The 72,089-nt window shown below is 45.0% G+C and overlaps 1 protein-coding gene across 1 annotated transcript; it reads left to right on the top strand.

The window, feature by feature from the left end:
• Positions 1-21,183: 21,183 nt before the first annotated feature.
• On the top strand, positions 21,184-51,573 carry PTCHD1 (patched domain containing 1). Its single transcript, XM_032185768.1, has 3 exons — positions 21,184-21,549; positions 32,582-33,242; positions 49,878-51,573. Exons 1-3 carry the CDS (start codon positions 21,199-21,201, stop codon positions 51,530-51,532), a joined length of 2,667 nt encoding a protein of 888 aa, XP_032041659.1. The 5' UTR covers positions 21,184-21,198; the 3' UTR covers positions 51,533-51,573.
• Positions 51,574-72,089: the final 20,516 nt, after the last annotated feature.

The following is a 72,089-nucleotide window of genomic DNA, read 5'->3' as shown; positions in this document are numbered from 1 at the left end:
GGGCTGCTCCGGTCTCCTTCCCAAGGAATCCCAGCACATCAGCTCCACCTCTCTTCAAGGCTCTTGAAGAAAGTTTTTTTCTGTGAAACGTTGGTCCCGATAACTGCAAATGAAAGACAAATTCACCAGATAAATGAGCTGGATATTATTTTATTGTAATTTAAACAATCATTTTTGAAGTGTGTAAGATTATATAGAACCTGTAATCAGAGCCAAGAGATGTCACTGAATAATACATGACACGCTATAAATTAAGGAAAGAATGATTATACGTAATAAAAAGAATAAGAAATTTCTTCTTGCAGGAAGGATAGGAACTACATTATTACTGAGCAGAGAGCGATAAAAATCACCACCTTATGAATAAAGCAATGGAAAAAGGAAACACCAGACAGAGTGGATACAAGCAGGGGAGGCTTGGCCAGGGCTTGGTAAGTAAAGCCTGGGGTTTATAACACTTCTTCAGGGAGCAGTGCAGTGGTGCTCCCAAATAATTTACTCACCAGCAATGTATAAACTATTGATGAACAAATTTTGTTTTTCAAAGGGTTTTGCTCCCTACACCTTCTTGGCTGATGAAAACGGGCATAATGCTGAGCTGAGTACTGCAAAGCTACCTCTATCAGCAGACTCAGAATGAGACAAAAGGGCATTTATGGAAATTCAGGCCTTCACTGTCTCCTAGGTCAGGTGATCATACAATAAAATAAACTATGTTCAACCACTCAAGATACAGCAATCGATCGCTGAGCTATGACAATGCCAGATGCTGTAAGAAGGTGAGCACAACAGCTCGGTAGCAGGAAGCCTCAGAAGTTGCTAACTTTTAAGGAGAGTCACAACTCTTTATCAGCGCCTGTCTACAGAGCTTGCACCCCCCGAAGAAAGTAGGAGGGACTCTAACTCATACCCCCTAAGCCAGGTGTGCTGATGGTTGCCATGCTGAGTGAGGATGGAGCAGCAGCCCAGCTGTGACTCCTGTGTCTGAGCGTCCTTTCCCCTGCAGAATGAAAAACAAGGTGGTGCCAAACTCCAGCCAGAAATGCTGCTGCTAATGTGAATAGCAGGGTCTGATCTGGCAGCTGTCATGTCACTTCATCTGCTGGGCTTGAGAGCATTCACTTGAAACCAGGCAGAATTTAACTCACACCAAAGACAATCCATGGAGCTTCCAATAGATGTAAAAATAAAGGTGTGCTTTCAGCTTCAGAACAAGCAAACTGCAGAAATCACTCTCACATCGATTTAATTATCCTCTTATATCTCTGCACTCTTATGGCCCTCCCATCCCATAATATGTCAACTGTTCCCAAGTATTTCAGCATAGATACGACACTCTTTCAATTGCTTTCTTTCTTCACAGCCAGCAGGAGAAAAAGCCTGATTAGTTTGCAGCTTGGGATGGGAGTAGGAGGCAAAAGGGCTGCAGTGCTCACTGAAGAAAAGCTAAGTCAGCAGCCTGAGCCTGGCACCGAGCTGGGCTCCTGGCTATTCTCCCTGGGCAGAGAAATGAGTTCTCCAAATCCTAGAAAACACATTCAGCAATAAGCAGAATAAGGGAGGTTTTTATTTTTTTTTTTTTTTCCAGTGCTGTGTCTTCAGAAGAGGGAAAAATGCCCTGTTAATCAGGAAAGAAATGATGTTACCACAGCTATTTAGCATGCAGGATTGATTTCTAAATGAAATGATACACAGGCTTAACATCGTATCTCAAGTCATTTTGTACAATGCATACATCTCCAAACCTTTCTTCATTATAAAATAGCAGTTCCTTCAAGCTCTACTGCAACCTTCCCTGGTGACTGCATGTTCATTTTTCCTTCCTTTTTATCTGTTCACAACGTAACATGTCCAACAGGCTATCCACAAAGTGCTCTGCTGTTCTCCTCCCCAGTGAAGCTGAAGTACTCTAGCTGTCAGCAGAATTGCCTTTTACACCAGCACCTTGCTTCATGCATTCATTGTGGCTCCAGTTTCTGCTGAGCTTCCCCTTGGCACCCAGATGGTTGACTTCAGTTTTTGGGATGCTCTTAGGGCCTCTGGTGTGAGTCTTGAAGCAGCCACTGCAAAACACTCCTGGCTTGCACAGGGGTTAGGGCAAGTAAAGGGTTGTCTCCAGTGCTTCACACAGAGTCTATGGGGTAGTCTACACAGGAATATTTTCTCACCAAAAATAACCATGTCCTTAGGAAATTTGAGTCAATGAAGACAATTTCCCATAACCAAGAAGGAATTTCTGTTTTTTTGTTGTTGTTGGTTTTTTGCCTACTTCACGGGTGGAATTACAACTTTAAACCTTGCAGTCACAGAAATGCAGGAGCTTGGAAAAGTACCTTGTAAATTGTGTTTCTCTCTGAGGTGAAAGAAACTTTCATTTAAAAGATAAGAACAAAACCTGGAAATTGTCTTTTCTGACCAGCCTTATTTACAGTTTTTTGTTTTTTTTAATCTTCCTGCTTTTTCAGGGTTGGCTTGCAAGCTAAAAATGTTGAGGATGCTTTGCTGAGTAACGCATACTAATGCAACTATTGATTTATTTAACCTTGTTTGAAAGACTCAGTGCCATTCATTGTGCCTAAGAGACCCACCCATTAGCCACTCCTTGAAATTTTTCTTCTTTTTAAATATCCATGATCTTGATAACCTTCTCCTAGTTTTCTCCAGTCTCTACTTGCTAAATGTTTTGGATCAAATTCTGTTGATAAAACCAAGAAAATTGAACTAGCTACAAACCAACTTTAACAGGTGAATTATCCTTCTAAATACCGTTCTGCACCTAGATGGTCTCTTTCAGCAGGCAGTTCAAAATACTTTATAAGAGTGTATTGAGTGATTGATAAATTAAGCCTAATAACACCCCTGGGAGGTAGTACAGTTAGATAAACAGAAACACAGAAAGGTTAATTGTCCAAGGTCACTTAGCAAGCGATTTGCAGAACCAGGGCAAGCACCTAAGGAGTCCTAACTACACTTCCTGCAATTTGCTCTCTGAAATATGTCAAGCCTGATTTGCAATTGTCTTCATCTTTGTGTAATTATTTACTGCAGTGCAAGACAAGTGTAAAATGGGAGTGAAATCAGTGCCAAATCAAAACAGCACAGGTATGAAAGGATGAACAAGGGAGAAGGCAATGCAGAATCCCTTTATTTCTTGTCCATCATGACCAGCTTGTCTCTGGTTCATTAACTCTCTTGTTTACCTAGCAACTTAAATGATAAATTTAATAGTGCTCTGTTGACAAAAAGGTTGGTTAGTTATCATTTTGCTGATGGATGACTGCAACAAATAAAATCATTAGACTTGTACCCTATGTGTACACTTTTTTCTTCTGCTTTCTCAGCAATGGCATGTAGGTAGAGTTAGAAATCCATTTTTTTAGTCACATCTGGTGGCTAAATTCTAGCTTTTAAATTTCATAGAATCACATGGGTTGGGAGGGATCTTAAAGCCCATCCAGTTCCAACCCCCCTGCCATGGGCAGGGACACCTCCCACCAGACCAGGCTGCCCAAAGCCCCATCCAGCCTGGCCTTGAGCAGCTCCAGGGATGGGGCATCCAAAGCTGCTCCGGGCAACATGTGCCAGGGACTCACCACCCTCATAAATTTAACAGAATTCTCTTAAAAATAGAAATATATCACATATGTATGTGAATATGAGCTCTCATGTGTTGTCGTACATGCCTAACTGGGTAGTTGTATCATGCAGATTTGTGTTAAACCCAACTTAACTTGAACAAACTATAGAAAGAGTAAGGTAACATACATGTACTAAAATACTTCTCACTTACCAAAATGCTGTTCACAGCATTATCCTTCCCTTTTATCAGAGAGCTAACACTTTAGAACATGCTTCATTTCTGTAGCAAATAAAAAATACTCTAGGGTACAGGAGGAGTTAAGAGGCAATGATGACACCCACTATATTTTGGGTTAATACTTTGTGGAATTGGACCAGAAACTATACACTGGAAAGATCTTCCAGCAGATAATATCTACCATTTTATCATTTCCCTATCATAATTTATTTAAAAAAAAAATAAATGATAATTTAATGTTTTTTCTTGGCTGGACAAAAATTAAAGTTGGGGGGGGAAATAAAGAATTTTCATCAAACTCTAATTTTATGTGTCCCAAGCCTGAAATCAAAAAAAAAAAAAAAAAAAAAAAAAAGAAAAGGACAAACTATTCTTGGTAAGGCACCAAGCTAGGGTTTTTTTTACAAAGATATTTTGACTAAAGTGTTTTTCATAGCACTGTCCCTCCAAAGAGCTCGCAGCAATTTAGCAGCGCTGATGCACCAACTCCCATGACACTGATGCACACGCTGCTGTTTGTGAGCAGGTATGGAAGCTGAGTCACAGAAAATGAAGTCTCTCACAGAAGGCCTTACAGGAGGCCAAAGCTGTCTAGGTGTTGGCTGTGCAACTGGCCGAGCAGGCATCTCCTCCGTGTTTAGGATGCCCAATTCAAACTCCTCAACTGTGCCTTCAGTAACGTGGGTCCCATACATCTCCTTGTCATTTCTGTGACAAGGACTTTTTCTGCAGCCCCCACCAACAACTTAACAACCCTAATTTCTCTCAATAGGGGAAGCCTGGCTACACTTTTGAAAAGGTTCTTGACTGAGGATTAATGGTGCTTACTCAAAAGTCACCTTCAGCCACTGACCCACCTCAGGACATCTGCTTGTTTGTGTCCCTGCATCTGGTGCCTCTTCCCAAGCTCTCGTGTTCTGCTCCCAGAGCATCTCCCTTGCCTCACTCCAGTTCCCACACAAGCTGTCTGGAGAGGGGATGGCAGGGTAAAGACAGGGAGGAGGACAGCTGCAATTAAATGGACCCTGTGATACGTACATGCTACGGGGGGAAATGGTGTCATCCCAGCTTTCCCCACCTCCCTTTCTCTGCTCCCTCACATCTATTTGCCTGCTTATGATCTTTATTTCCCTCACAGAGATTAAACAACACTTTACCAGGGCCAGAAGAGGGACCCTACCTGGCAGGCGTGCATGGCACAGTGCCCTGCAGCCCTCAGAAGCTCCCTGCCGCTGTGCCCTTTGGCAGCCTCTTCCCAGCCCCAGGCAGTGTCTGCTCATTCCCTGATCTCCTGTGCAGGGGCTGCCCCTTTGCTCCTGTACATCAGGTGCCCTCTTTGCTTAGGAGCATGTGGGAAAATGCAAAATAAAGAGGAGGCGAGACCTTCAGCTTGGCCAAGACAGTATTGCTATGACAGAAGCTTACAAGCCTCAAATGTTATTTTAAATGTTTAACCTTTTAAACTGGCATCAGCACTGCACCACAATTAGGTTTTAATCTATCTCTGCATAAATCTGTGCATCTTTCTCCCAGGTGTTATATTTGCTATAGAAAATGTCTTATGATCCCCTGCTACTACAGCATTACACAGCCGAAACACACTCCAGGACGCAACTGCCTAACACCATAAAACAGCAGCTTGTCAAGCCATGTTCATCTTGCCATCAGCTGTGTGTGTACACAAGCTGAGGAGTGTGCACGCCTCTTCTGAGGTGACACCGGTTTGCATAAGTCACCATTAGGCAACGATCACAGTGAATAATGAGCAGAGTTCGCAGCACAGCACATTAGTCTCAGGGGAGGTGAGAGTGACCAGGCAGAAGGGTCAAGAAACCTTGGCTGGTGCTGGCAGCAAAAAGCCACATGAGGAATATGATTAACTCAAAAAATTTGAGCAATAACACCATAGTTGGTTGTTGCAAGCAATGTACATACAGTGAGCCTCTGCTGGAAATGTGTTTGGAGCATGCAGGGGAAGGGGGAGATGGAGGGCCATGGCAGCGTGAAAGCTCCCAAGGCTTTCCAAAGGCAGCTAGAAGTGTTGAGAACGAGAACAGCAGAAATAAACATGGAGCAAAACAATGGTTCTTCCTTCCTTACTGAAAATATAATAAAATAAAATACATTTAAAGCAAAGAACAAGGCAGGAATCATCCTCAAGGCTTCCTAGCAGGGTGGCGGGAGCTCCTCTTCTCCTGCTCAGTTCAGCGAAGCCGTGCGGGAAAGGGAGGTGATAATCCCCTGGCGACATTTCACTTAACACTTCTCTGGTAGGCAATAATTTCTGTGTGCCACAGGAACCAGCATAATGGAAGCAGGCTCCATCTCCAAGAAGTGTGTTAATGTATTTGCAGCACATGACGGCCATTATTATGAGCTTAACCCAAGTTTTGATGAAAGCACCGTAAAGCTCTTACACAGTCTTTGCTACATTAGACGCTTTTACTTTGGAGCTGGTGTTGTTTGGCAAGCTAAACGCTGCAAGACTCCAAATAAGAGGAAGCCCAAGCCTGACCCAGGCACTAAATGTGCAGAAGGGCTTACACATGCTGCAGGTGACCACATCCTCCCTCACCTTCATGCCAGGTGGGAACGTCAGCTGTGTCTTTAGTAAATACACAAATGTAAGCACACAAACACAAACCCTGAAGTAATAAATGCTCACATTGGGGCCTCCCTAAATGAGGGAAGTTTAAAGGATTTCAGTTGTTAATTCACAACAGTGGGCTTGCAGCAGAAAAGTTGGGGAATAATGCCCCATCACCTCCTTCTTTGAGCGTGTTCTTCCCTCTCCGGTCATGAGCACATTTTATGTGCTCATTCACCTTATAGGCATAGGTTTGGTTGTGCTTCTCTATAGAGTTTACACTAAGTTTTCTTGCAAGCCGGTTTCTCTTCACAGTCAATAAAAGTAGTGTTTACTGCAGCCCAACATGCTAACATATTCTTACATGCATTTTTGAGGACTGCTGTGGACTAAGATGTGTGTCATACAAAGAGAGAAAAAAAAGAATGAGTGGGAAAATGGAGTTAACTGAAGTTAAAAAGAGAGTTAAAAACTGCAGCTAAAAGAGCTGCAATATCTATAAGAAACTGTATCTGTAAATGCTGGCCTTTGCTATTTTTAGCTATCATTACAGAAACAACAGCAATGATGGATACCACCTTTGTACCTCAACTCCTTCCTGGCAGCTGCATCCCTTGTCCTCGTGGCTTTACCACAACAGATTGACCCAGGCAGACTACCCAGTAAGGTGGCTGCAGAGCTGCGGCTCATTTGGCCACGTGTTGCTGTACCGAAGCTAATTGGCCCCACTGAGACTCAGGCTTCATCTTGACACCAGCTTGGCCAGCACAGGGCCGCAGGTCCTGGCACCAGGCACCTGCACATAGGGGTGCTGCGTGCCCTGGGTCTGCTCCTGATGCAGTGTGCCACCCCAGTTCCCCCAGTACAGTGGCCAGGTGGGGAAAGTGGGGGCATGATTTACTCTGCTACCCACTTCTTCCCTGCTGCTCCCTACCTGCAAGCACAGAAGGCAGCGACCAGCTCAGCGATGTTCTACCCTATAGCTGCTACTCACCATGTGACGAACCATATAAACCCCAACTACAGTAGCTGTGCTAGCTCAAGTTTGGGTCTAAGCAGAGGCTTACACACTGTCTGTCACTGCGTATGAGGATTTAAGATACTTCGTGATGGGCTATGCTTTGAGGCACCTTGCATGGAGCCTGTTTCTCCGCACACAGCTGCTCACCACGGCTGCTCAAGCTTGCTTCAAGGCTCATAGGCCTTTTCTGAAGCAAACATGAAAGTGACTGCACGGTGCGTATGCACATGGAGATCAGCCAGGACGGTGGCCATAGGATCCTACTTGGCCTACAAAGGGGAAAAAGAAAGTAATACCAATAAGATGAGGAGAAGAAACTGAGGGAGACAATTTGGTCAGGACCACAAAGAAGCCATGGGTCAGATGGAGGAATTAAGGCTGTCCTGAGTCCTTGCTTAGCTCGTCCCTAAAAAGCCCTAGCTTCCTGCTATATACAGCACTTTGGTTATTACTAAAAATATGAAATCATGCTGTGCGTCATCTTTAATACAAATAGTTCTTTATGCTCTTAATAGTCTCTTAATAGGACATGGTTCAGATATAGTTCCCAGAGCATTGGAATGGGTTTCCTAAGCTTTTCAGTTGCACTTCACGAGGTCGCTTTGCCTGCTGAGGATTCCTGAAGCCTGTTGCCCTTCTGTACTGAAACAACTATGCAGTTCAGGACTTTGCCACAAAATCCTCTCCCCAGCACCTGAAGCCTATGGGTCTGCTCGTGGTCTGCCTTCTCCAGCCATCCCTGGTTTCGAGTGAGCACATCTCTGCGGTTGTCTCTAATAGGCACACACTGTCTCTATGGCAATGAGAGATGGGAAGCGCCTGAGAAAGATGCTGCAGAAAACACTGTGTCTGGCACCAGGAGGAGACAGCAGAATGTGCAGAAGCCTGGAGGGAAATGTTCCCTGCAGGCTTAAGAAAGTGGTGTGGCCATAGGATGACATAAGTGACCCAGAGGAGAGTAAGCAATATGTTTCTGTTTTCTTCAAGTCAAGCTTTTCTTCCAACTAATGTTTTCATTACCTTTTATTCATAATGGATTAATTTTTAACTATGCAGTACTATAAAAAGTGTTTATTACATTATCACTCAGTTTTATCTTCATCAGTCTCCAGTAAAGTAGGAAATGCATCCTTTCAAGCTCTCTAGTGCAGAATTGCACAGTGTGTTATGTACTTTGTTGTAGTGCAGGAAGGGGTGTTATGAAATAACAAGTACTGCATAAGAGTACTTTCAGGTGCTCTCTGTATTTGTGTCAGGCTTTTCCCACTCTAGAAGAACTGCAATTAGAAGTCATAGCATTAGCATAAAAACATATTTACCTAAAAACATACCTAGTTTTCTGTTTTATGACAGATGATTCAGAACAGGAAAACAAAGAATATAAAACCTTCCAATTCACTCTTCATTGTTTGTTTCCATTTTGATACCTCATTCAGACAAGAACAATGAAATGGCCTTGTCAGGCGCAGCCTCTGTTTATGACTACCTGTCAGTTCTCAGGTACTAGTACAATCCTGCCTCATACACGGGAACAAGTATGTTTAAAAATGTACATTTTAATTTGGGGAGATTTATTGTCTCTCTAGAGAAAGTGCAATAAAAGTCTCCAAGCTTCTGCTTCTGCTATAGACTAAACTACTCATTGTGATCAAGACAATATGACAGGGATTATTAGACATATTCTTACAATTCATATTCACAAATTAATTTTAATCCTGGATGTACCTATCTGCTTTCAAAAAACTACCAAGAACACAAAGGCCACATTTATATTTAAATCCCTAAAAGGAAGCTATCTACAAAAGCCATTGTGGTTCACCTCTACAATTTCAGGGGGGCAAAGCAACAGTTCACATTTTTACCTGCACCACATAAAACGGGAAGTAATGCAGCATGTATTTGCAAGCTTATTCGCCTGTGCTGTATTCCCACTGTATGCTGTTTCACAGCCACCTATTCCCTACAAATGGGGAAGAGTAAGGGGGAAAGTGGAATGGATGAAATATTGTGAAGAGAAAGAAGTATATAATCGTGAAGTCAGTGGAGAAATCAATTTATAGGTAATATATTCAAGTTCCATATGTGTGTATAAACAAAAGATCAGGACTTAGATATAAATCTGCATATGGTACACGGAACTTTTTCTGGAACGACTCCCTGAGAACATATACTGCTGCCCTACTGCTGAGGTTTTCAAAACCCACATCTTTTTCCAAAAGGGAAAATGTCTGCACCTAACACATTTTAACTTTGTGTGGGTGTTTAACTGACTTGGTTACCAAAGAAACTAGTTCATTTTCTACACCAGTTAAAACTAATATTGCTATTAGAATAAATAATTTGAAGGAGAGGAGCTAAAAAAAAAAAAAAATTAAAAAAAAACACCATGCCTGCACTGCAGATTTGTAACAACCAATTAATGGTCAGAGCGAGAAATGCCATAGCCTCTGTCACAAAATTTTCAGTCTCCCTACACCGACCAAACAAGCCTTTGCTCTTGATGCAAAAATCTCGAAACCAAGCCTCCACTGCTGCGTTCACGCACCACCGCACTGCCTACATGACGTGTTTTCTGCAGAAGTGGAGGAAAGTTGCAGACATCTTGTACTGTTGCCAAGACACTCTGACACTTGCTCAGAGACACTCGTCTGCTGCTGCTGCTGCTGTTCAGAAATGCTTCCACTTCCTACACTTCGGTGCTGCACCAGAGCCATCCCCATGCTGCTTCAGCCTTCTGCCCTGCTTTTCCGTGGCTCGGGATTTGCCTTCCTGCTCTGCAACTGCACCCGCCTCTACACCTGCGATGTGTGTGTGGGGGAAGTACATAAATAAATAAACCCAGCCTGGCCATTTCTCTCGGGCAAAAACACTTCGATACGCTGGCTGGGTAACTCCTACGCGCTTGAGGCAGCCGAACTCAGCACCACCAGCCGCTTTTCCAACTCGGGAGCTGAAGCGGCCGACCCACACGGCTTTCCACCCCTGCTCCCACACGGACACCCGAGGCACCGTGCTGTCTGCCCCCCTCGGCGGCCACACGGGGGGACCCCGGGCTGGGACGGGCCCGGCCGGGGTCGCCACCCAGCCCCTCGGCCGCGAAATGGCGGCGCTGCCCCTCCGCGGGGCCCGGCCCCGGCCCCTCATGGCCCCGGCCCCGGAGCGCTGCACAACACCGCCGCCCCGTGGCCGCCTCTGCCCGGCCGCCCCCGAGGGCCCGGGAGTGCCCCCGGGCTCCTTTCCTTCCTTCCTTCCCCGAGACCTTTGTATTTTGTTTTATTCGGGGCTTGTCGCCTGTATCTCCCCGCCCTGCGTGGCTCTGGGTGGTGGTGTGAGCCACAGGGAGGGCTGCAGGGAGAGGGAGCAGAGGCAAACTGAGGCCGGAATAAAGGAGAAGGAGGAAGGGGAGGAAATGTGGGATTTGATAAGAGCTTTACGACAAAATCGGGATGCAGTAACGTTTTGTGTGTCGGTGTCGGACTTCGACGGCTGGCAAGAGCCATGTGTAAGTGGGGATGCCACTCAGGAGTGGTTGCAGTCATGGTTCCTGCGCCAGTGATTTTCTCTGCGGGTTTTTTTCCAGGAACTTCAGGTGAGGGAAATCCACAACATTGCTGGCAGTGTAAATGGCAGGCCCTGTTTTCTTTACAAGAATTAATCGACTTTTTTTTCCAGGTAATCCTCTGTGTTTACAGCCTTCGGCTGCTGATGCATTGACGGGCTGGTGGCATCCCCAATGACTGCTAAAAGCAGCAGAGCTTCAGCAGTGGTAAATGAGAAGAAATGATGAAGCTTTACCATGAGACAGTGAAGCTTAGCAATCTCTCTTGACCCCAGATTCCACCTTGCTGAAGGTTTCCCTTTCTAATTACCTTTTTCCTCACATCTGTAAGCTTGATTGTGCCAAACCCTGGCTACTCTTCACATCCTGCCCCCATTCTTCCCCCCTCACGCTTCAGCTGGTTTCACCTTTGTCCAGGCCATTCTGAGCCTCCTGGACCTCTGACTACAGATCAGCGACCCAGGGATTAGCATTACTTATCTTCATTTTCTCTTTCACTTAGAGGCTCTCCCTGTCCTGACAAGATGACAGCTAACAAATTTCAAGAGCCAAGGCTGAGTTCACCCACTCTACTTCAGCTCTTCCCCAGTCAAGCACTTTCCTCCTGTATTTTCACCCAGACAAAACTGTGCTTCGCAGCTCTCAAGTGTCAGAGTCCCCAGGCAGTCAGACATCGCAGGAAAAGGCAAGGACAAAATCTAATTTGCGAGAGGATAGACAGCTACGTAACTCACGAATCCCTCCTCTTCTTTTCCTGATAGCTTCTGCTTTGCTCAGTCACAGCTTCCTTCCATCATCTACAGCAAATGACACAGGGTCTAGCCTCCAGGGAACAGACTCATTCCACATGCAGCTCTTTCTGTGACTTCCATTGATCCTGGACACCTGTTATGGAAGGGGTCAATCCTAAAAAGAAGCAAATGTGTAACCATGCAAGTACAATGTGTGTGCACACTGAGGCCAAATTAAGGTCGTATCGACATCTCCAATTAGGTGTTTCTGAACGCTTCAGTGCTTGACTCTGCAACCTGAATGTTTTTAAACATACATCTGTATATAAATACTGGAAGGGAGTGGTGTTAAAGCAGATGACTTCCCATCCCCCATGTGAATTCCCATGTACAGTATTGTCTCAGAGGGACCATTGGCAGATCTGAACTCCTAATATATGGACTTTGCTAGCTAAGAGGGAAACTCCAAGGGAGGATGAAATACTCCCTTTGCTGTGATTGTTGCTACTCTTCTCTGGCAGCAGAGGAGACCCAGGAATACAAGACAGGGGGAGGGGTGGGTGGGGGGGGAGGCTTGTTGGTGGTTACAGACACATCTCTCTGTTCATTTTCCTGTTAGCAATGTGCTCCCCAAGCCTGGGATTCACTCTCTTACTGAAATATCCCACCTGCTGGTCCCAGTTCCCCTCTGCACCATTATTCCCCATCAGCTCCCTAAGATTTCTATATTTCCATGCACCCCTGTTCCTCTCCATTCCAGCCAAATTCACCTTCCATGATATCATCAGAGGATGCATAAAAATATATGTGGGAAAACAATCTCCCTGAACTTAGCAGAATTGCCAGGGACCAGAGCAGCCCCTGGCTTCCAAAAAAAGCAACTGCAAAGCCCCAAACTGAGCATGCTAAATGCAGCATGGTTTTAGCAGCCATCTCCTAGGAACCATCTGCTAAGCATGTGCAAATAGTGACTTTTGAGATTATTATGATTTAGTGAATTTGGAAGAACTTTACAGGAACAGCCAGAGGAGGCTCTAAGTACTACGATGACACAAATATTACAGAATAATGAAATACTGGTTTTAGTATTAGGAATAACATTCATCTCCCATGAACCAAAATGCATGCTTGCAGCAGCCTTGAAAGAAATAATAATAATAATAATAATCTTAATAATTTCCTCAAAACTTACAGTAAATTTCATTGAAATATAAAGCAGTCTTTCCTCATATGATATTCCCATGCAGTCAAAATAAAGTGTGTGCTTTCAGGTGCAAAGCCAAACTCAATTAGTATTATACACAAACCAGAACATACCCTGAATTCTGATCAGAGGCAAGCTGATGATTCATACTGCCATGGTCTGCACGTTCGTATTTGCTAGGAAAGCCAGTGTACGGATTGATAAGGGTTTTTTGATCTAAAAATAGGCACATGGGCCATTTTAAACATATGCCTTAGAAAAAGACGTTTTGACACTGTGTTTTAATCATGTCATCTAATGCTGATGGGCACTTAACCGGGTAGACCACCAACTCCTTGATTAAAATGTGAAATAGCACGTTACATTCACAGTAATAATATAATTTCGTATTCATGGATGGAAAGTGCTGTTTGGAATGCAGCTTTCATAGAAAGCACAACCAAAACCCCAGTAAACATCAAATGTATGTCTTACAGTCGGAGAACTCCCTGCTTCTGTTTTTATCTCAGGAACATCAGGAACAATCAGAAAATCAAGCCACTCCTCTGAGATCATGTAAGAGAAATAGGAAGCTGTTTCCTTTACTTTGCATACCTGCCTGCTTAAATGTCTAGGGCTTCTGCACTGAAAATGTGCTCCATAACAGTAAGTGCTCTCTGTCAAATGCTCCATGCATTTCACCTGTTCATGAGATGTACACCTGTGACTTACTGCAATGGGTTTCTTTCAGTACTGTGCATTCCTTTTTTTGTCAAGGGAGCTCTTTATTGCTTAAAAAGAAAGCCAGACAGACTGTTGTCTTACCCTAATGCAGTGCCCAGAAATCTTCAGCTACTGCCCTGCATGCTGTCCACACGGCAACACGGAGTAAGCAAGTAATGACATTTTTAAGCACTGTTTAAGGGCTGTGATACATTTTTAGTGATCACATTTAATATAAGAGCTGCGTAAATGGCACTCCTCTGCTTTAAAACAATGAGGCTATTTTGTTTTGCTTGTTTGCTTTGCTCCTTAAAAACCCTAATTGCTTTTCCTCTATGTCCTCCTGGCTGTAGGCAGTCCCTGACTTCATTCACAAGCACTTAGAGCAGTGCAAGGGAACGACATCTTTGTGACAGACAGAAAGGACAGTAGCAGCTCAAGGCACATCAGAGAAACAGCATGGAGGCACATCCAAACTCTTATAACCATGTACCTGTTACAATTGCCTGGCGTATGTTGAGAAAGAAGAGCTGGGGCAGGGCTGTGACAGCGGTCATAAGGGACCCATATTTTCATGGGAAGCTGGAAATGGACTGAGGACAGAGTAATTAAAACTCACTTCTTTATTTTCATTGTATTACTTGGCTCATTTTAGCACTTAATAACAATTGTTAAAGCATAACAAAGGGAACATTAAGAATGATTTTATGAATAAGGCTTCTCTGGTCTGAATGAATACAACTCAACATTGCTGTATCACGTTGTATTTCCTAGATGCTCTTAAATCACTGATTATGCTCACTCCACTTCCTGTGAGAGGCAGCTTTTCTCATCCCGATTTGAAAGAAACCAAGGCATGGGGAGATTGACAGTGAAAAGTGGTAGAACCTGATTCCTGGAGCTTTTAGTCCTTGGTCCATACTTCCACCAACAGTTGCTGCTGCTCCTGTAAATGATGCAAAAACTCTGTGATAGTCTAAAACCTAGTCAACCTGATACCAGTTCATACACACACTCTGAAAGGCTGGGGAAAAATATAAGAGATTTTTTTAAATGTCCTTTACCGAAGGTCTCTTACTTTAGAGCCAGCTACACTGTCAATATGACTCAATATGCAATCTAAATGCAGGTGGAAGAATGTGACAGAGCAGTATGAAGAAAATTCTGAGTCAGAGCGTGCTGTCCCAAAGCTGTACATCTGTAATTTATATTTAGATAATTCTCTTTACTAACAGCTTTAGAGACACAAAGCCTAGCCAAAGGCTATAAAGGGGATAGAAGTCAGAATGTGAAGCAGTAAGGAGGAGAAGAAATAGAGTGACCAGCCCTGCCTTTAAAGCTTGGCTGCTGTGCCAGGGACTACCAACAAGCCCATGTTTTCTGTTGCTGTAGGTGAGCTACAGAGCTGTCCTCCATCTTGGTAATAAGTGTTTCTGCATCCACAAATCACAGACTATTTTTCTTACATTATACTTCATCAAAGGTGTGTGAGACATCCAACCCACTCTTCAGCTATATCCCGGAGTCACAGAAAATAGTGCTGGCTGACAGACACATCACAAGCACACCTATTCCATTCTTCTACCCCAAGGTGGGATTAGCAATGCTTATGTTCCACCTTACAACTTTATCCAGCTTGCCTTTAAAATCCTGCAATGGAAAAGTCTACACCCTTCTTAGGTGACCCTAGTACTCTGCATTGCTATTAGAAAGACACTGCTGTTAAAAAGCTTGGCTAGCGTATGACTTAAATGTCCCTTGCTTTCACTTCAGCCAGTGTGTAAATATATATACATATGTATTTAAATATACATATATACAAGTAAACAAGCACCTACATATATGCCATATATATATGGTGTATATGCATGTTTGCATACATGTATATGTGTGTATACATGTGTGTATATGTATACATTTATTCCTGAATTTGAAATCAAATACTATCCTATTTCAATAGCTCCATGTGTTTTCTTTTGCTTTCACTTGCAACCTACTTGTTTTGCCCAGTTTTATGTGAAGACACATAAACAGAAAAGAAACATTCACACTACTCTAGGAGATACACTCTGCCAAAACTGCAGTGTCTCCAGACATATTTACTAAACTCCTAGCTAATGTTTTGTTTTACACTAAAACTTGTCTCTTAAAGCAGTGCTTTTACTGTTAAAGCAAAGAAGCCATAATTTTACACACTTAACTGTGATGATTAATTTTTAAATTCCTACTTTCCTGGAAATTGTATCCATAAATGATACTTCTTTTTTTTTTTTTCTTTTTTTTTTTTTTTTTTTTGTCAGTCCCTTGAATCCTGCATAATATAATTGGTTTTCTGATATCATCAGGGTTATTCTAATATGAACTTTGTATTTCATATGCAGGATAGTACATAAACATCTATGCTCTTTCATTGGTTCACAGACTTTTATCCTAACTAATATCTTGTTTAAGTCTGTCCTGTACTTCCTTGGACAAATTTATGCTCTTGACAAAATAGGTGCATTCCCTATTTTTAGGAAACTGCGTCATCCAGTTATCTGATACAACTGCGTTCAATTAACATCAACCAGGCTAGGACACTAGGCAGATTTATTGTGCTGTCTTGTCTGCTTCTTTTGTTTCTTAAAATGTAGTATGAAAGCTGTAAATTGACTCGTCTGCTTATATTAGCTGTTACATTGCAGTACATCAGGACCATTTAGACTGCATTTCAAAATAAGAACTTAATCCACCTTACTGCAACGAAGGACTTTTTTTCCAGGTCATTATTGTTTACAGAGAAGCAAAGACCCTTCCTTAAGGCCAAAGGCAATGCTGAAAGAGGCGTCAGCAGTCACTGTTTTAAAATAAACAGATGAGAGGCCACGATTAACAATCTGGTCATTCACAAAAATCAGAGAGCCTGGCTGAAAATATAGCCAGAGAATGACAATCCAAAGGCTTCAGCTTAAGAAGTGAGTCTAGATCTAACAGAATATGGGAGAATCCTAACAAAAGCAGAGCTGTGTTTTTGTGCAGCCTGCGCCAACATGCGAGGGAACAGAATCATCCTTCCCCTCTACTGAGTTTTCATACAAGCAAAGAAAAAGCACAGGCTCCCTGTGACATTCCCGTTTGTGCTTTTCAGTCCGTTCATGCTAATGGTACAACCGGGAATCTCCAATTTTTGCGTCATCGCTGCCAGCAGCAGGCTAATGGAGCATCTCAGAGACAGACCACAGAACTGCAGTTCCAGCCACACAGGGCACTTCCCTCTTTTATTGCTGTCTATAAAAGATAAGTCACACGCGCTTTCTCTTAGCAGTCTTCATGAATCAGCAAAGAGCTGCCGAAGAGTGACCATCAGGGCACTCGGGAAAGAATCAGGTGCCAGCTGTCAAAGTATTTCTTGGTGATTTACATTCTTTTTATATGTCTCCGTGTCTAGTAGGAGGAACAGGCCAGCAAAGAGCATTTACCTATTTGCATTCTACAGGACAGGCTGCAAAAAGGAGATGTTGTCATGCAGCACCAGGAGGGTGGATCTCTTTCCTTTTAGCTGATGCAAAAAGATCCCCCAGTTCCTGTGACTTCTCCCCCAGGATCTGCATTAGCAAGCCCAGTTAGCACAGGTACGCCCTGTCATGGGTGGCAGAACATCAGGGCACTGGGGAGTGCAATGCAAAGGGCATGTACAGCCATAGCTGTACTTCATCTTCACCTTTTTCCCTTCCGTTTGGCGAACACTAGGGGCTCACGAACGCGAAAGGAAGAATTTCAGCAGGGCTGATTTTGGCAGTAGCCTGTTTCAGAAGGCAAGAGATCAGCCATCTTGAATCCTGGCAATGAAATCCACGGGTTCAGGGGGCACAATGCGTGGCCACCCCTTGGTTTTGTTGTTTGTACATTGGGTTAACAAGGCAGCCATTGTCTGGATAGCCCCCTTGAACTTGTTCTGAGGGGGAACACGCATGCCAAAAATTCTGATGTGATCATTTTGTCTTTCTCTGGTTGCAGGGTTTAAAAATCACCTTGGTGTTGAGGTTCTCAGACTGTGAAGTTCAGTAGCAGTTCAGGAATAGAGCACAGGTCTCTTGTCTCCCAGTCCAGGGCTCTCCCTTGCTGCCTGCTTGCAGCTGTAGGCAAGTCATGGTACAGGTTGATGTGATTAAATGTAAACTATTAATTGCACTAACACCAATTTATGATTTCCCATGGCTGCTTCTGTAATGCCCTGTTTGGTATAAGCAAATCACTATCTTTGCGGTAGAAGTGCAGCATTTATCAGTGCAAAGATCGATTCCTTTGGATAATCCTTCTAATTGCAATGGGACCCAGCTTGGAAACGAGGAGAGCTTCTGCTCCGCTCTTCTGTTCACTGCAAACTCAAGCTACCAGTTCTGAGGTTCTCTCACCAATCAGCACCGGGAGATTAACTTTATCATTAACCTTGTCTGTGCCCTCACCAACTCAATTGGCATTGGCCCAGGTCCCAGGCCTAAGGCCAGGCAATACAGAGCCAAGCACGGTTGGGTGATGCAATGACAACTACTGCTTTCCCCAGCCACATGTTATGTTGATCCCTCGGCACAAAGCAGACCGGCTTTACACATCACGAGCCAGGCTTTCAGCAGGTACAAATGAACTTAACACAAAGAACTTCAGTAAAAATGTTTTCATTCCTTAAGAATCTGGCCATAATTATTAAATTCTCCTTGGAAGTCTTTTTATAGTTCCTTTCCAAAAACAAAAAAAGTCTTTGCTACCCATCTCCTCACTGTGGGTAACCTCATTCTCTCCAAACTCCAGCTGGAACCTGCATCACACGTTGCTCAGTGCTCTCTTGCAAAAATCATTCCCCGTTCACAGCACTAAATCCCATGCAGACGTTCCTAAAATATCTTCTCCGGTTCCTCATGCCTAACTAAACAACGCAAAATCCTGATTTTCTGCATACCTCCCACAGCCATCCCAGATGCTCCTGCCACCTTTCCTTTCCCCTAGGCCCTCTTCACTCGTCTGAAGTCACTCACCAGAAACCCTCCCCCTCCCTCGCTTCTCAGCTTTTGCTTTTACAGGACCCCTTTTGGGGAGGTAGGAGGAAGGGGTTATTTTAAAGAAAGCCTTGCCAACTTCTTCCTCTTGTGTTCATTTTAAAAATTTGCTATTGTGACAAGATTGGAGCAGATGCTCGTTCCTGGCTGTTCAAAGCATCCTCCTGGTGCTTGCAAAGACCTAAAGCCCTGTGGCCTAGGCTGTAGGGAGCCTACCCAAGCCTTTCAGCCCCAGCAGTGAGATCTTGGCCTCATGCTAAGCCAACGGGACCCGTCTGGCCTTCTCCTTTCCTGACAGCTCCCAGGCATGGGTCGAGGCTGTCTCTACACAGGTCTGAGCGATAACAGTGCTTCACAGGGGACAGGTCTGCTCTTGAGAGCAGACGAACCCTGCACAGATGCCGTCTCTCTGAGTCATGTCTTCCCCATCTCCCTTTTACACTCTGTCCCCCAAAGTAGCTGCCCTGAGGCGTTCACTTTGAAAGGACATAATCATATTGTCCTCCCCCTCATTATCCCTCTTCCCAGTATCTGCACCTCATCGTACGGCCATCTCTTCCCATCATTCTCGCCTTAATTCACTTTGGAAACACTCTGGAGCAATGAGACATCATTATCTATTTTGCCAAGCACCATTCAAGGCTGTAGCAGAGTAGCACACAAACATGATAGAAATCCTGCCCTCCCTTCCATTTCCTCCACGAGACACGCAGAGCTGGGTGTCGCTCAGCAGGCGAACGCGTGCTGCCCTGCAGGCTGCTGCTGGGAGCTCCAGTTGCTGGGGATTTCCCCTACAAGTGAGGGTGGCACTTTGCTCGGCCATGCTTTGCTCGTCATGGAGTAGCACCTGAGGCCCAGCTGCTCCTCTCCTTGCAGCTCCCCCACCATAACGTGCTGAGAACTGGGCCTAACGTCAGGTCCTCATACCCGTTTCACTGAGGTACTCTGCAAGACTCGTGAATCAGCCACTGGCTGGTTGCTGAAATAATTAATAGCCCCCTTCATTTTTAATAATGATAAAATAAAAATCGCTTAATGGAAAAAAAAAATACCAGCACAAATGACACTGCCAGTAGCAATGACAAAAGCTCTTTGCTCGTGGCTGATGACAAAAGGCACCAGGCACATCCCGACGCTTCACCCTAACAGCAACACAAGCCAGCCTCTGCTCGATCTGCCTACAGCTCTGCAGGGAGACGAGAGACCTGGGCTCCGTGTCCTGATCTGCTGCTGAACTTTGCGGAGACTTGAGACAAATCGTCTCCGCTGTCAGTGTTTCGGCTGCCGTTTCCATCTCTGATGCTTCCTTCTGATTTTATTCAAATTAAATGTGTTCCTTAGGTTGATCTGGGCATGACAAACACCCGCATCCCCGGACTCGGCGGGGAAGAGGAAGCCAGGCTGGCACTGCGGGCAGCCTCCCGAGTGCGTGCCGGCCTTGGGCACGGCGAGCCAGCAGCATCGGGGGAAGCGGGGACACGGCTGGCCATAACTCGGCACTGCTCCACCGAGCGATCCGCGTTAGCGGCAGTGAAACACGGGCAGAGTTTAGCATTCAGCCCGCGTGACCCAGCTGCGAGCGAGGAGCCGGGAACGATGTCAAGGAGGCGAAGCAGCGCCCGTGCCCAAACATCAGCTGGGGCCAGACGCCCCCGAAGCGCAAGGGGCTGCCGGTCTGCGCAGCCCAGGCGGGGAGCCGCTGCCGCTCCGGGCAGCAACAGGTGAACGGGCTGCCGGGCTGAAAAACTTCCCGGCGCTTGTGAAACCCCCGCCTGGGCTCCGCACAAACCCGAGCACCGGCGGCAGCAGCCGTGCCCGACGCCGCCGGGGGTCCGCGGGATGGTGCAGCGGCACCCCCCGGCCTCTCTTATGGGCGTGTGCGGCGCCCCCCGCGGAGCCCTCCCGCACACCCCGAGCCCGGTTCCCCCCCGGGGCGATGTGCCGCTGCCGCTGCCGCTGCCGGTGGCGGTGCCGGTGCCGGTGCGGGCGGGGCGGGGCGGGGCGTCCGGAGCGCGGCCCCTCGGGCGGAGGGCTGCGGGCGCCCGGCCCGCCTGCAGCGGCGGCGGCGGCGGCGGTGGCGGCGGCGGGGGGATTAGTCAGCAGTCTGCGGGCGGCCCCGCGCAACCTCCGCGGCGGGGGTGGGGAGCGGCGGAGCGGCGCCGGCCCCTTCGTCGCCGTCGCCTTCCCCCCGGAGGGCGGCGGCGGCGGCGGGGCGGGTGCCCCCGGCGGTCCGCGGGGCCGCGGGGCTCCGGCAGCGCCGTGCGGGGCGGGGCGGGGCGGGGCAGGGCGGGGCGGGGCGGGGCGGGGGCCCGCGCGCGCGCGCGCGCAGGAGGCAGGCGGGCGCGCCCCCGCGCCCCGCGCACGCCCCCGCGCCCCGCTCGCACGCACCCGCGGCGGCGGCGGCGGCGGCCCCCGGCCCCCCGCAGCCGCGGCCGGCGGGGAGGCGGCGCCCGGCGGGGCTGCCCCATGGTCTTGCGGGGGCCGTGGGGGAGCCGCGGGGGCCCCGGCGCGGCGCTCGCCCTCCTGCGCGCCCTCCGCACTAGGATGTTGCGGCAGGTCTTGCACAGGGGGCTGGGGACGTCCTTCTCCCGGCTCGGCCACTTCGTCGCCAGCCACCCGGTGTTCTTCGCCTCGGCGCCCGTGCTCATCTCCATCCTGCTGGGCGCCAGCTTCAGCCGCTACCAGGTGGAGGAGAGCGTGGAGCACCTCCTGGCCCCCACGCACAGCCTGGCCAAGATCGAGAGGAACCTGGTGGACAGCCTCTTCCCGGTGAACCGCTCCAAGCACCGGCTCTACTCCGACCTGCAGACGCCGGGGAGGTACGGCAGGGTGATCATCACCTCCTTCCGCAAGGCCAACATGCTGGACCAGCACCACACCGATCTCATCCTCAAGGTAACCGCGCCCCGGCCCCCGCCGTGCCCGCACCTCCCCGCCGCCCCCCGCAACAGTTGGGACGCCCGGCCCGGCTCCGAGCCCAGCGGAGCCCGGCGGAGCGGGGGCCGCCGCCTCTTGCCTGCTCCTGCCTCGCCTCGCCTCGCCCCGGCTGATGCTGCCCACCAGCACCGCTGCCCCGCTCCAACTTGCCGAGCACTTGGGCGCAGGGGATGCTCTGGGGGTGCTGCATGCGGGCAGCCCCTTCCCTTCCCTTCCTATCCCTCCCCGTTCCCTTCTCATCCCTTCCCAGCCCTTCCCAGCCCTCCTCATCCCCTTCCCATCCCTCCCCATCACACCGTGCCCCGGAGCAAAGCGCCCACAGCAGACACCCCACTACCTCGCTCCCGACCCCCCGTGGCTCTGCGGGTGGCTCGGGGAGGTGAGGAGCACCGCAGCCCCCCCAGGTCCCCCAGCAGTGTCCCCCCGTGTCACTTGGAGGGCTCTGGGCGTGCGAGTACCTGGCAGGACGGCTCTGCGCACCGTGTGCCATAACATGTCGGCAACCTGCGTGTGCCCGAGCTGGCACGCCAGCTTGCGCCGGAGTAGTTTTGGAAGGGGTTGGGAAGGAGAAGCGAGGAGGACAGATGCTAAAACCGGGTGGTAAGAGGGTCGGGTGCACGGAGGGAAAGGGCACCGAACACGCACAGGGAGCCAGAGGTGTGGCTGGCTCAGCCCGGCACGTTTTCCCTGTTGCTTTACGGAAACCCCAGAGGCTCGGCATGGCTTTTTTTTTTTTTTTTTGCCCCCCCCCTTTTTCCTTGAATGTCAGGCTGTCAGACCCTGCAAAAGCCAACGCTAATTCTTCTTAATAGCTTCAGGGAGTGCAGGGAGTGTCTCCTCTCAAATGACAAAAAAAAAAAAAAAAAAAAAAAGGTGTATATACTGGTTGTGAGAGACTTTGGGGAGATGTCGCTCTTTACTAAACAAGGAAATAACTGTTAGAGTGGATTTATTTCTCTTCTATTTCCACCGTAGCCACATGCAGGACTGTAGCACAGAGCCACTCGCTGTTTTCCGCTTCTCTTTCCTTGCCGTTAACGTGTTACCCAGCAGTAATCAGCAGACAGATCTAACGAGCACAGGCTGGCTGAGCACAGGCACAGAAACGGTACCGGCGAACGAGAAAACTCCAGAGAGATAGACGGTTTTCATTCCTTCATTTTCCTGTACCGTGGACTGCATTCGCATCCAGTGTATGCACGTTTACTCAGTCACAGGACAATAATGATAATGGATTTTTTTCTCTGTACTGCTTTCTCCAGAGATCTGTAGTTTTATCGATAGCGCAGCCACACACAAATAAACATTGCCCTGAATCCCTCCACAAGCAAACTTCTGCATAAGATTTATCATATCGGCGGAAGAGCTATAACTTAGAAAGTTCTGTCAGTGTTTAACGCTGCCTCATTTTTAACAGACAGAATTTGCCAACAAGATGATTATTTTTCATTTAGTGAGATAATGAACAGCATTGCCATTTGACTGTTTACTCATACCGTTAATCTGACATTGTCAGGCGTATTTGATGCATTATTTCCAACTCTTTACTTATCTAATTAATTCCAGCTTGCCTTGTGCAGAACAGATTATGGCCTTTGTCCTGAATGTTTTTCTGTGTGCGGGCAGAGCCAGGCTGAGGCAGCTGCCCGTCCAACCTCGTGGATGGCCCAGCGGGGTCGAAACCCGGCGAAACAGGAGGGAGAGCCCCCAGCTCCCAGTATTGTTATGCTGGTGGTGATGCAGGGCTACATCATTCTTTGTCAGCAGGACTCACCGAGAGAAGGAGGAAGGGAAAAGGTGTCCATCAAGGTTTTCCTATGCGTATCCGGCTGCACGGAGGGCAGAGAGGAGCAAAGGCATCTGCAGCGTGCCCCCTACCCCCAGCCCAAAGCCAGCCAGTGCTGCTCCTCGGATGGACCAGGGGTAATCCCACCTGCACGCCTCTGAATGCTGCCGTGGGGGTGCAGTCAGGGCAGAGAACCCCCCTGGCAGCATTTACCTACCTTTCCCCTTCAGGGGAAGGATGACCTCCCCAGCAGAAGAGCTTTTGCTGTAGAAGAGGCCTCAGCTCCTCCCGTAGGACTCTTGCTGCATCTCCACCTGCTCGCAGGTGGATGGGAGACCTAAGGTAGCCCCACGCGGGCACCGGCTGCTCTTGCAGCACCGTCTCTAGGTTCCCTTGCTGGCCATATCCTACATCACCAGCCACGGAGAGGGGAGAACGAGCCTTCACTGTTACTGCTACCCTGGTCGCATGGTAAGGAAAGAGAAGGAGATTTTCTCTGGCTACGGCAGAGGAAGAAGTGAGCTTCCATTATTGTCCCCCTGGAAAAGAGTTACGCAGTTTTGGGGTCTGAGCAGTTGGAGCTTAGTGGCACTGTCAGAAGTTAATCACTCTAGTATCCTAATTAATGAATTGGTTATTACAATAACTTCTGTGGTGGCTTCTCCAAAATACTCTGGTTGGCTCAGTGCAGTTCCTAATGGGCAGGCCATCAGCCTGAGAAGCTGTCAGCTGCCACAGCTGTGCAGCACCCTGCTGGCTGGCCAGGTAGAGATTTAGGGAAGGGCCCAGATCCCGGGCAGGACTCCCCAAGCAAGAGCAGCCATGGGGCACAGCATGCCTGTGCCAGCATGGCGTTGGCTGCCCACACAGTAGCAGCGCTTCTTGCTGGACACGCAAGCTGCTCCACGGAAGGTCTCTCCTGCTAATTAGCAGGGAGGCATGTGGCTGCCTGCTAGCACAGTTCTGGCTTGGAGGCGATGCCGCGTACCCGTTTTTGTTTGTATAAAAGTAAATCTCCATCCATAGTTCTCATAAGTCCCTGTAAATAGAAACTATAAGCATAGAAACACTATGCTTATAGTGTTTCTGTGCCTGCCATCCATTGCGTTTCCAACTGTCCTAGCCATCTGCAGAAGAGAGGAAGGGGAGAAACCTAAACATGTCCTGGAATGGATGGTCCAACAGAAGCCTCTAGAGAGTCTCGGATATGCAAGAGATGCATCCTGGGGCTGGGATGTGCTGGAGGGCAGTGGTGACTTTGTGCTTGCTGAGCCCAGGGCTGTCCAAGTGCAGGACCTCTTTCTTGCCCAAGATTTCACTCTGCCAAGAGAAAGAGAGAGAGGAAGTATGAACACTCAGCTGAAGAAAGTGTGCTCTTAGCCTTGTATTTCCAAGAAGTGCTTGGAGAAACAAAAATAATTTTGGATATTTGTTGTGGACCATTGCGCAAAAGTTCAAATGCTAGTGTAAATTCTGTACAGCTCATCTAAGCCTCGAATCCAGCCTAAAAATAGCGTAAGAGCAGCCCCCTGCCAGTTCATTGCGATATTTCCACTTGCAGCTAGAAACTTGGGAGGCTGAAGGCACACAGACTTGCTGGAAACATGGACCTAGCCAGATGTTTTGAAGCCCTGAAAACATATCCTGAGTTAGCCAGGATTTGAGACATTTTGAGCCTGTTAGTTCCTCTGTAATTAGAGTGATTTAACTGAATTGTACTACAATAGACTTTTTTTTTTTCTTAATGAAAGCTTTTTTTTTTTTTTTGCAGGGTAGACTCTCTTATATTATTGTGTTTATAACATTAACACAGTGCTAATATTTTTTAGCAATAACTCTACTTATGATGCAGAGATGAAAAGGGAATGAAATGTGACATGCCTTACTAAAAGGGGTTTTATTCACAGTTTGCCTAGACAAAAATCTGTAGATGAAGGCTTATTTCTTTAAAAGAAACTGTCCTAACTACATGTTTTCAGACAGTGCTTATACATTGCCTCTCTCATATGAACTGGCTATCAATGTATCTAGTTCACTGATTAAATGCCTATTTGCACATGCAAGCAAATACTAAAATATTCATGTATAAACGTGCATTTGTTTAAGCAGTGCATAACTTCTGATTATTGCAAAGCAAGACAGTCAAACTTCAAATTTTTGCAGACCTCATACTTGTTTGGGTTTCTTTTCCTCTCTCTGCTCCCTAATTACTATGTCTGCCCATGTGTGTGCCTGCATGCTCTGTCCGCAGCCCTTCCAGATTTCCTCATTTATTTTCTACGTGTGAGGAAACTCGTGGAGGAACCAGCTATGTTTATGTTCCTGTGTTTGTGGTCTTTCTAATTGCTTTGCTGTGGCAACATGGCACGCCGAAGCCATTGTTTTCGAAGCTGGTAGAAGTCAGTGCTGGCTGTAGCAGAGCTGAAGGCTGGGGCTGGTGCAGCTCTGACTGGCGTAAGGCACCCAGCCATGCATTTTAAAACTTCGGGTAGTTCAGAAGGCCTGGAGGCAGCCAGCCAGCTGTGGATCTAGCAATGTATGTAGTAGTCTTCACTTTCTCTGCATAGCTTCAGCACTAGCAGTGCTTCTAGAGAAATTGTCAGCAAAACAAATAGTGCATTTTGCTAAAAAAAAAAAAAAAAAAAAAAAAGATGAAGTCATGTCTTCAGAGCAAGGCTGTAAGACGAGGGGAAGAGTCCTAATACAAGGAAAACAAGGGTGTGAAAGCAGCAGAAGTGCAAGCCTGTTGTCATAGCAGCACAATGCTGCAGGGCTAAAACGTATCTTATGCGAAAACAGATGAGAATTAAGATACGCAGGTGAGAGCCGGGCACAGCCAGGGAAGAGGGATGGCCAGCGGCGTGCCGCGGGGAGGCGCGTGCGGCAGCCCCCAGACGCCTGGCTGTCGCTTCAGGCCCTGCCTCCCACAGCACAGCATGGGAGGGACAGGTTCCCTTGAGGGGTTGTCACCCCTCCAGAGGAGGGACCAGAGCTCAGGGGACACCATGCATCATGGCCACCAGGGTCCAGGCAGTGCTGCAGGGGTGCGGTCGGCTAGCACAACCACGCTGAGGCTTCCCAAAAGCTGTGAGTTGAAAAAAAGCCCTGAAGTTGGGGTGTATCGGAGAACCCCCTCATTCCTGCTGGGAGAGAAGACAAGGAGCTAAGTCACTGATGAACTTGATAGGCTGTGAACTTGTAGCTCTTGAGGTTTTCTGCAGTGAGGTAGGCGCCACCCATCGCACAGCTGCTGGAGGTGCCCTTCATATGAGCTCACACCACGTCCCCGGTCCCCCCTGAGAGGCGCTGTGAGGACCGAAGGGTCTTCATGGAGAAGAGTAGCTCTGTGGAGAAGGACACCGGTGGATCTAATGTGACATCAGCAGCAAGAGTGAAGTCTTCATCTCCATACCTATCATCAGAAATGGATCTCAGAGTCCTTGGCCGTGCTTCACGTACTGGACTTGTGCAGCCCACGCATCAAGTCTCCTCTAGGAGCAGTCAGCCTGAAAAGTCACACTCTGAACCAGTGTTCTCTCGGTGAAACAAATCCAGATAGATTTGCCAGGGTGCTGGTCAAAATTAAAACCACATTGGTTAGGAAAGGTTCTCCACATCAGATTAGAGAAGAAAAATCTTAGCTAGCAATTATCTGTAGCTACCAGTAAGGTAGATGGAAAAGTAAATGCACACATAGCTGCCAGCATATATGTTTGAGCAGTAGTTGTTGTCCCTCAGTTGATGACTTGTGTTTTAAACAATTTTTAGATTTTAATTACATGAAAATTGTTTAGAGAAAGTACTATTCATCATGTTTTGGACAGCTGAAAAAATAGTTGTAAAAATACAGAGCTTCCATAACTAGTATTTTAGCATCTTTTCGGGAAGTCTGGTTGTAGGACTGCTAGTAAAAGAGTCCAGCTATAATATTTTCCGAGCTGTTAGGATCTGCTGGCTTCCTGACTTGTTAGTGCACGCAGTTGCCATCCCTCAGCCAGAACTGCTTGGGCAGGAGGCAGCTTCCCACCAGCACTGTCCTGAACCCAGGTACCTAGGCTGGCCTCAGGGCCTGGTCCTGCTCAGAGGCTCCCTTCTTGTCCTTCTCCACACCTTTTGGTTAAAATAAATTTCTACTGGTTTAATTCTGCCCATGTCTGTTGAGCCCACAGTGTTTTCTTTTGTGAATTAGGCTGGGAGCTCTGTAAGTCTTTTTCTCTCCTATAACCCTTTTACTTTTTTCACTGAAGCAGCCTCTCAAAGTGAATAAAAAAGCACTCCGCAAAGATAGAACATGACAAACATTACTGAGATCACAGAAAAAGTGGAGAAATTTACAGCAATCCAATAAAGGATTTTTCTTCTCTTCATTTTCTTTGGCACAAATTACCTGTAAAAATTACCCAAAGAATAAACCAGCTTCACGTGAAAGTGAAGCCCGCATTCAAAATCATTGTCTTATAACTGAAAAACTAGAAAGCAATACAGAGCCTAAAGCAGTGTTGAGACTTGAAGCAGTGATACATAATGAGTTCACTCCTTGCTTTATTTTTGAGCCTTTTCGGGTTCTCCTCCATAACCGTGAGATCAGACTTTTCTTCATGTAATGAAAGCTGAGATTCTCAAAAAAAAATCACACTGCTTCAGGGCTCAGAGAAACACCAGACTTTGTGAAAATTACAATAAAAAAAAATAATAAGAGTGGCAACACTGACTAAAGGGAATCTCATCTTTAATTTGAACCATCAGACATCAACTGAATTGAGTCAAATATTAGCAAAGGCAATGTAGTATGGCGTGGTAAAGATCTTATTGCCATGAGTGAAACACGTCTCTATGTGCCAGCTCATTTGCGATAGGGGAAGACATACGTATGCCTAGCTAGTTTTATCTAGTTGGCCATTCATCGACTATATGTCAAGCAACAAAGTGTAGTTGGGTCCTTATGATGAGTAATGTCACCTATAAAACACCGCACATCACTGCTCCGCAGCAAAACCGAACACGTTTCCGCAGCCTGTATGATAAGCACAAGCTAGCTGTGCACACCCTAAACATCAAAACCCATGGCTGACCCAGCTCCTGGGAGGTCAAGCTGTCTGTCTTTTCACAAATGACGACGTGTCCACCTTCCCTGGCCAGGGGCTGTGTGGGACACCGCTGGCCACTGCCATTCCCTCAGTTGTTGTCCTGCCAGGAGAGGAGTGGGACCCTGGCAGGCTCTGATCAGGGCAGCAGGTTGCATAACGTGGCCTTAGAGGATTTCTGGGATTTGAGTGTTTTGCAAATGAATCAGCAGTTTCTGCCCTCTCCCTGCTGGGATGGGATCTGTTTGCCTCGCAGGAAGGCTACAGGCTTCCTCGTCACCTGATGGAGCTGACCAAACTCTGACAGCGGGTGCTCACATTGGTGTTAAAGGACGGACTTCTGAGCAAGGCGACGGAGCTAGAGGCATTCCTCTCCCCCTCCTGTGGCTCCCTGTATCCTCCTACACGGACTTAGGAGTAAAAGCAAGCTGTCTTTGTCAGACTGAGTGTCCATCTCCCTGTACAGCTCCTCGCCTCCAGGCTCAGCTCTGCTGTCCCTGCTGCGGGACGTGCCAGGCCCCATGCTGGGCCAAGCCATCCCAGGAGAGCAAAGCCGAGCCCAGCGGGCAGCTCTGTGCCTCGGCGCCTGCCTTCCTGCCCGTACAGCAGAGCCAGCAGGACCAGCAGCCAAAAACAGCTTGAGGAAACCTTTGTGGCCACAGGACGCTGAGGCCGCGAAGCAAATGGTTTCTCCCAGTGCAAATGGAAGGCCTTCACGCCGGGCTTCCCACACCCACAGGCAGCAGGAGGGGATTCGTCCCCCTGTTGAAGCCACCGTCACTGTCTGAAGTAAACAGATAAGCAAGCATGGGACTTAACGAGCAGGGCTAAGGTGTTAAAGAGTGCAAACAGCTGAAGAGAAAACACTGTTCCAGAAATCTCTGCCGTGCTGTGCGGCACACTGAAACACCATTTTTGGAAGGGAAATGGGAATCACAAGGGATGGGTGCTGTTGAAACAAAAGTGGAGAGGCAGAGGTATACGTTGTTGTTTCGTGACTGAGCCCTTTCAGCCAAAAACAGTGCCTGCCACTGTGAGCTTAGGCATGCCGTGCAGCTCTCATGCTGCAGTGCTCTGGCACTTGAGCCGTGAGCTGCCTCGTGGTTACTTGCACTGCTGGCTAACCCAAAAGGCTGCAAGCAAGGAGCAGGCAGTACATGTCTCCCTTCGAGAAAAACTATTCAGGCAGCTTTTGGTGTTCTTTTAGTTCCCCTTCTCTACTAATAGCATCAGTAAGGAGAAGAAAACCGTTGGGTGAATGAGAATCTGCTGGATTCATTTAGAATAGAGTCACCTGCTACTCAAAACCTACCATGCTGACATTTTCACCCTCAGACAGCAGGCTGTGCCACATCCTGCTAGCAAACCCAGGTTCCTGGGGCTTCCCAGGTTCCAGGCCAGGACATAGGAGAGCCAGGGGCCGTGGGGATGCAGTTTTGGCAGGGGGAAGGCAGCAGTGAGGCAATGGGGTGCAGGGACTGAGTGGGGAGAGAGAGGCACAGGCGTGCAGCAGGCTGTAGGGCCACCACGGCACCTCGGGACTCTGAGCTCGAAATTATCATTTCCAAGAAGTGATTAGTACTTTAGGGATGGCATTTAGCTTCTAGCCTTCTGCTGAAGATGAAGCAGCAGCTGTGACAGACAAGGTTATTTTGTAACCTAAATATTAACAGAAAGTGCTTCAGATGTAGAACGAAGCGAATGCAGTGGCGAGGCAGAGCAGGTAAATAGCAACACGCACTGTTTGATGAAACTCATGCAACAGTTTCCCTTCTTCTGCTTTGTGTCACCGGGTGGATCCTTTCAGACGTTGTTGTATTGTTAATACAACACAGGCAGTAAATTCCTTCTTTTGCTCCTAGTTGTCCTCAGCTGTACTTTATATGACATCTGGTTTTACAACCATTGTCACTGAAATACATACAGCAGCTGCCATTGTAAAATAAAATAAAATAAAAAAGCTTAAAATCAGATATCTGTCTTTGATTCAGTAAGCCAGGGCATTTTCCCCAACCTGTAGCAACATACCTTTGTATTCATACCACAAAACAGCTCTTGCAGAGCTTGGCAGGAACAAACTGGAAAGATGGGAAGAATTCCCCATACAGGCTCAGTTCTCTGGCATGTTCTTGCAAACCTTTTAATGTTCTGTTTAAGAAGAAAGTTGTGCAAGAGCCTCTAATCTGTTGCACAGGAAGTTATTTGTTCTCCCAGCAAGATGGAGAATTTCCTTCTCACCATGGCAAGGTATTGTGTTCTCCCAGTGCTGGGAAAAGGTTTATTAGTTCATTTAATTTCTCAAACCTTTCTACTGTTAATACTGAACTGTTCTTCTGTAGAAAATGAAAACTGCTCAAATGTGGAAAAACACACCTCCAAGCTGCTAGAAAAACATGTTGAGAATATAGGAGCAAGTTTGCATTTTTTTGCATATATGACATCATATCATCCTGAGGAGTGGAGGCGGCTTAATTAAATTTATACCCATCACAGATTAGGCAATGTAATCACAAAATAACCAGATTCATAGTATCATCTAAATGGTGGTTCTTTTTTTTTCTGCAGATAGGTCTGAAATAGCACACAAGCGTCACCACGACTGTTTAACTTCAACAGATGCAGGATCTGAGCCATGAGTATTAGACATGTCATCCGTTGTCACCAGACGAGTATATGAGCTGTGCTGCTGTGGTGTGCACCATCTCCTGCTTTATAACCAGTGTTTCTCTTCAGAAGGAGCTAATTCCAGTAAATGTCACCTAATCCCAGCCTCTCTACTTGGTACAACAACCTCCTGTCCTCCCTGGGAAACAGCACATGCAAATACAAAAAAGGGAATCATGTCCCTGTAGCCCATCTGCTTTGTCTTGCTCGAAATATGAAGGCAGAAAACTACTATTCCCCCTCTAAGGAAGAGCAGTCAGAGCTGTTCCTCCTGTGGTTCCTGCCGTCCAGGTGTGAGGATGGACTGGTCCTGTACCTCTGCTCCCAGTCCCCTCAGCCAGCCCAGGGGACACGTGGTGCTGAGTGTGGGCTGCCAGCCTCGCGCACCAGGCAGCAGAAGCAGTGGCATGCAGGGGCACACACGCTGGGGTTTTTGGGTGTTCCCATGCCTGCTAGAGGGGCATAGAGGAGGACATACAGCTGCTGAGGGTCAGACTTGTGGTGGGTGATGTGGTCTTGGCCTGCAGAGCACCTGTACAGGAGGTCGTGGTGCTCTTTGCACAGCGAGCGTGGCACAGCAGGAGTTAAACAGTGGCAGTGGTGGATGAGGACTGTATGTTTCACAAGGAGATACCCCAAAATTAGTTGGTACTTTGCTAAGACATTAGCAAATTCAGTACTCTACTTCTGAAAAATACTGTAACCCTGCCTGTTAGGGTTATTGCTTTACTGTCTTTTAGATGTCTTGTTTCTTCTGCATTAACTAAAATGGATTGAGAAGGGGTTGCAAGATTTTTCTGTACTTTTTTTGAAAAGAGAGTGTAATTTTTCTGCCCTTCTGATGCTCAGAAATAACTGAGTGTGCTGTGGGTCAGAGCTCATAGAAAATTTCATCAGGATACAAAGCAACTTAAAAAGGAGTCTGCACTAAAAGCTGCTACAGCAAACAATAAGCGGGGATACCCTGCAGGCCCTGAAAGGAGGGCCTCTGATCAACAGAGAGAGGAGAAAATTGGTGTCTCCTCCGTGACTCCTCGCTCTCCAGTGGGTGGGGGTTTGATGGGGGAAGGAGGGAGGCAAAAAGCAAGCAAATTAAGCAACACTGGCACCTATGCTCCAGCTGTGCCAACGGTCCTGGTCATCAGAGCAAGAGAGGCAGCCTGGGGGGCACCAGCGCGACGGCGTCCCCTAACCTGGCCGGGCTGCCGCCACCCCTGTCATCTCACCTACCTGCAAGGGACGTGGAAGAATGGCTGGGCTGCTATCTTAATGCATGCTTTCTTTTTTTTTTTTATTCGCGCTGAGCGTGCCATTAATACCGCAGGCACCAGAACTTTCACTGCCATTGCCTAGATGGAATAGGAGAGGGACGGAGGCCGCGAGCCGCTGTTGTTCTGGCTGCTGCTGGGCGGGATGGACTGATGAATAACGTCTGTGATTTCTCTTTCCCTTGTAGTTGCACTCTGCTGTGACCAGGATCCAAGTTCAAAGACCTGGTTTCAATTACACGTTTGCCCATATATGTATCCTGAACAATGACAAGACATGCATAGTGGACGACATAGTGCATGTGCTGGAGGAATTAAAGGCTGCTCGTTCTTCTAATCGAACTAATTTTGCAATCACTTATCCGATTACTCACTTAAAGGATGGCAGGGAAGTGTATAATGGGCATCAGCTTGGTGGGGTTACTGTGCACAGCAAAGACCGGGTGAAGTCTGCAGAAGCCATTCAGCTCACCTACTACTTGCAGGCAATCAACTCCTTGAATGACATGGTGGCAGAAAAGTGGGAATCCATTTTTTGTGACACTGTTGAACTTTTCCAGAAATCCAACAGGAAAGTCAAAATGTACCCTTTCACTTCTTCTTCGCTGAAGGAGGATTTCCAGAAGACGAGCAGGGTGTCAGAACGCTACCTGATCACAAGCTTGGTCCTTGTGGTCACCTTGGCCATTCTCTGCTGCTCCATGCAGGATTGTGTCCGCAGCAAACCCTGGCTTGGCCTGCTGGGATTGCTGACTGTGACCCTTGCCACCCTGACTGCAGCTGGGATCATCAATCTCACTGGTGGGAAATACAATTCCACCTTCCTGGGGATCCCCTTCGTCATGTTAGGTAACTATCTCCTACTCTCTCTTTTGTGTGTTTGTGCCTCCCTGACGCCTTTCCCAGCCGGCGGAGAAGCATCACTGCATGACTCCCAGTGTCTGCTCCCTGTAACACTGCACTGTGCCAGCTCATTTCCTAAGCAGCTTGTACCGTGCCTGGACGTTACGATTATTTCTGGGTTCCTGGTGGTGCGCGGTGCCCTGCTGTGTGATACAATGCCCACGTGGTGCTGAGCACCAAGTACCCGCGGGTGCCACACGTAGTGCAAGGGAGGAGCCCTGCTGCTGCTGTTCCTTGATCCTTGGTTTGGTGGCCAGCATTAGAAGGAGATCTCTGCACAGGTCTCTTGCTGGACGGGTTGTATCAGCTGCCCTGGCAAGCAAAAGGGCCTTTGGAGAGCTGGCTCCTCTGCAGAGCAGGACGGTGCTTTGCTCCCTGCTTGGCCGGCGCCTGCCCACAGGATGCATGCGGCACTGGGTTCTGGGTTGTGTTGCTCATGAAAGTAGCTGAGTTGGGGCAGGGAGCACTTCCAGCCCCAGTGTGAGAGTCTCATGCTGTGGCCCAACTGTGCTGTGGGATGTTTGTCTTGAGGGCGGTGAGGAGGAGGAGAGGAGGGCAGGCACCGGTGGAGGTGGTTTGGGGCCTCTGCGGGGAACCCTGGTGTCATAGCCAGATAGGCATGAGGGCGTCGCGGGGGGCAGAGGGAGCTCTGGGGAGCTCCCAGCCTCTCTGTTTGTGTTTGGTTCATAAACAGCTTGAAAAGCTCTGCGCACTGTAGGTGTTTAATGCGCCCTCGTTCTCAGCGTTATTCATTTGCGGAGAATAATGCATGCATTGATTCGATCACAGCTTTCCCAGCTGAAAATCAGTGCTCAGTAATACTTCAGATTTCAAGTGTAAGAGTGTCTCCACTGACTTAGTCACATTGTGTAGTGATACGACACGTTTTGGCACAGCTATTTTTATATCGAGTGCCAGGTTCCCATTCCGTGCCCGTACTATGTCTGTGGTATTGTTGCACTTTAATTAAAGACTATGCTTCAGTGCATCACACTACCAGCTAACGTGCAGAATATATTCAGTGACAAAGAGAGTTCAGCTACACTGCATCGGCTGCACCGTGTCACTCTTGTTTTCCGGTGACATCCATGAAAATTAAGCTGCCTCGTAATCCAGAGAAGAAACAGCACAAGAAGTCCGAGTCAGAGGAAGGCTAGCATTCTGACCCAACTCTTTGTTTTCTTTTGTGGGTTTTTATGCTTATGTCTGTGTTAAAAAAAATCTCTTCCTCAAACTAAGTAGTTTATATAAGCACGCGGGGGAGATTTCCAGATGTGTTACAGAAGAGTAGTCACAGTAGAAAAACAGTCTGAAGTCCAGCTGCAGACAGGATAGTACCTGGGGAAAGTGACTCAGAAATATGAAAGATTATCTCTTTTTAGGGATCAAAGCATCTGCTTCCTGGGACAACCTTCCAAATTGTGAATTCACTAGTAATGGCTATGCTGAGACTTGAAATCCTTAAAGACTTACGGATAACTATGAAGAATTTCACACTTCTATTTTAGTGTTCCTTTAACTACTGAACTGTATAGCTCACTCTGCATTTTTTTTTTTTTTTTTTTCCTGTTGGTTTTGGTCATGCTTACTTGAAGTATTCCACTCTTAAATAAGCGATTTTCAGGTACGCAGCTCAGCTCTCACGGCGAGCAAGCCAGGACAGAGCAGCCATGTTCACGGGAGTCTCCCAGATATAAGGGAACATCCCCAGCTGCATTGTCTCCCAGGGGGTGGGGGCATCTAGAGGTGAACAGAAGGCACTAAAGATGTTCAGGAGTTTTTTTAGGAGAGCTACTTTAAACCAGCAAATGGCTGTAACGGCAGGGCTTTTCTTTTTTTATCCTGCAGTGCAACAGAAAGATTCATCATGCATTTCAAAATGTGTTTCATTCCTATACATTGCTTCGCTTGTAAAGGACAGTTTAGCTCAAGGTAGCTGAAGGCTGGAGACACAAACCACGTTCCCTTACAGCCAGCTGAAATGCTTCCACTTAATTTCAGTGACCATCAGATTAGATCATAGATTAACTGACCTTTAGAAAGCTAAAGGATTTCTGGCTAACAGGGTAGCCCAATAGCTATTACTCATAATCTCATGCCTAACAGCAAAAATTACACAGAAAAAAATGCTTACGCTGGACACATTTCAGGCAAGGCCCCTATGCTGGTATAAATCATTGATGAAGTTTCCCTGGTTTATAGCAGCTGAGGATTTTCAGCTCCTCGTCAGCACCACGGAGCAGGGGGGGGCTCTCCAGACATCGTCTGACCTCTGCCACAGGACAAAGATTACGTCTTCCCCAGCAGATCCTTCTCGCCCTGCACTTTGCCTCCTCCTTGGGCCGCTTCCCGCTGTGGTTCACTGTGCTACCACTACAGCATACATCACGTCTAACCCGAATTCCCCTTTTGCAGCTCAGCTGCCATTATTCATTCCCTGCATCTGGAAAGCAATTTATTTTCTTTGCGTATTTGGGACCACTTTCACTCGTGCAGTCCTCCTCCATTTCATCCCAGGTTTCCTGGCGGTGCTTGCTGGCCTTGCAGCAGTCTTCCTGCTCTCAGCTGCTCAGCATCCTCCGCGGAGCACAGTGCCTAAAACTGGGCGCGGGATTCGGGCTTAGGCTTCAAGCACTGAGTAGAGTAGGAGGATTATTTCACACATCTCGCATATGGCACTCCTGTTCATCTATCCCCATATGACATTCGTTTCTCTCGGCAGTATGAAATGGTTGACGACTGGTTTGTGGCATGTGGCAATTCACAGACCATTCATGTCACTTTCTACCCTGTTTGCACGACCGATTATTCCAACGCTTTGAAGTTTACCCTTGTCCTTGCTGAATCAAGAGCACTTTTATGTCACACCATTTCTCCTGTTCATTAAGTTCCTCCTGATACCATCACCGCCTTTCCAAAATACATTAACTGAAGCCGGTCAGCAATGTTTTGCAATTGCCTATTTTTTCGCATTTTCAGGAATTATTTTCTGAATAGCTGGTAGTTTATCCGGTCACAAGCCTGTACTAATAATTTAGGCAATATACTCAGTTCATATACTCAGTTAGGCAATATACTCTGCAAAATACTCAGTTCAGCATGCTCTGTACTACTCAATTTTATCCATCTTGTACAGCCCTTCAGCACCAGCCATTTCCAAAAATAAGCAATCCGTAGTGAAGGGTGCCAGCCTCCATACGTGTGGCCTCCTTAGCTTTTGCACCACTGGGACAATTACAAGCAATTCAATTAGCACGGCTTACCAAGCTGTGCTCCCAAGCTCAGAGTAAGTGCAGACAGGAACATCTTTTGCCTACCCCACCTGTTAAATATGACATACTAGCTTAAACCTCTCGTGCTTTGGGTTTAATCACCTTCATGGCAAGTTTCTCCTAATTTCTTTTCCTCTTTAATTAAGGCGGGTTGCTGTAGCTCAGCCGATGAAAGGTAACTCATTAAGTCGCGGTGGCTCAGTCACTGGTGCCTGCCTGCATGTGCCCAGCAGGTGCCTCTGCAGGGGTGATGTTTGTGCTGCCGCAGGTTTCCTGCTCCACAGAGGCCAGCGGGCAGAGGGCACGCTGCCTGCCGCCTCCCTCTTCTCCGGGGAAATCTCCTGAAGTCCAGCAGGAAACCTCTCATCACAAGCCCTGGGTTTTTACAGGTGCTTCTAGTGTGAGAGCGAAGCCCGCAGCCTGTGAAACTTGGCAGGCTCCCGCCGTTCATGTGGGCATATTTAGCATTAGCATATGCCTTGGCGGTTCCTTAAAGCTACCAGCATCTGCATTTAGCAGCGTGTAAACGAGTCATTTCAGGGCAGAGGTACTCACACACCAAGTTAATGTCAAATTCTTTGCTGCAATAAGTCTATCCATTTTTGACCCTAAGAATTATATACCAAAAAATATATAAATTTTTCGTAATTCAGCTGAATTTAAAATAGCTGAGTTATCATGTCAGCTGAAAAGCAGAATCAAAAACCTGATTTCCTATTGCCTGCTCCGCTGAAATCTACAGATGTTTGGTCTGGCACAGATGCTAATGTATTCATCATAAGTTTCCCTTATGCATTAAATGCTGTTTAACTGCCAATCCTTTAAAAATATCTGTTTCCTCAAAAAAAAAAACAAAAAAGTGTAACAAAATAAGCCACTGGACAACCAGCAGTTCTGCCCAAACAAGGTTTTGGGGTGAATGCAGGCGGGGCACAGCATTCGACATAGGTGTTGAGCAGCAAATCCCAGCGCTGCCCTCTGTGCTTAGGAGAGAGCTCACAATCTGTTCCCTGTCCCTTCAGACGCTCCTGCAGCTCGCTGGGGGAGATGCGGCTCTTGCCGGCTGCCAAGTCGGTGGCAGGGACGGGCTCTGTAGAGTGACGGTGGCTGCGAGGTGCTGCCAGATACAGGCAGAGACGCGGGGCCAGCTCCATACGCTTATATTTAGCCCGGGGTCCGAAAGCACACTGCTGGTTACGCTGGCACGGGAAGCGCAGTTAGCAGCTAGGGGAGCAGCTTGAGCTTGCAGCTTGCTGTAAACTGAAAGAAAAGTAGCAAGCCTGGTGCGAAACCCGACAAAATAGGAACGGATGCTTACCGCGGCCCTCGTCCCACGCTGCCGCATCGCGGCACCCACGGCAGCTCTTGCAGCATGGCAGCAGCACCCCGATATTCGGTGGGAGGGTGCCCAGGGGCAGGAGGAAGAGGCCAGCAGTGCCTGGTGCTTTGGGAGATACCCGATAGTTCCCCGTGCTTGAGGATAGGAGCAACACGGAGTGCTAGGAAGGTGCGAGGGCTGCAGGGTTAGAATCATGAAGGCAGCAAGCCGCTGAAGCAAGCAGCCGACAGCCAGCTTGGAGACCCCAGAGGGATGAGGGTGCTCAGGACAGCAGGGCTCAAGCCCCCTGTGCAACTTGTAAAGTGCCAGCCCCACTCCTTCAGATTTCGGGAAGAACGTGCTAGTAGGGAATTGAGATGTGTGCAAGATTGGAAGCCCTAAAAGCATTCATTATCTCCCCTATCAAGCACCCAAGTGTTTGCTATATTCAATAAAACCAAAGTGTCAACATCGGTTACATACAGAAGGTTACAAAGAGAAAGAAACAGCTCCTGCACAGGTCTCCCAGGTGCCCTTCAGTCCACACGTAAAGGTAACAGACACACAGATGTTTGACTTTATATAGCACTTTTCCACCCATTTTTCTGTTGTCAGCTAATAAAAATGTGAAGCTTACCGAGCCTCTCTTGTCTTTATTCCCCACGCTGAGCTCTCTCGCTCCTGCCTTTCCTGTCCCTGCCTGCCGAGAAGAGATGTGGTCCTCAGCTAGGGACATCACCCTGCACTGCCCCCCAAACCTTTCTCCTGCTCTGTGTCCCATTGCATTTTGGGGCAGCCCTCTGCAGTAAATCTCGCCCATCTTCCTGTTGCAGGCGTAGCATTTCCTCCCTCATCCCTGCACAGCTCTCAGGGTGTTTTGGTCCCTCCAAGCTTCATCTTTTTCTCCTCAGCCACAGCTGTGCCCTTTGCCCCGACCCTTTCCCTGATATTCTTCAATGGCATCCTTGGCTCTCAAACAGTTCCCCAGGAATGCCCTGGAAGTGTACTGTTGTGTTTTGTTTTTTTTTGTCACTACATCTGCTCAGCTTTCCCAATTCAATCCTGCACAGCTCGATTTTACAACTAATCAATTTGTGTTTTCTTCCTTTTATTCCCCTTGTATAAATAAACCAACAAAATTACCTGGTTTTATCTACTCTGAGTAGATTCCCAGGCATGCAGTTTTCCTAGCTGTTCCTTTCTCCTCTCCTTTTGCTCTCCTCTCCTCGGTCCCCGCCTCACTTCTCTAAGCAGTCACACATCTCCTGCAGACCCTCAGACACCACCTGCCGTTTCTGTCCCTGGAGAGGAAGAGCAGAAGTAGGCCATCAGGTCACCCTGCTCCTCAGCCTACCACAGTCCTCTCACCAAAGTCCCCAGTTTCCACCTGAGGCGAGCTGATCAACCACCTCCTCCACCTGCCGGTCTCCCTCGCTCCAGTTCTCCTCCTGACGAATCTGTCACCCCAAATCCACCAAGGAACCCAATCACAAAGAAGCCACTCAGGCATGGGAGGGAAATAGGTTTAAGATACACCTGGTGTTGGGGTGTCTAAAACACCGTCACACCAATACTTCCCCCTGCAGTGGAAGATCTGCACGTGAGGCCAGCCAAGTGTGAAGGTGGCACAGCCCCCTGCATCTATGTTCCCCCCTCACCACCTCAAACCTCAGTGACGTCCTCATATATGTACGTGCTCCTTGGCTTCAGGAGAGTATCAGTGACTCAGGAAAAGAGGCACTGTATTTAGAAGTCAGTCCAGAGAACAGTTTAATGCTGAAACCACGTTCTGTGCAAGCATGGAATGAGGTCGGGTGTTTCCTATGGACTGGTGGTGCTCCAACATGCATTTCTTTCATATGAGAAGTGTGTTACAGGGGATGCAGTGCATTTAATGAGCATTTATTTAGGCAGAAAGTAGCAGAAAGATGTTATACTTTTGCTGTCCGTATTCTTTTAACTAGAGAGAAGTCAGTGTTTGTTTAATGGAAGGGCCTGTTAGTCAGAGAGACTGTGAATTTGCCTGGCTTTGACATCCTGAGACCTTCACTGCTTCAAGTAGTGAAGTCCCTCAAGAGCACCTTCCTCATACATGAAAACATATTTGAAGCTCCCCAGTTAAAGAAAAAATAATAAACCTTTTACTATAAAAATTTGCAGTGTGTTTTTCATACCAGACTCGGCTGGTCCATGGAGACCTGGGGAAGGTCAGTAGAAGCTGATGTGATTTTTCATTGTAGGTCTTTGTTGTGAGAGAGGTGGTGCCCATTTAGTGTCTCTCATTAACAACACTCCCAGGCAGGCGATAGCCAAGAGGCAGATGTGGCAGGGGGCTGCCATTTTTGGGTGGTGAGACCTCTGCGTGCTGGAGCAGGACACTGGTGGAAATGGATTAGGTTAAATTAAATTGGAATAAGTTATATCTGGGTGCTTGGTGGAAGGCCCAGGCAGAGTTCTGAACTTGTAATTGTTTTTCTTTCTGCCCCCACCCTTTTTTTTTTCTTTTTATCAGTAAAAATAATACTTCATATGTGCTCTAAATGAAGTTTTGCAAGATTTTGAGCATTGCGTTTCACATGTGGTTGAACTGTGTCTTATGAGTAAGAGCAATGGCAAACATTGCCTAAAGAGGAGAATTTCAGACTATGCCTGAGTTTTGGTTTCAGCTTTCTCACCAGGAAAGGGTAATTTGAATTGCAGTCAACTAATCCAAATTCCACTGGGCTAAGTTCCACTAGGAAAAATCTCCTAGAAGCAAATGATATTCTGGTTTGTGGGCTTAGAAATGTAAAACAGTTATAAAATCTGATTTTGCCCCACATATACTGACTGTATCTTACTCTGCCTTCTGTGGCTGCTAGGTATGGCGTGTCACTTGGCTATTCTGTAACGCAGTAAGTGTAAACCTTTCATATGTTGCAGGTAGCTTTCATTTACCTTTAAGTAATTGTTTTGTGCTTTTTTTTTTTTTTTTTTTTTTTTTAACACAGTGCATGTGAAATCTGTCAAAAACTCACTTCATGGGGAAAATCGGGTTGCAGTTTTGCCTGCTGATATGATGACTCTAAGCATGTCAGACGTGAGACAAGCCCAGTAACACGTAACACCTAACTCCACATCTGACAACCCCCTTGGCCAGCAAGGCTCAAGGTTTGTTCATCTTGGTTGAAGCCCATCTCACTGGCTACATCTGTCCTTACTTTGCTACCCCAGTGCCAGATTTCCCCCTTCCAAGTGGCCGCCCCAGTGCAGAGGGTGGTCCTGGCATCCCATGCATGCCCTGGGGCCCTGTGCCCTCCTCCCTGTGCCCTCCTCCCTGTGCCATACTCCACCCAGCCAAACAAAGCAATTCGTAGACGAGCATGCCTCACAGATGTAAATATTCCAACAACTAACATCAGATTTCACTGACACTCAGCTCCTTCCATTGCGCTGAGTGAAATATGACTTTTAACTTTTGCCATGTCTTTTACGAAAACGCAGGAAAGCAAGTCACACATCTAAACAGACTTGACAGCCTGTTATTTAAACGCCAAAACAAGCCTTTACCCTTTCTTAAGTGGAATTAAATATTCACTTTATATCTAAAAGTAGATTTTGAACCATAACTTGCTTTGCTTATCCTTCTCAAAATAAAAAAGCCACTCAAGTTTTCTCTCAAATGTATTTCTGTTTCTAAAAAGTGCTTATCTGACATTCTTGCTACAACTGTAAAAACAAAAACTCAAATATAACACTCTTTCAATGCTAAAAAAGGATGATCCAAGAAAAAAAAAAAAATCACTTTCCAAAAGTCTGAATCAGTATTTTTAACTCTATTGAAACCAATGGTATGATTCAAGATTAACCATGTACTTTCTGAATTACCCACATAATCATTATACTAAGAGATCATTGATTGGAGCTGGATTTGGTGGGGTTTAAAAAAAAATAATTTGAAAATGCAATATTAAGTGAGAAGATTGCTTTTTATAATGAATAGCTTTAAAATGCACACACTCCAAAAATAAAAAGTGGCTAATGGTCTTACTGCCATTGCTGATTAGGGATCATGGCAAGAAGAGGACTATGAATACTGAGGCATAGTTCTAGTCATTAAAAATTCTTTTGCTCTTTGTTTATTTTCCCCTTAATAGGTAGAAAAATGATGGGAATAACTACATCTGTCTTGTGTGTATGTGTGTTTCTTCAGAGTTAAGGGCTTCTATCTAGAATGATTTTAGTTTCAATTGTATTATATAGAGCATGCTCTTAAAATTAGCGTGTGAATTGCACTGGTTTCTAAAACATGTGCCCAGCGTTGCTTGTTTGCTGCGATGAAAGATGATGGTGGGGAGTTTAGAAGTGGGACACGTCACGTACCCCAGGGATCACTGGTCCTGAGTATTTACAGCGAGACAGAGAGCATGAGGGTGCTTTCTTTCCGTCAGGGCGTCCTTTGTGCACACAGTGAGAAAGTGTGATTCAGAAAGGGCGAAGCCTGACCAAAACAGGCTGTTTCACAAAAGAGCAGAGAGCTAATCCTGTGCTGCATTTCCAAGAGTTATGTTTAGAAGCAGAGAGAAGGTGGGATATTATGTCAGGCATTCGCTGCCAGCAAGCAGGGATCAGAACGAAGGTGGGGCCGCAGATCTGTGTGGGTGTCACGAGCAAGCTAGCCCCTTTTACACTGTGCTGGGAGGCACTGCATGAGACCCGAACAAGGCAGAAACCTTGTGCTGGGCTGCAAGACGCACACTGCTCTGCTGCCTACGCATCGAGCAAGATGAGCGCAGGCTTAGCAGCCCAGAGAGTCTTTCTGCAGGATCTAAAACTAAAAATAACGCTGTGGTCTCCTAGCATAAAGTGCTGAGCACCAGCTGAAGATTTCATCTCTGCGTGCAGCAGCCCGTGCTGCATGGTGTTCGGGGACATCTCTGCATTGCTGTGCTCCCGTGGGCGCAGCCACCCACGGCTGTGAAACACAGCAGTTACTTCCAGCTTAGTATTAAACATTTCTCTTTGTTCCCTGCCAAGCAGATACAGCACAAAGCAGAACGGATAGGCAATCTCTCAGGGGTCCGAGGCAGGTTTTTGTCTGCTGTGAATACACCAAGATGCTCACGTTTGTGGTCCCGGTAGTAAGCCAAGGACATGCTTGGGGCTTTCTGGTCGTGATGGCTGCTACTGCTGTAAGCGTGGCTGGGGAGATCAGCCCCAGAAATTGAGGGGGAATGGCTAATATGCAGATGTGAAGTGATCCCAGAAATCAGTCTGCTGGTATCACGCCTAAATGCCCAGCAGACTGATATATCTAATCTCAGAAAGTATGCTTCTCTTTTGAGGAAGACCCCAAATCAGATGTTAACATCTGCAGGTGTAGCACACCTTATTAATGTACATGTAAAAAGCAGTAGTCATTAAGAAAATAATTGCAGATACAAGTGTCCTGAGACACACACTGTGTGCTGCCAGGGGACATGGTTATCACAGGACTCCCATATAGCGCGTTAGTATCCTATAGGATATTAGCAGCCTATAGGATGTAACTCTACACTGAAGTGGGCCCCAAGAAACATGCAGGCAAGCGAAGGACAAGCAAGTGAGACATGCAGGGTGTTTTCTTTGCTCAGCAGGACTGCTAGGGACAGCCATGCCTGCGTGCTTCAGGATTCCCAGATGTGCAATGTGCCATTCAGGGGGCACTAAGTTAGGCCTTGGTTGGAATAACTCCTGTTTGTTGCAGCAGCATGCTGACAATTCAGCTGGTCAGCTCAACCCATGGCACCAAATTGTGATAAACTTGGTGAGACCTGCAGTGTGAACTAGTCTTGCTTCTGATTCTGTTTGCATGCTGAAGGGTCTGGATTTGGTGGTTATTTCAGTGGTATGAAGCCAGATGTTTGCTTCAGCTGGATGCAAATGCTCTTGGTCTGCCTGCAAATTCAGCGGCACTTGGAAGCTGCTGCGTGTTCCCAGGTAACGTTCTGCCTGCCAGGAGAGGCTGCATGAGGCAGGTCACCCATCTACTCAGCAACTGGTTGGTTACAGCTCCTGTGACACAGGGAGTCCGGATTAGCAGTTTCACCTGGCTTTTTGTAAAATGGGAGCTGGTGAGCTTGCTGGTCTAGCTGGAAAAAAATAAGTCAGCAGAGGGAAATTGTCTCAGCCTCTTTGTTGACATTACTGTGGAAAGCAATCACATAGCTGAGTGATATGCATTGTTATTTTTAATACTGTAGGCTAGGAAAATTCATTGCACCGTCATTATATCATATGTTATTACAGATATCATTTTGGAAAGGGCAATTCCTGCAGTATGATGCTGATCTCCTGTCTTACTAATTTTGCACAAGTGTAGTTTCTGAGAGCTTGGCTATGCCCTCAGTAAGCCAGGATATGAATTTATAGCATCCTAGCTATTCCATGTTAATTCACCCAGTGTTTGTCTCCGTGGGTGATATTTCACTCCACTTTGAATGTGAATCAAGTTGTCCTTCACGGGTTTTCTTGTGCTTTCTTTCCACAAAGAAAGCTGGTGTAAAATAGCTCGTGCTCTGTAAATTCACACACTTCCTCACTTCACACTAAATTCCTCTTGCAGACAAGTGCTTCCATTCACTGGGGTGATTTCAGACTTAAATCAACCTAAGTGTGACCTCATTCGTCCAGCTGAACCGATTGTGTTGCAAGGATGGAGCCATTACAATACGTGCAAAAACCTTAAATCAAAATCCAGACTTAACCCCAGCAACACCCCTGCTTCCATGTCAGGCTTTGCTGATCCAGATCACGAGGACACAGCCATGCATCCTACCATGACTCCTTCCCATTTTCAGCCTGCCTTTCATGCCATCAGTGTCAGGAAAACAGATTTAAAATTAAAAATAATAATAATAATAATTAAATAAATTAATTAATTAAAAAAAAAAAAGTTGTGGATGTTTCTAATCCTGATCGTCCCTTTAGTAGGGACATTGCAGAAGCAGGAGACTTGATAGCAGTGACTTGGGGTGGTGAGGAGCAGCAGAGCCTAGGCAGGGGGAAGGAGCAGGCTGCAGCATCAGGAGGACAGTTTGCCTGCACCAGTGCTGTGTCAGTCTGAATTCGGCAGGTGGTGGGCACCATCCGTACTGGTGCAGCATTCAGCCCAAGCAAGGCAGAGATCGATCAGTATTCGTGCTTTGTGTGCAAGTGCCTTAAAATGAGATGAATGAAATTAATTGCCCATGAAACGCCACCTTCCAAAGGAAGTGTGGAAGAATGCAACTTCAGAGCCTTTAAGGGAAATTTTGATGGGAAGGTTTTGCTCAGGTATCAAACACGCACGCACACACAGGCACACAACCTTCCAAAGAGCAAGAACAACTGATGAGTCCCACATTCTGTTGCTTTGTGGATGCTTAAAACTGCAAGAAAATGAACCAAAACTTCATTCTCAGTCATTCTCCTTACTTTCTCTTACTGAAAAAGTCTATTTGAATACACAGCCTTCCTCTGCCTGTGATAAAATCAAAACCCCAAAACCTCACTTTTAGTGCAGAACTGAACATGTCCTTGAAACAGAAGGAAAGCTAGCAACAGCCTGGGTTTCAGGGAAGCAATTAAGGCAAGCGAACAGAGCTGGGCTGTGGCTGCAGTGGTGGGGAAGTGGCTTCACTGCTCTGCCACAGGCTCTGGGATGCTATAAATCCCATCTCCCCTCAGTGCTTTGGTATTGCCATTCAGCAGGCAGCAACCGAGCCAGCTTCAAACCCCAGCTGCTGATGCCACTTGCTTGAACAGCCACTTAGCAGGTGAAAGGATGCATCTCTTTTTTCGATATTTTAAAATGGTACTAAAAGGAATGGTCATAGTGCCTGCACATAAGTACTGTTTAAAATTAGATAACCAATGACAATACTAAGCAACAGAAATTTTTGCCTTAGCTTTCACAACTCTCTATAAGTTGTTTTTTTTTTTTCTCTTATGCATGCTCTCCATTGATTTTGTAGAGCGTGTGTAATTGCAAGACTTGATCCTGAAGGAGGCTAATGAAACTTTTTATAGCACTTTCAGGTTAGTCATAAAAGCACAGTATTTAAGCTAGGAATCATTTGTTGTTTTTATTACTGTTATTGTTATTAGTTTCTAAAATTAAAGATAGCCTACCTCAGCATGTGCAATAATTAAGCTCCTCCAAAATAACAGATAGCAATAGCTGTGCTCTGTGTTTTCTTTGAAAAAGCCAGAATTTCTGTCCTCAGTCATTCAAGACATGTGGCGGGGGGAGGGAGGGGAAAGAATTTGGTCCCCCTCTTCTCCAGTACCCTTCTCATATAGCCCTAACATTTTCATTTGCCCACTAAGAACCTCTTTTAATTTAAAAATAAATATAAATAAAAATAAAAATAATAAAAATAATAAAAATAATAAAAATAATAGAAATAAAAGTCTTTCTTTGTACTCCTTGTTCTCAGTGCATAGTTGTACAGCCTGACTGTAGGGGACAACAAGTGAATCATAATAGCAAATGTCAACAACAAAAGATCTCCAATAGCCCATTAGCTGTTTGAGTTCATATTTGTTATTTACTGAGTGATGGTGAATAATGAACAAATTGCTGTAAATCATTACAGATTTGTGGCTTAAGTCGCTAGTAAAAAGGGAAAATCAGTTAAAGTAATTACATAATTTATTTGCAAGGAAAAAATTGCCTCGTTCTCGTTAATATTATATAGGTTAGACACAGCACTAGCAAGAGGAATAAAAGTAATTGGTGCAAATCAGTTGAGGACACACCAAAAAATAGAAAAGGAAATGACAGGAGAGTGAAAGAAATTCTTGCAAAATTCCTCAATAGACCTATCTGCCCTAATCTCTGGGACTGAGATCTGTACAAGCACCAGCAAGTTAGACAACGCTGGAGATGGGCACGCCAAGCTGTGCTTGTAATCAGTAGCTAGAGGAGTAAATTAAGTTAGTTAAATCCCCTTCTAGCTAAACAAGACTAATCTTTGGACTGCCGTATCTAATTCATGTACAAGTTCAGGTTTCTTTTTTTTCTCCTATCATACTGGATTGGGTCAGTAGTGCCGCTGATGCAAAAAGCATGCAAGTTTGCTTGTCATGCAGGTATGCCTTCCTAAAGGTAAATTACAGTTCTGTAGCTGTTATACACACGGGCAGGCAAGTCAGAGATTGTACAATCGAAGGAAAATACCAATTCCCAGCACACAGACCGCGTAGGGAGCAACAAAAGGGACCGATCCTAAAATAGAATGGTATCTCACTGTTTTTCCATTGGCTTTGTGGAGCACATGCGGGGACGCCTCTTTGTGCCTTTGCTTGAAACGTTCTCCAAATCAGATTCCATTTTAGGTTAGTCCCGAAGAAGATATAAGATGAAGTGGTGTCCCAGAGTGTTCTTTGTTTCGTCCTTAAAGAAAACATGTTGTATCAGGGGTCAGTCTTATCAGACATTATGCAAAATCTTATGACTTAAAAAGTCCTGCTCAGCATCTGATTTAATTAGCTCTAATATTTTTTTTCATTGCAAAGTCAAAGGCTTTCCAAATTAATGCAGCTATCTGAATATTTTTGGGCAGGAGCCTGTTAATGCTGAAATGTTGTTTTGCAAAAACATGTTATAACTAAAGCTCATGATGGAAGTAATTTGTAATATTCAATGACCTCATTTTATACTGTTTTGCTCACGAGAAGCTAATGCATATGATGCCATGTGAAACCCTCAGACAAGCCTGTCTGCAGGACTTATGGGAGCCATAAATGGATTAAATCTCTCACTCCCTGCTTTGGCAAGTGATCAGTTACATTTAAATAAAGGTCAGCCTGTCTTTACAAAGAACACACTGGAAGCAAGCTTAATAGCTTTCCCTTCTGAGCCTAGAACATAACTATTTGAAGTATAATTAACAACGGGGTGCCAGTCACTGATTATGCTTTTTGCTTCGTTTTATGTCTGGGGAGATCCAGTATTCCCCATTAGTTTTAAGAGGGGTCACAGTGCTAGTTATCAAATTGATAGTCTTGACCTGGCCCTGTAAAACATTGTTTGGGACAATTCAGATGAATGCCAAATGCCATACCAAGACCAGAACCATGACACTGCTACAAATTGGACACTCATGTTCGGTGCCATGACTCCAAATGACAGTGCAGGTATGACATCTGCCAGGCATGAGAGCACAGACTTGCTTATTCTAAATACTAGGTGACCATGATAAGGAAGAACATCAGCTGTCCTATTATCCCATCTTATGAGCTCTATATTTTGGATTCCCTATAAAATACCCAATTCCTGTTCTTTTCAGCATTAACAGAGTTACCATGCCTGCCGTCTATTAAAATGTAGGTAGGATATTCCTTGCAAGAAGGGTAGAATGAATTGGAAACAAAAGGTACTGACCACAAGAGGGTTACTTTCTCAAGTGAATTAAACATCTAGCCCATGTGAGGAACTTAAGAGTAAACAAGGTATGTTCTTGAGAATACTTCATTTATTTGTGGGGTTCCTGACTGGTATTTGTAGCCCTTGTGGCAAAAGTGATAATCATCTATCGTGAAGAGAACATAGCTGATAGAACAATTTTGGTAGTCTGCAGACAGCCTGAAATCCTAATGGAGATCTGTGAATTACCTTGCCCTGGCTGACTGGAGCACCAACTTCAGCAGCCCAGTGACTGCACTTCAGTGTCATCGTCAAGTAATTCCACTCTGATCATTTCATCTAATGTTATCAGGGAGTGAGTAAGAGCAAAACACCGTGGACTGGCTTTTGAGAATTTCTGAAGATAATGCAAGAGCAGACAGGAGAGGTAAGGAGGGGAGGACAGGAGAAACAGCAAAAGAATGAGGAGGAAGAGAAATTAGAAGGCAGAGAAGAGGATGGGATTAGATAGAAAGGATCTATTAAGTAAAGATGAACATGATGTGAAGTATCATGAGAAAAATATCAAAGCCTTACATTCTGGTTGTGATACAAAGACTGTATTTTTCCTTTCACCTCAGTGTAGAAGTTCAACCTACTTTCATCTCATCCACTCTCATCTGATATCTTGCCTGATGACTGTATTCCCAGATCAGGTCCACTAAGAGTGAGCAGAGGTCTGTATCCCCAGAATGTGTCTCTGTTAGTGATCATAAAATAGAAACCAGAAGAGGAGGATGGCAAACCAGAGATTAAAATCATGCACTTTTCCCAGTTTACCTGCACTTTTGGGTTACACACAGGATTTCAGGTCTGTTGGTCATTATTTCCTTTCATGAATGTTATGTTAATCTTAAGGGTTAATTAAATTACAAAATATAGGAACCGCCAGGAGAAATAGAGCTGCATTTGGTTTTACATACCCTTAGACATGCTAAAGTAAGAAAATCAATGCCTTAAGCAATTTCATACTATTCTGTGTCTCAGTTCTACCATTCTGTGTCTCTAAAATCTATTTGTGCTTTTTTGTTTGTTTCATTTCTAGGATTTCTTTTTCCTGAAAAAAAAAAAAAAATGCATAGGAAGTGCAGAAGTCAGTGACTGATTTACTTGACAGTGTTCAGCTTACATGAAGGTTTCATTTTTTTGCAGTCTTTCTACAAAGCAGCCAACTAAAACTCTGCTTCCAATGTAGGCACTTCAAGGTCATATTTCTTTGTTTCCACCACAGGTCAGATCCCATCACCAGGAAAAACTAATTTCAAAGCATCTTCCATCACAGGCACTCCAAGATATTGAAATGAAACACCCAGCCAGAGAAAATACTTTTTCTTTAACCCATCAACCCTGCGTCAGTGAAGCAGAACTCTCCTCCAGCTCTGGCAATAAGGTTTGCTAGTCAGGTAGCAAATGCGCTTCGGTGGCTTAGACCTCCGTAATATTTTCTCTCTCCTGCAGGACGTTTACTTCAAGAACAGTTAAAAGACAGATACGTCTCCTTTGAGCCTTTTAGCATGTCCACGTTACGTTATTCCACATGTTGATTTGAGTACTTTAAACACTTGCTTTGTTCTCTATTGTAGGTCATGGGTTATATGGGACATTTGAAATGTTGTCCTCCTGGAGAAAAACTAGAGAAGACCAACATGTTAAAGAGAGGACTGCAGCCGTATTTGCAGACTCCATGCTCTCGTTTTCTCTCACCACTGCCATGTACCTGGTCACTTTTGGAATAGGTGCCAGTCCCTTCACTAACATTGAAGCAGCCAGGATTTTCTGCTGCAATTCCTGTATTGCAATTTTCTTCAACTACCTCTATGTACTCTCCTTTTATGGTTCCAGCCTGGTGTTTACTGGCTACATAGAAAACAACTACCAGCATAGTATCTTCTGTAGAAAGGTACCAAAGCCAGAGGTATTGCAAGAGAAGCCTGCATGGTATAGGTTTCTTCTGACAGCCAGATTCAGCGAGGACACGACAGATTCAGAGGAAACGAACACCTATGAGAGTCATCTTTTGGTGTGGTTCCTTAAACGTTATTATTGTGACTGGATAACAAACACTTATGTCAAGCCTTTTGTAGTTCTCTTTTACCTTGTTTATATTTCCTTTGCCTTAATGGGCTACCTGCAGGTCAGTGAAGGGTCAGACCTGAGCAACATCGTAGCGACCGCCACACGGACCATTGAGTATACTACTGCCCAGCAGAAGTATTTCAGTAACTACAGCCCAGTGATTGGGTTCTACATCTACGAGTCAATAGAGTACTGGAACACCAGTGTCCAGGAGGACGTGCTGGAGTATACCAAGGGCTTTGTGAGGATATCTTGGTTTGAGAGCTACTTAAATTACCTTAGGAAACTCAACATATCTACCGGATTGCCCAAGAAAAATTTCACTGATATGTTGAGGAACTCCTTCTTGAAGGCCCCTCAGTTTGCCCATTTTTCAGAGGATATCATCTTTTCCAAGAAATACAACAATGAAGTCGATGTTGTGGCCTCCAGGATGTTCTTGGTGGCCAAGACAATGGAAACCAAGAGGGAAGAACTTTATGACCTCCTGGAGACCCTGAGGAAGCTCTCTCTCACCTCCAAGGTGAAATTCATCGTTTTCAATCCATCATTTGTGTACATGGATCGTTATGCCTCTTCAGTGGGAGCCCCTTTACAAAACTCCTGCATTAGTGCTTTATTTCTGCTCTTCTTCTCTGCATTCCTGGTGGCAGACTCTCTGATCAATGTCTGGCTCACTCTAACTGTTGCCTCGGTTGAGTTTGGAGTTATAGGTTTTATGACCTTGTGGAAAGTGGAACTAGATTGTATTTCTGTGTTGTGCTTAATTTACGGAATTAATTACACAATTGACAACTGTGCTCCACTGTTATCAACCTTTGTCCTGGGCAAAGAATTCACAAGAACTAAATGGGTGAAAAATGCCCTGGAAGTGCATGGGGTAGCTATTTTGCAGAGCTACCTCTGCTATATTGTTGGTCTGATTCCTCTTGCAGCTGTGCCTTCAAATCTGACCCGTACACTGTTCAGGTGCTTGTTTTTAATAGCATTAGTCACCTTCTTTCACTGCTTTGCCATTTTACCTGTGATATTGACTTTCCTGCCACCGTCCAAGAAGAAGAGGAAAGAGAAGAAGAATCCTGAAAACCGTGAGGAAATAGAGTGTGTCGAAATGGTGGATATGGATAGCACCCGAGTGGTTGACCAAATTACAACAGTCTAACTTGTTTGTTTGTTGCTTTTTTACACTAGGTCTTACTTAGAAAAAAAAAAAAAAAAAAAAGAAAAAAAAAAAAAAAAAAAGGAAAGAAACCAGTGCTGACTCAGTATCTGGGGAGAGAAAGGGGTTTGGAGGTTTCTCCTCCCCTCTCTAAACTAAATCCAGGAATATCCGAAACAATGGGAGAAATTTAAAATAAATAAATAAATAAATAAAGAGCGGGGGGATTGTACCTTGATCAGCTCCTATAACAGGTATTACTAGAGAATTTGCATACCCATGCAATGAGGGATTGAGTTTTAGAACATGATGTAAGACCTAATGAGAGAGGTTGGGTTCCTAAGCAGTCTTCTGCATTGCCTGTACTGCAGATACTGCAATTATTGTTGCTAAACCCCATCAGATTGAAAGGTCAACTGTCAAGGCTGAAGTAGCACTAAGTGTTCGCTGGATGTAAAGGCTTTACAAACTTTCTGCACAGCAATAACTCAAGTCAGTGAGTCAGCTCTTATAGGTCTTAGCCATCACATTTAATTTTTCTTTCCTTCCCTAATCTAAACATTTATGCAAGACTGTATAACAGATAGCAAACTGTACTGGAAAAAAAAAGCAGTACACAGCAACCAAACAATTTCCAAACCCTTTTGTGTTATAAATCTTCTTTTTTTCCTAAAAATATCCTTATTTTAAAATGTAAATCATCCCATGTAACATTTTTAATCATGGTTTTATAGCTGTTTCTGTTTCTTATGAAGAAAAAAAAAAAAAAAGAAAAAAAAAAAAAGAAAAAAAATCCCAGTGACTCTGTCACTCTAGAAAATATATAATTATATTTTATAAATGTCTCGCTACTAGGTAAACACGTAACCTGCTTTACCAACCGTAATTTTGTTAGCACTCTACTAACACGTGCGAGTGGATCTAGCAGCGGACAGAAGACGGTGTACTGAATATTTCAGCACCAAATTCCATGACACAGACCTCACGTATTAATATATCATCAAGAAAGTGAATGTTAGGGCTCTTTTAGTGAGAGCCTATTTCAGGCCATTCACTGGTAATGCATACTAAGAGGATTAGTGGGTAGTTTTACGTAATGTATAACTTAATCCTTCGATCTTCCTAGAGTACTGGTAAAGCAATAGACCTTACAGCTATGGGCTCTTCCAAGAGATGCATACCAAGAGAGTTGTACATAACAAACTGAAGGCTGGGACTACAGTTTAGCAGTAGCAAGTTTAATAATGTCCCCAAAGAGCCCGTAACAAAGGGGCCTATTGGAAACATCACATCTGAGGAAAGAAAGAAAGAAAGAAAGAAAGAAAGAAAGAAAGAAAGAAAGAAAGAAAGAAAGAAAGAAAGAAAGAAAGAAAGAAAGAAAGAAAGAAAGAAAGAAAGAAAGAAAGAAAGAAAGAAAGAAAGAAAGAAAGAAAGAAAGAAAGAAAGAAAGAAAGAAAAGAAAGAAAGAAAGAAAGAAAGAAAGAAAGAAAGAAAGAAAGAAAGAAAGAAAGAAAGAAAGAAAGAAAGAAAGAAAGAAAGAAAGAAAGAAAGAAAGAAAGAAAGAAAGAAAGAAAGATCTTATAAAGATTACATTACCAAGTCTTTTTGGAGCTGTGAGTTCTAAATCAATAATTCTGTCAGCATCTGTGATGTGGAGTAATGCAGATAAAGAAGCATCTCTTCCCTCCTCCACCCCTCCACCCTTCAGAACTACAAGTTTATTACTGTAAGGGTTTATTATGGGGTTGGACCCCCGTGGGGTTATGCAAGCCTGTTCTGTAGGTTTTGCTGGGAGTGCTCCAGCTATAAATGGACTGCAAATACCCGGCTGCAGGAATCTGGCCTGTATGTTGGGTGATCTCATGAATGTATGGACCCAAGAGTGCAGTAAAAGTTTTCAGCAGCTGGCACAGTGCTTGCTTGAGCCGTGGTATCTAGAGGTGGGATGGGTATTGCAGGGGCTTGGGCTGCTGAGAGCACTGTGTCTCAGAGGATGCCTGTGTTACACAGACCTATTATCTAATCTGTGGCCACAGCCCTGGGGTATGCTTCAATGTGTAAAAATTCTCTAAAGCATCAAGTCCCGGCGACCCCCAGCTGCTAATGCCGCCTTGTAAATATGAATTTTCAAGCAAAGAAATACTTCTAGAGCTTCCTTCCTGGAAGAAAAGATAACCAGATATTTTGCCTTCCCTGAGCAAAATGTTACTGACTAGCAAAAGAAGTTGGCAGAGCAGCTGGCAACGTTTGCTTTCCCCTGGATAACTCTCTTCTCTGACCAGAAGGGAAGGAAGCAGAGTTCAGGAATGCACAGGCTCTTTGCTTGAACAAACACCATTTGCTGTAGTAGCAACAGTAACAACAACTTCAGCCTTGGCAGAAGTCAGGCAGACACCTTGAAGACAGCCAAATGAATGTGAGGTGAGGGGAAAGACCTGTTTCCTCTCTTTTCTTTAGACTCAGGCATGGGGCTATGTTTTCCAGACAGAAATCATTCCTCCAATGTACTTTCAGTGTAGATTTTCTGTGATGGCCATTATGTCATTTAAATAACAATCTCCCCATATCCTGGCTGCTCAAGAGGCAGCTGCAGTGACTTTTAAAATTCAGAGGGCATTAACAAATCAATTGAGAGCTACAGAGAAATTGCAAACCATTTTTGACAGCAGCAATCTACTGGCTTGTGGGACACCTGGAAACAGATGTGTGAAAGAGGTGGTTTGTACATGGCAGAGAGGAATAAATACATAGCAAGCACTGATTTGACACCTCTGCTGTCCCTGATGCTATCACTTGCAAATGCAGGATGCAAGGATGGCTACCGTAAACCTCCCACATCTAATTGAAATGCATAGATAGGAGTGTCTTTAAAGAGATGTCCAAAGACAAGCTTTTAGTTTCATAGGTCTCTCATTAAGTCTCAGCATGTGAAGCCTTCAGAGGTCTTCAGGGAAGGTGAGAAAAACAGTGATAAAATCACTCTTCTGTCTCCAAAACCAATGCAAAAAGAACACGGAGGCCCTGCTATGGCAAAGCACAAAAGTACAAGTTTAGGTATCCGCAGAAGATAGGGTGAGAAGTCATGAAGCCCACATCTTTGCCCCAACGAAGAGACAATGATATTTAAGTCATTTCTGAGGGCTATTTGTAACAGTCCGTTCTTAAAGGTCTTTTAAAGGCAGATTCTTCCCCTACCAGGTTCCTCCTGTGCTATCTTACCCCAAAAATAACTAATTCTGGCTTCCCACAACCAGAAGGGAGAAGAGGAGCCATGTCCCTTTTCACACAGAGAAGGCTAGGCCAGGCCAGACCTGGCAAGGGACAGCTTCTGAAGCCTCCCCACCCCTCAGAAACCCAAAGGAGAGCCAAAAACAACTTCCCTACGTGTCTCACCGTGTTTCACCTCAAGTTGCCACTCTGTTCCTGACTTGCAGGCTTGGTGACGTAAAGCCATGAAAATGCTTAGGGTGTCCTCAGCCAAGGTCCAAGAGATTCCCGCCTGAATCCTGATGTGTCTGAGAGAGACACCACATGCTCTTTCTCTCCAGGTAGCTTGAATACCTCAGCATGAACCAGAAACGGCACCTTCTCAAGGCTTCTCAGACTATGCTAATCCACTTTGGCCTTCCTTCCCTTTGACTTTTTCCTCTGGAGCAATTGTCTTCACCAAAGTCAGTTGGTACTTGCTGCATCCGCTGATTAACAGGTGCAGATATTGTGCTCTGTTCTCAGCCCAAAGTACTCCAAAATGCCAACTCTGTATAAGATTTTACCCTCACCAGTGAACCTCTATTTTGGAAGACTACCTAGGCTTAAGCAGTTTTTGTCACACTCTTGTCTTTCTAGCCCAGGTTTCACTGTGGTTTTGTTTGCAATATAGACAACCCAACTTTTGTATAAATTTAGTGAGTAACAAACTATTATACACTGTCAGGCACTGACTAAAATTGAAGCAAAAATTTTAATTATAGATAACGAGAATATATAGGATGGTGGCTCACTGAGAGCATATATCTTCTACAAACATTGAAATTTCCATACAGTAAGGTATGGTGTATAGTATATTTTTACTACAGGGTAAGCATGGGAAAAAATAACCAATATGAGTGCATATGACCAGCCCATTTTTCTTACAACATAATTCCTAAATGTTGGCTTAGCACAAGTCCGTTTTCGATTTACAAGTGCTCTAATTGGAGGGGAAAAAAAATGAAGAGAGAAAAGTTGGTATAGTTGGAATAACTTAAGCATAAAAATTAATTGATGAAGCCAGAATTTTCTGCCCAAAGCTTTATGTGAAAATGTTCTACCTAGATTAAAATTATAGCTGTGAAGGCTTAGAAAAGCCTGTGTAGCAAAGAAGGGGAACTTCTTTTCCAAAGACAAGAAAACACATTTAGCATGGACAACTGCATGAACCTGAAGGGAAAACAACACCAAAGTGGCTTGAGGTTGCATTGAGCCATGTGAGGATTTGCATCTGGTCTCAGAAGCTTTCTGAGCCAGTGCTGAAGTCAGGTAACATGTGTACTGTAAATTGAAAGGTGTACTTTTAAAGGCTTTTCTCGCAGCTAACTGTCCTCTGGTGAGCCACCAAATCCCACCGCAGCCAACACCTCTCTTATTTTTATTAAAAGAGGAAACAAAACAGAGTAGCTGAACACCTGGGTAAAATTCAGAAGAGTCAGACGTGACTTCACTTTTAAACAGGGAGAACATCAGAAAGAGCTCTTTAGCATGTGGTTTTTGTGGGAGAAATAATGGTTGTTGCAGAAGTTAGCAAATGGGTGCTTTTCCTATTTCTCAACTTTGGAAATAGAGCAGTCCTGGAGATTTGGGAAAAGGGAGCAGGGTGTAGGAGCTGGCCTTTGGTTTGCTCTGTGCCCTGAGCTACTGCAGTTACCCTTGCATGGATGGGAGCTGAAGGCAGGATGGGAGCACAGGAAGGAAACGGGATGCACGTTGGGCACACCACAGCCAGGGGCAAGGGAACCTCCCAGGGCACCATCTAGGGCACCAGGTCTGTGCCTCAGCCTGACCCCACAACTCATGCAGGATGCAAGCAGCCCCAAGCATGGACAAGGGCCTGTGCACACACAGCAAGCTTCTGGTGTGCCTAATGTTACAGCAGTGCCTCACTGCTTTCTGAATCAGAGCTCACAAGCCCATGGGAAGCCACTTTCTGGAAAAACCCTGAACAGAAACTGTTACCAAGAGCCCTTTCCTCCCTTGCATTTGCGGATATTAAAACCCCATATAAATATAATGAATATTTTATCCATATAAAACAAATTGTATGATTTGGGACACATACGTAGGGGCAAAGTGTTTCTTCCTGCAGCTCTGATGAGAAGGCAGCATAGGCAGGCAGCATCCTCCACCTGCAGCAGGGCACCACACCTCCGTCATAGGGATACCCCCAGGGACCCCAGGGCAGGCACAGGGGGAACCTTACTCCCCCTCTCCCCATCCCCAATCTCATTAGTGAAGGGGGAGATTTACCTCCAAATTTTGTCAGAAATGGGCACCCAGGGAGCCCTTGTGAAACCCATCCTCTGCCAGGATAGTGCAAGGGAAAACTCGTCTGTTTGTGGTTTTTTTGTTGTTGTTTTTATTTTGGAGAAAGGCATGGCAAAGGCATGGTCCCATGAGAGGATTTGAAGATGTATTCCTGCTCAATGTGCACAGGTTGGGGCGGAGGGATGTGGTCTCTGCAAAGGTGCCACCGCTCACCCCGTGGCAGTCAGGATCCAGCTCCTTGCCTGGAGGAGCGCACCTCAGCATCACCTGCGGCTGCCTGGGGCAGCTGCTTCTCCAGCATCGGTTGGTCTGGTGTAGCTGCTGTTCTGCAAGTCATCACCTTTCTCAGCCTGGGGGAAAAAAAAGTCAGTATAAATAATTCTAGGTTATTTAAGCTCCAAGTCTTAATCTGTGCATCACATAAATGGCTTGCAAGATGTCAGGGGTTTTTGTTTGGGCTTTTTTTAACCTATTTTTACTATTTTTGTATTAATTTAGGGAAAAAAAAATTGTATAATGAATCTCAATGTATAGCATAAGCCTAAAATAAAACGGCTGTCTCTCTCTTTGCTTCCTGTGCTCCCACACTGCTGCAGAAGTCCCGTGCCATCACCTGGCCAGCAAACAGATTTACCTGTCCTCACCCAAGCAACCAGGCAGTGTGTCCTCTCCAGCTGCCACCAGAGAGGGACAGTGGAGCAGTTTGTGGCACCTGCTCTCTGCTCACACAAGAAATAGACTTACCCAGAGCTGGTAGGTGGATGCGAAGCACTACTCTTGAGCAGATCTGTTACTATTAAAAATGCTCTCCCCAACACCTCAGCATCCACAAAGTTGGGAGATCCCATCACCACCACACCTCTCACACTGTGGTCGCAGCCCTGCAATCTCCCCATCCCTGCAGCCCATCAGCCTTCCCCCACTGGACAGACCACTCAGTTACACCTTTTCCCTGTGTTTTTGGGAAGGTGAGCAGCATCCCTATAGACCCACCCAGACAAAACTGCTGTGATGTTGGTGCAGACTGCTTCTCCAAGCGACAAGGGTGACAGGCACAGCTGCTCTGTTGCAGCTGTTTGGAGGTAAAAAGGAGGTAAAAATCAGTTTCCTCTCAAGAGCAAGGGAGCCAGATCCAAGAGTCACTGCAAACAGCAGCAGGACTGAGAGCAGGGGGTGGGGTTTGGCTGCAGCAGCATTGCCAGGGCTTTTGGCCACTTCAGTTTGATGGGGAGTTTGAGGCTGCTATTCAAGGGTGGCTTCTGTCACCTGCTCCTGACCTAGTCCCTGCCAGCCTCACGTCACCTTAAATTCATGATCCATAAGCACTGATGGCAGAAATTCTGGCTAAAAGAGAAAATCAAATTATATTCATTTTCCAATCGATAATCTAATGCAAGAGAGGCTATATGTAAATGCCACACAGGACCTCCAAGAGCAGCACTCCCAACCAAGGCTAGTGTGCCTTTTTTGTCTACGTTAGCAAGAGCTGTTCGTGTAATTCTCCATAGACATATCTTACAAAAATCAAACATGCAATGGGTACATTTTATTCTAAAAATTCACCTGTATGTATACCTTCAGGACACAAGCATGCAAAGTCTGATCTTTAGGTCATGAGGAATACAGCTAAGCCCAGCAAATGCTCACAAGTCTCTAAGTTACATGTGCAATTCTTACAGTGCTACATGTCAATCAGAATACTGTAATTCCAAATTGGCACATTTCATTATTTGTACAACTACTTTACAGACACAAACCAGGCAGGGTTAGGGACTGAAAACACTAGAGTGTGCTCATATTTACATTCATCTTGTTATAGATATAGGAAATGTAAGAATCGTGTTAAAGGCCTTGACAGCTGGATAGCCAAAGCATGCAGAGTATTCTATTCTGATTCTTCTGCCACATTCAGTCCCCTGAAATCTACCCTGTGAGCAGGCATAGTTCTGAGCAAGACTGACGCTTGTGTTCCTAGAAATTACCAAGTTGCACAGGTGAAGTTTGCTGGAAACAAAAATGTATGCAAACAAACCGATGCCAGAAAACACAACGTGCAAAAAAAAATATGTCTTCACATACTGATTGTATCTCATAATTAACAATCTGTTCACTGATGCTACAAGTAAAAATGGTTTTATATTTGTCAGCTATATTTAGGAAACTATATGCCCCACTAAAATACATATAGTGCAGACAACCCCATACCAATTATGTTTTTTATATTATGTATTTTAATTATGTATTTTAATTATGTATTTTAATTATGTATATAATTATGTATTTTATATATGCCCAGTTAAAGATGGCTCCATTACAAAAAGAAGGAAAAACCAACCCAGAAATGTAGTTGAAAGCTGTCAGTAAAAATGTTTTAACTGTCCTGGAATTAGTAATGTAAGGGGGTGGAGCAACAGAGAAGCTACTGAAGAGTTTAGGAACAAAGCAGCTAGCTGCACAAATGCAGAAGTGTTGAGAAAGGAAAATCCTTGGGTGTTATTGTACCAGGTGGATGGGAGAGCTGGTATAAAAAAATCTGGGTTGCAAAAGGAAGGAAGGTCTAACAAGAATAAGGAGAGAGCAAAATGTGTGAGCATATATAGGATTTGCACTTCTAACATATGCTAAGGCTGCCTAACAAAAGACAGGGTCTGTCCACATGCAGAAAATGTAATTTCACAGCTGCCTAATTACATTAATTCAAATATAGATTCACTACCTCACTGCTTTGGAATAAAAGGTGGATAACATTCATAGTTGAGTCTGGAGCCCAGAGCTGGAGACTTAAGCATGATATATACAAAATATCATACAGAGAAAGAGATCAGTCAGATGCACTCTGGCTCATAACTTACTGCAAAATAACAAATGGCCTCTCCATCTCTTTGAACAAAATTCTTACAGAAAAGCAGCTGACTTTTAATGTTTCTGAAACAGGCATAACTTCCTGATAAAATACTCATCTGTTGGAGGGATTCTTTTTTCTTTTGAAGATGTGATCAATTTTCTCTCTGGACAAAAGGAGCCCTGAGGCACATTACCTGCAGTGGGAAGTGGGAAATACCAGCTCTCTTAAGGTGATTCCTGAGTCAAGAACATCTGCAATCGAATTTTTCTCTTTTCTTTCCTCTCAGCATGCAATTGCAAGCTGTTCCGGACTTGCCTATTCACAGTTGTATAAATCACTACACCACATCCCTGGCAGCAGGGGAGGTGGGCTTCTGCAGAGTCTCTCCCGGTGTTGGCTCCAGAGGCTGTGGTCACGGTATGATTTCAGGATATTCCTGTTTATTAGCCCCTCTGACGGGAGCCATTTCTGCCCATGGTTCAGATCTGACTGGAAGGGTCACTACAGCAACTATGGCAGGAAAGCCAAAAATGTTTTGCTGCACTGACATAGTTCTGATAAACAGGAGGGATGTGACATATATTATTAGGTCTAGAAAGGAGAAACATTCAAAGCCCAATGTCAGAACACGGTATTATATTTAATGTCCCCATCTGTGTGGACGTTATACAACAGATTTATAATATGGATGTTGCAGAAATGGGAAGAGTAAAGAGAGAGGCAGAGAGAGAAAATACCATTCAAACGACTCATTTGGCACTCTCCAAATCTCTCCATCAAAGGAATGGTTATTGCCTCAGAGTCAGAAGTGACACCAAGCCTGAAGAATCTAATTTACAAGGAAAGGTTAAAAGAATTGGACTTAGGAAGGGGAAATTTGGAGTTGAGGTACGTGACTTCAGAATTATGGAAAGGCTTGCTAACATCAGTGAGTTCTTTTTCTTTTCCCAGTGTGTGTTTCAAAAGGCAAGTTCTCAGAATACAAAATATCTGAAGTGAGAAGTGAGTAATAAATGTATGGAGAATGTTTCACAGGTAGAACTGACAACTACATATTAGAGATTGGATAGACAAGGGAGACAAAAAGTCGACTTAGATCAGAAATGCCTAAATTTACTGTAGAGAACTCTGTAAAAACCTACACAGAAAAACTCTCAGATGTACTCATAGGCCTGAAGAACTCTTCAGGTGGTCTGTTCCAGCATCAGGATAAAAACAAGGTAAGAGTTTTAAATTATTGACACTTACAACCAATAGAACTTTAAACTCTGGAGCCTGGGTAAGGGAGAAATGGAAAAAATGTTGGGAAAAAGACTTTAATAGCAAACTTTTGGTGTACAGCAGCATCTCTCTAAGGACTTCACAGGAGCTGTATCTAATAATACTTGGTTAAAGCATGGCCCATCATGCTTCAGATGACCTTTTTCCTCTTCCTCTAGCAGCCAAAGGCTGAGTTTCACTTTGTCTGTCCACTTTCCAAGGCAGACAGTCCCACTGACACTGCCTGAGTGCCCAAGGACCTGGGGCATAGAGCCAAGCCTGGACCAGCACAGCTTTAATAAGGAACAGCCCATGCCTGAACCACTGCCGGGCAAAGCCTTATTACTCCTTCAGCAGAGAGACCTGCATTCATATTTCTAATGTTCTTTAAAAGCTTATAAGACAAATTGGCCTCTGTGGTGCTCTGTAGATGCGCTAAGACGTAGACGTGCTATGGATGCCATCCAGGCATACTTATGCTTGCACTTCTCCTGTGCTTGGTAACCCTCAGCCTTTGGCGTTGTGCCATGCAGCCCATATGAGGTTCACATTGCAGGTTTTATAGAGATAACTGCTCGGTGAAAGAGATTTTGTTTAGATCAAACCCATCTTCATATATATGGGCTGTTTTATTTGCCCCTGAAGGTTTTTCGCACCTGCCATCTCTGTCCTCTGTTAGCATGTTTTTAAATGAAGGTGGAGACAGCAGGAAAAATAGGATTGTAGAGCAAGTAAAAGTCCAGTTGTTTTTGCTAAGTGGCAGCTGATTTTGTACAGCTCAATTGCCAGTGATTTTGTGAGGGTTGATTTCCACTACCAAATTTTCAAAAAGTACTTAATATTCTGCTCCTAAGCCAGGAAGACTCTGGATTTTCAGTATACTGATATGGCAGAGTACAACAGCTGGCTTCAAAACATGTCCAGTAGAAAAAAAAAATAAATAAATAAATCAGAAAGGGGAGGAGAGGAAGACAGAATTGCAGTTTCTGAGATTTTCAGCATAAAATATTGACATTTCTTTAATAAAAGGTTCACATTTTTGCTTTTGTTTTGATGGGAAAATCCTACTGGGTGACAAATTTGAAGTATATAAAGTCATTTACAAAAATTCTGTCTGAATTAGGCAATGTTTTTGATGAGCCTGCAGGAGTTGTAGTGAATGAGAGGCTGCTGTGCAGGAGGGGAGTGGTAGAAGGTGAGCTGAGAAAAGATCTGTCTTGTGTGACTTGCTCAGCTTTGTCATGGACCCAGCCAACAGCAGCGTGCCCAGCACCAGAGCAGGAGGGTGTCTGTGTTTTGATACAATCATTTATGGAACAGTGAAGTGGTAAATAGTTCCCTGGTAAGGAGGGCATCCACCAAGCTTATTTCAAAATGCTGCTGAAGGGAAGGAAGGTCTCGAGGTCCAACTCCACCAGCAGGGCAAAGTGGGGCAGATGAGCTGTAGGCAAGCAGTGCTGATCAGGAAGGCAATAGCAAATGCAAACAATAGCAAACAGAAAGCATGAGGAAACAGATTTGAATGCAGAATCTGCTAAATATTACCAAAAATTCTCTGATCCAGAAAAAAAAAAAAAAAAAAAAAAAAAAAAGTCAGAGAATGATCACTGAAGCCCAAACCCTCTCTACAGATCTTAACTCATTGTTATGCCTTGCTCAGCAGTTCCCTGGTGCTCACACAACCATTCTATTTCATTTCTCTAGACTTAGTTCCCATACATTAAATCAGCCAACAAATAAATAAAAGCACACATTCAGAGATCTCAAGTAGTGAATTACGTGGTCATCCTTTACAGCTACACTTATTACTAAAACATATGGGAAATATATAGATTTCACAAAACAATGGGAAAATACGTACAAAATTCGAGTCTACCTGAAAACAGTTCACATCAAATTGGCCAAACAGAAGTTAAAAATTATTTCCAGATAAAACTTTTATAAGCTTTAAATGTGACAGTAAAGTATCTCCATTCAAGCCTTCTGAAGAGAATTAGGGAGAACAAATGTGGATTACAATTTAAAGAAGCAAGCAAGCAAATTGTGACCAGAGTATGCCTATAAAACCTTGGCAGTTGACCTTCACTGGGTGAGGATGGTAAGTGGTTTGGAGAACCAGCACTTCATCAAGTGGTTGAGTATATTTTTACCCCTATCAAAATACGAACCAGCTCTTCAGGTAATAGCTGATCAAGCAAGGTTTGTCCATTTGCTTGCTCTCAGTGAGCATGAAAAACATCATGTTCCTAAATTAACCCGTGATTTCTGCTGACTTTGATTACTTCAGATATATTTCTGTTAACCACTAAGGGAAAGAAAATCCAAAATAAAAATGCTCCAAAGCTTTAATACTTTTTCTTTTCTCAAGAACCTACCCCACCCCTCCCATTAGCTTCTTCTTTTGCTCTGTCAGACCTCTCTGATGATATTCCCCAGTTTCAGCCAACTGGCTCAAGCGCTCCCCTACCACACTCTTGCAATTGTAAGCACTCAGGGGTTCCACTAAAAGGGTGGCTGGATGCAGCTTCAGGACTAATTGTATCCTGTGCGTTATAGAATTATGCACCAACAGCTAAAAGGACACAATGACAAGGTGAACTATTGTGACACACACTGTGTAATGTCATACAATCAAATGCAATGTTTAGTAAACATGAACCTCTTTGTCATTTTGTATTTATTTCTACAGGTTTAAAATTAAAAAAAAAAATAAATAAATAAAAAAAAATAAAGCACACATTTAAAAATATCCCTTTTTCCATTGCATCTCTGCAGCATTATGCAACTCCCTGAAGAGGCCGATGGGCAGGCAATGGCTGGGCCAATGCCTGAGGGATTGGGCAATGACCAGCCAGGAGTGTGCAGTGACTATTGGACCAAGTTATACCTGCAGTGACACAGCTGGGGGCTTCCAGAGGGAGTGGGAGGGAAAACAGGGGCTAGCTGGGAAGTGCCTAGCTGGGAAAACCAAATTTCTGCAGAGACAGGGACAGTAACTAGGTCGCTGCTCAGAAGCAGCGTGTTTACGGCCCATTGTGCCGGTAATGAAACACCGGAGAGTTTCTGATGCTTGGGCTCCCTCCTTGGCCACAAAGCTCACAGGGAAAGCAAGGGAAAAAGCCCAGCATCACTAATAGAGTGAAATGGAGAAGTCACACAAATGGCAGATGAGCCAGGGGTTTCTGGGAGCTGCCTGGCTTCCAGAACCAGACCCCATGTGGCATGGCCCCTTCCAGAGCTGTACCAGTGCTCCTCTCCTGGTCAAAAGCCCCTGTGCTAACTCTTCCACACACAGCTAGAGGACAGGCAATTCTCCAGCACGCCCAAAAAAGCAGGCAGGTGACCTGCCACTCTGCAGCAAGCCAAGCTCCTGACAGTTTGCCCAAGGATCCATGGCTTGAGCTACAAAGCCTCTGTGGGATGTGAAGGCACTGCCTCGCAGGCCTGGGGCAGGATTGTCCCCCTCTCCTCTGGGAGTAACAGCACACATTTCCAGAGAGTTCTGTGCTTCTTTAGAAGAAGGTTTTCCTGGCACTTTGCCCTCCTGCTCTGCCATCCTCCCTCCCTCTCCCCTTCTCATTTATGCTCGTTCTCATTTATCTCACATGCACATCAGATATTCCAAGGCAAAAAGGTGATCTCAGTCCATTCCCTTCTGACTTAAGCCAATGCAACTTCCATTGGCAAAGGAAAGTAATCCATGATTCTGGCAGAATGAACATCTTTCTTTCCTCACTAAGCCTCAGAAACAAAGAAAGGTGATCTAAAGACTGGTGTCCAAAATATTGCAGAGGGAGCAAGGGGCAAGCAAGCTATTAATTTTTACAAACAATGTGCTGTTAGTCTAGTAAAAGTACAACAAGTACTAGAAGTACATCGTTTGTAGAGAGGCCACATCATTTTTTTCAGTGGTTACTTTTTGTCTTTTTGTGGTAGAATTTTTGATCTGTGTTTTGAATACAAAACAATTACAGTGTCAAAAGGCACTATCTGGGGAAAAAAAAAAAAAAAAAAAGCATAAAATTTAATTTTGTTCACATCCCAGAGTTATCATTGCACAGGAACAATTTATTGTGTGAAATTTGAACCTCGTCTCTGAACTTCCTTGCTGTGCATTTGCACTGTATGTGTGTGTACACATACATGTTGTGCACTCAATGGTATACTTAGCAGTCACATGAAAGGGAGATCCCACATGGGCAGTCCAAGCCCAACTACATTCAGTATTTTCACTGCTACTAGCATGGATAGTGGAAGGGAGAGGGCTTGTCTGTGCTATGTTACTAAAGTGCTAAGTTAGGGAAGACTGCAGGATTTCAAAGGTTGAGCAAAGAAGTCAAAACGCACTTGATACATTTAAAAAAAAAAAAAAAAAGTTATGATATCAACAACAAGAAATTCAAAAAAGACAAATCCATAGGCACAGAGAAATGAGTGACACAAACTCAATATGTGGAAAAAATTGTCTAAACATCAGTTCTGCAGAAGAGGATCTGAGGCTGCATTCAAGTACTGCTTCACTGAGTAAAAACTAGGTACAAAACCGCCAAACCTAATCTTTACCGTATTTATTGAAAGAATAACACATGGAAGGCAATTTTTGTTTCTGTTCTCCTTGGAGTCAGTGAGTCTTCAGATGCACACTGTGGGCACAACTCTTAGAAAGAGTACAGAGGTGAATGAGAATATGGAGTCAGGAAACTATACTTTCTGTGGAAAAATCTAGTTCGCCTTGCAGAGATGAATTTGAGGAGAACCACAGTAACAATCTGCTCTATGAATAGGATGTACAGGAAGGACAGGTATCAAATGTTTCCCATGTCCCCTGAAGGTGGAACAAGACAAAATCAGCTTAATTTGCAGCAAACTTAATTTAACTTCCATATCCTGATTCCAAGAATAGGCATGCACTGGGAATATGCTGCCTAGGCTGGCTGTGGAACCATCTTTAGCAGGGTTTCAAGAACAGGTTACACAAAAAAATGGATTGAGAATCCTGGATACTGATTCAGTCCCTTTTCTACAAGCGTAAATACATAATCCAGTATTTTCAAACCAGAGTGCGATAAAAACAATTTAGGTTGCCCCAGGCTCTGTCCCTTTAAATTGGCTCAGCTTGGGTATTCAGAAACAGAGGCACCTAGAATGGCTTGTCATATTACTTAATGTAAAAGCTGGATTCTTGGCCTGTAGAGGCTGAGATGTGCTTAAAAAAATGGGAGATTTATGTATCTGTATCTAATACTTTTAAGTATGGCAATTTAAAAATGTGTAGCAATTCAGCCACGAGTAAGTGGAGAAAATGTGATGTCTTCTACTGTTTTCTGATGCACTTTAATATGTAGCTACGAAATCCAGGCTCTTTGGATCACAGAAAAACTCTGCTGTAAAACACTCTGTAAAATAGTCCCAGAAGTACAGAAAAACAGCAGAAGAAAGAGGCAAATTCATTAATGGGAAAGACAATTATTGGAAGTTAAGGAGAAGAGAAATACCATTCTAAAGACATTCCCCATTTCTTTCCTGCAAATCAATCTTTGGCTGTTTAATGAGTTCCTTTCGGCCTATGCAAATAATTCATAATGAATAATTTATCTGATTTTTTTTTCTTCTGTTTGTGGGACATCTAAAGGCAAATTGGTTTCTTCTCACATACCCATTACTCAAAATATGTTAGTACATCTTTCTGTGAGCGTGTTTCCACCGCAGTGACTTTGCTCTACTGTTGCGTGTTGATACCACCAGCCTGAGGCAAGTACCCCACCTTCTGTTTTCCACACAGAGATTCCTTCAGGCTGCATTAGGTCCTGCTTTCAATCAGCCTCTGCAGGATCTCTCTCTTTCTAACTTCCAAACCTGAACATCTGAACGGGATGCAGTGTCTGTATTAAGATGGACAGCGGGAATCGCTGCAGGCACCAACCTAGGGACCCTCCTGGGCTCCTGCTTTCTGAATTAGCTGGCTGAAGGGAAGCAATATTTACCAGGGAAACAGAAGCATCACTCTTCCAGGTGTTCTCTCTCTCCTATTTAGTCCCTCTGTATCTTCCGTATTTTTGGCTGGCCTGATATAATTCACCATTATGTACATATATATGCTTACACTTTGCACCTGAGTGGTAGGGAAGGGATTATGACTTTAGTCTCAAGTCTCACCATAACAGTCCCTGCCTGAAGGAAACTATCGCCATACTGAGAGTCACCCTGATTTGGGGTCAGAGAGGGTGGTAGGGTACAGTACATGGACAAACAGAGGGAGCTCTCCTGCTACTAGGAACAAAGAATAAACGCTTGTGTGGATAACTTTCAGTTCAACTCTGTCATGAAATTTGGGGATGCCAGACTGATCAGCTACCACAGCAGGCATTGTTTGTGTCATGTAATGCACCAAGGATGCCAGAAAATGGCAGAGAATTAGAAAGGTCCCTCAGCAGGCAAAGTTTAGAATTGAAAGGAAAGCTTAAACAGGACTACACTTTTTTTCCAGATGTGCTTTTCCAAATCTTTTGATGATTGCATTACATGGAAGCAGTTCTATTACAGTGGCTTGCAGTGGAGAAAATTAACGGCTACATTAACTGCACGCTATGAAATATTTGACTTGATAGCAAGACATTTTGCTGTATTAGATATAATGTATCCCGCTCCATCAAATATCTTCTCTAACCACATCATCTTTAACTTTTTCAGTGGAGAAAGTCATATGCGTAGTGTGTCTTCGCAGAATCAACTTCCTTATAAGCACCCCTCAGACTTTCTCACCGCTTCAAACTCCTAGAAAAAGACATTCAAAGTTATCAAGAACAATTTTATTCACAAATGAAAAGGCTTGTCTTCTTTACTGCAAATGATAGGCCATCTAAAACTTCTGACTATTTGTTGCTGACCTGTTAGTATAAAAGTGGGAGAGCTTGCATGGTGGAGATAAAAAGGGGGGAGGAAAGAGAGGGAGGAGCAAAAAGAAAGAAGAGAAAGCATGCAAGAAGAGAAGTGAGATTAAAAGGACAGAGGAAAAAGAGAAGTAAATAAATAAATGGGTTGGGAGAAAAAAAAATGAAAAAAAAAAATAAAAGGTCACAAAAGGAGGGAAAGATATACTTTTGTGACACCCTCAGTAGAAAAGAAAAAACAGTGAAGAAAGAAAAAAAAAATATTGGGAAAATGTAATGATGATACCACATCTTAAAATACCTCTGAGAAAATAGTGAGTGATGTCAAAACTCCAGTAATTGAATTTTTCACCTTGAAAAGCCAATGATGGTTTTGCTTCAACGTTTAGCCACACAAAATCAAACTCCAGGTCTCTGACTGAAAGTATTTCTTACTGAAGTCAACAAGAATCAATAGGAACAGCAGCATTAAAATCTATGTGTTTTTCATCACAGAAAATGTAAACACAATACTCTTTCCATATCTGTACTTCTGTCTCTTTGTAGCCTCTGACATTCTCCTAATATATGTCTATCCCAAAACCACTGTTGTTAGCCTTCCTCTATTGATGGCATCTAGCTGAAGAGAAGACAGAAAGGGAGAGTGCACGTATCATCTGTTCTTAATAAATAATCATTAAAAGACACGTCAATAGCACCGCTGCTTTCTCCAGCACTTAGTCTATTTGCCTCGAGCCAGCTCCTCTGTACTTTCTCCCTATTCTTGCATAATTGAATACTACATCTTACCTCTTTTTTCTGTGCAAGGACTACTCTTATCTGAAAGTATTGCAAACTCATTCAAATTTCATGAATTCATACTGGGCCTAATGCAAACTAGCCGGGAAGTGGTACAGGAAAAACAAATAAATGAGTAAACTGACACCTCCTTGCTGCCCGTCAATACTTCTTCTTTTGTTCTTTCTTTTAACAGCTCCCCAGGCCTGGCTTGCCTCCCCCCTTTTCTCCTTCTGCAACACAAACTGAAAAATTTATGAGTAGCCAAAACTTACTCAATCATTTCAGTCTCTTCAGACTTACAACTCATCACATACAGCACGTGTTCAAGTTACTGAATCATCACACCAAGACGTTCCTTGGACCACTGAAGTTCCCAGTCCTTCTGCCTGATGGGCCTGATACGACAACCTGCAAACAAGGGCTGGATGAGGTAGCAATAGTGTCACACACAAATTGGAGAGATGCTTCACTAGTGGCACCGGATCAAAGATTTCCTGGCAGTTTAGATAAAAACTGAATGTCACTGTCGTAGGAGCAAACAAGCAAGCAGCTCTCCCCTCAGATGGCAGTGAAACTGAGGTTTTGGTGAGGGGGGGCTTCCTCCCACGTGTATGGTTTCCATCAAATCATCTCAGGCTCCCCGTGCTGAGCAAGGGATGGGCAGGGGCACCACAGGCACTTCTACAGGTGGGCAGCCCAAGTGCCTCGCCTGTGTGGTGGCACACGAGGAGATCGGCTCATCACACCCCATGCATCAGCATGAGTAGGATACTCTGATATTTGAAAGCACATGTTAAAATGCAATAGGCCTGGGTCTTCAAGCCTGTTTTGTCAGTGCAAAAGCCTAATGACTTTTCATTTTAACATAGTCCAGATACTGGAGCCATGAAAATCCACAGGGAACCATCAGGCTTGTAGGCTTCTCTATATGTCTCATTGGGGATGGGAAGACAGATAATATACAATCATGTTAATTAGCCAGAGAGAGTGACTTACAGTCTCCTGTACTGTGTGCTTTGAATTCTGACCACAGTTAAGCAAGGGGACAAACTCAGATATATTCCTGAGTTGCCTATACAATAAAGCGTATCTATATCTAGGCCCTAACACAGGAGTAGGATTTGTCTCCCTTTACAAAATCATGGTCTCCAAACACAAAATACTGAAAGAAAGAGAACTTAATATTTCTCTTTAGAAGTCTTTTAGCAAAAGAAGGTGCCACAATGATGTACAGTGGGAAGGGAAAGAAGACAAATTTGATAGAATAAAAATAGTGAATAAGGATTATTTTTAAGGACACCGTCCCACAATATTTTATGTTAGATGCAAAATCATATATTTGATTTGCAGCATATGAGCCTTTCCAGAAATTCTGCATGAGTTGTAAAATGCTGGGCAGTAAAGCGATGCCATCCATCAATAAGCAGAATGAGCAGGTTTCTTATTTAGAAAGGTACACAGTTCACCAAAGCTACAAGGTCAGGTGAAATGAATAAGAAAATTCTCTGGATTTTTCAGTCACTGGGGCTGGGAGAAAAGCCTTTCTGATTTTTTCTCATTTACGTGTCCACATGTGCCTGTGCAGATTGCTGGTATTCCTGCTCTCACCATGGAAAGCAGAACATGTTAATCATGAGGAAACACAGTGGGCCTGGAGTTGTAGGGTGGCACTCCACATAAGAGACCTCTAAAATACACTAGTGCCAGATTTACCTGGGCTGAAAATTAGGTACTATTCATCATGTTGCATCTGAAAAGGGTGAAGTTAGTTGTATGACAGTGAACTCTTGGAAGAATCGCTGCTTGTCTACTCTCAATTTCTTTCCGTTTGTGCCCTACTGACTCCTTGTAATGTTGACCTCTGTCTTGAGCATGTCCCTCCTGTATCATTTGCCAGACTTGCATGGTTTCTGCCTGCCTTTCTCATGCAAGCTCCCCTCAGTGAAATTACCGAGGTCAACAAGGTGAGCCAGATTTCCCCACTACTTCATGAGGAATTAATCTGCTGGGGCTTCATTCTCTGAAACATACAGCTTCTGCTTCTGACCTTCTCCACATGGTCACACCCCTAGCTGTGGTGATAACCTGTTTTTCTGATGCTTTCTCCTTGTGCACACCTGCCAGACAGTGGTGTGTGTCAGCTCTGAGGATGAGCACTAGGGAATAATGTCTGCTTGTCGTCATGCTGGATCAGGAGCACACCGGCTGCGTTCCTGAGTATTCATTCTTTGTCTGGAGTTCCTCAGATATTTTGGTGCCAGCCATACATCACAACGTTAAGAGCTGAGGTGACAATTCAAAATATGAAAATCATTGCAGAGTAAATGAAGCAAATGATCGTTTTTGACAAATACACATGAGTGTTGCACTCAGAAACCTGGCTTGAATGTCTCTAAATAATTAAATTTATCTACCTCAGTAACTACATTTGAATTGCAAATCAACTCTCAGACTCAGCCCTGCTGCATATGTGCGTACTTCCCAGTACCCCAAGCTCTCCACGATGTGCCAGCACCTTTGGTAGGTGCATTTCAGCACCAAGCACCCATGGGTGAGGATGCAGGGCACTGCTCTGCAGGCGCAACTTCATCAGCCTCCTTCCTTGCCTGCAACTCGGCAGCACCCCATACCTCAGCTGCAGCCAGCAGCACCAAACACAATGCTCCCAAGGCAAGGCTGCCTTTGCAAAGGTAGCTCGCCCCCCTCGTGTGCATGCTGCGTTACCCTCTGCATGCCTGGCCATGTGCTGTCATCTCCTCCTCAATCCTGTCCCTGCTGTCTGCTCAGAGAGCTGACGGGACATGCCTGGGCACTGATATTCCTCCTGCCAGAGTAGCAAGAGGCTAGCCAGCACTGTTGGGGTCATCTTGTAGTGCTTCCATCTTTGTTCAGTGCTTCACCAGTTACCTCCCTTATCACATGCCATTCAAATTCTGCTGTACAACAGAATTACCTACTTCACTTTGTGATCCTTGACATATGATCATTTTCCCCAAAACAATGACTTTGTTCTCCCGAATGTCCTGTGAGATGAGACTTCCTTACAACCATTTTACAAATAGAGGGTTGAGACATGAATATATTACTGTCAGCAAGACCAGCTCATTTGAAACATTTAGAGTAGGACTTTTTTAGGGTACATGGCATTTTATCATGCCATATTTCTCTGGAGCAAAGCAGAGCTCTCCTGGTCTCCATTGGAAACTCCATGTGTTTTTCATTTCATTTCAAGTTAGACCAATGGCCTCAGATAAGAAACCCAGAA

The sequence above is a fragment of the Aythya fuligula genome, chromosome 1, assembly GCF_009819795.1.
Source record: "Aythya fuligula isolate bAytFul2 chromosome 1, bAytFul2.pri, whole genome shotgun sequence".
Taxonomy (NCBI): Eukaryota; Metazoa; Chordata; class Aves; order Anseriformes; family Anatidae; genus Aythya; species Aythya fuligula.
The sequence above is the reverse complement of the archived record's forward strand: the minus strand, read 5'-3'. Positions and strand labels throughout refer to the sequence as shown.

Coding starts and splice junctions, on each gene's coding strand:
- PTCHD1 (XM_032185768.1), top strand. CDS start 21,199: ATGTTGCGGCAGGTCTTGCACAGGGGGCTGGGGACGTCCTTCTCCCGG. Junction 21,550..32,581: donor ACACCGATCTCATCCTCAAG/GTAACCGCGCCC, acceptor TTTCCCTTGTAG/TTGCACTCTGCTGTGACCAG. Junction 33,243..49,877: donor GATCCCCTTCGTCATGTTAG/GTAACTATCTCC, acceptor TCTCTATTGTAG/GTCATGGGTTATATGGGACA.